The sequence below is a fragment of the Kryptolebias marmoratus genome, linkage group LG24, assembly GCF_001649575.2.
Source record: "Kryptolebias marmoratus isolate JLee-2015 linkage group LG24, ASM164957v2, whole genome shotgun sequence".
Lineage (NCBI taxonomy): Eukaryota > Metazoa > Chordata > Actinopteri > Cyprinodontiformes > Rivulidae > Kryptolebias > Kryptolebias marmoratus.
Window position 1 is genome coordinate 9,245,366 of NC_051453.1, and position 72,089 is coordinate 9,317,454.

General features: G+C 37.3%; 2 protein-coding genes across 2 annotated transcripts; both read right to left on the reverse strand.

Annotated features, from left to right (window-relative positions):
- Positions 1–26,235: 26,235 nt before the first annotated feature.
- On the reverse strand, positions 26,236–36,541 carry vtg3 (vitellogenin 3, phosvitinless). The gene is made up of 28 exons (XM_017413379.3): positions 36,414–36,541; positions 35,917–35,937; positions 35,661–35,812; positions 35,164–35,415; positions 34,915–35,076; positions 34,664–34,812; positions 34,436–34,586; positions 34,181–34,338; positions 33,060–33,225; positions 32,855–32,980; positions 32,546–32,764; positions 31,986–32,203; positions 31,800–31,897; positions 31,583–31,707; positions 31,389–31,490; positions 31,196–31,315; positions 30,913–31,102; positions 30,736–30,823; positions 29,896–30,081; positions 29,665–29,770; positions 29,402–29,570; positions 28,270–28,379; positions 28,093–28,179; positions 27,757–27,957; positions 27,488–27,633; positions 27,188–27,326; positions 26,986–27,091; positions 26,236–26,449 (listed from the first exon to the last, which is right to left on the reverse strand). Exons 1-27 carry the CDS (start codon positions 36,451–36,453, stop codon positions 26,999–27,001), a joined length of 3,774 nt encoding a protein of 1,257 aa, XP_017268868.1. The 5' UTR covers positions 36,454–36,541; the 3' UTR covers positions 26,236–26,449; positions 26,986–26,998.
- Positions 36,542–38,804: 2,263 nt separating this feature from the next.
- On the reverse strand, positions 38,805–52,611 carry adgrl4 (adhesion G protein-coupled receptor L4). Its single transcript, XM_017413338.3, has 16 exons — positions 52,483–52,611; positions 51,942–52,091; positions 49,492–49,641; positions 48,740–48,889; positions 48,343–48,413; positions 46,283–46,462; positions 45,742–45,925; positions 45,538–45,651; positions 44,985–45,184; positions 42,849–43,028; positions 41,923–42,126; positions 41,502–41,722; positions 40,987–41,053; positions 40,766–40,857; positions 40,429–40,597; positions 38,805–39,910 (listed from the first exon to the last, which is right to left on the reverse strand). The coding sequence occupies exons 1-16, from the start codon at positions 52,526–52,528 to the stop codon at positions 39,848–39,850; spliced, it is 2,241 nt and encodes a 746-aa protein (XP_017268827.1). The 5' UTR covers positions 52,529–52,611; the 3' UTR covers positions 38,805–39,847.
- Between the last annotated feature and the right edge of the window lie 19,478 nt (positions 52,612–72,089).

Sequence of the window (72,089 nt, forward strand, 5' to 3'; positions counted from 1 at the left end):
ACTTCCCACATGAGTAAAATTCCTATTAAATATTGTCCTTTTTATTGCCTCCATTGGCCTTCTGTCCTTTATTATAAATAACAAAACCATTATCTCAAATTCCTAAAAAAGGCAGTCATGTCTGCATCAGCTCAATTTATGTGCTGATTGTTATTAAAGTAAATGACAACTAAAAAATGGTAAATTACAAGCTGGTTGTGTAGAAACACATGAGTCGATCATCAGTGATGATATCAGTGAATTTATTGATTAAAGCAAAATCTTAAACCCTAATTTGTTTTTTTTGTTTTTTGTTTTTTTTTACTGAGCGTAAACTAAGAATTCACTAAATGAAATCAGCATGGTTAGATGAAGGTATTGTAAAAGACAGAAGAAATGAAAAATAAATAGCCAAAAACATGAATGATTAATTACCACACGCTGTGAGAATAAGTCAGTCACATTTCAGTTTTTTGCTTTTGATCAACAATTTTAAAAAAATGTGTAACAACCAGGATATTTACCCTCTGTGAACAAGCCAAACATGGGTGCTCATGATGAATTATTCAAGGAAATCCTCTGCAAGACGAATTTGCTTCCAAAAGAAGCGATGCTCGTGCCTTGACAGTTTATGAATTCAAAGCAGTTTGTTATCGCGTCTCTGTTACTTTCTGGCATTTCACCGGGTAACAACTTAATAACGCTTCCGTCAATAAACAACAGACATCAGTGCAGCACAGGCAGGGACTTACACTAAAAACCACACCCTGCAAACAGCCCCAAATCTGTTCAGGTCCAGACAGAGGTTTCAGACAGCAGGAAAAGTGCATCCCGAGAGTTTAAAATTCCAATAAAATTTGCATTAAAGCTTTTACATGAAATCAATTGGGATGTGGTCGCCTGCTAAAAGGTAAAAAGATAAAATTACAACATGAAAATGTGAATGCATTAGAATTATTGACACCTGGGACCCTTGCAGAGGTTTATTACTGTATGGGCCTGAGATGGATTCGTACACATTCACACGGTGTCATAAAACAGGGTAATCTTGTGATTTTTATGTAGCAGAATTAAATTTCGTGTTTAAAATTTGTCTGTTCAGACAAGCCTGAAGGACATCAGCTGACTTATCAAATTATTCTTTAGCCTGTGTATCCCCTATATGTCATCCGCCTCCACCTGAAGTCCTCCTTTTCCTCCTGTATGCAGCTAAATCAGTGTCATCTCTGGGATTCAAGTGTACCTTCCTCTAGTCTCAGGTTGTCCTCACTGGTGTCTCTGCTGTTTCTGGCTTGCTCCTGAAAGATCGGGATGATCAATGAATAGAGTTATTCTGCCAAACATAAATTTGTGGATATGAAAAATGAAATTGACAAACTGGTCCTAGCAATTTTAAAGCTTATGAAACTTTTTGGCATAGAAAGATGAAAGCATTTGTGAGCGAGCTTCTTTCTAATTGCACCAAGCACTAAAAAAAACGATGTCTGAATATCATCTATCTTTTACTTTATATCACCCACACTCCTCTGTCTGAAAAAATAAAGCAAAAGTTGCTTTTGTTGTAATTATAATGGTCTTTTCTGAGATTCCCGGTACACCGTCTTTAGCATGTATTGCTCTAAAGTTGCATTTGTTAAAATGACTCTTGAGATTTCTAATTTCAACATATCTGATGAGCAGAGTCTGATCAGAGCTGACCAAGCAGAGCAAAGAGGAGTGCTGCCTCATTAACTTCTGTTTTTACTGGAAAATCTTTAAACATGTCATCACGTAAACTTAAAGCAAAAAAAAAATCAAAGTTCTTTCCCCATTAGTAGCACTTATTGTTTATTCTCAGCAAAAAAAGTAATTTGAACCCAGGCCGCCTCTAATAAATAATTGTAGACATGCCTTTGCTGTGGCCATATGCCGAATAATATGAAGGCAATTTGTAGTGAAGTGATTCAAGACAACACGAGCCCAGAGGAAATCAATAAAAAGATAGAGCGTGATGATGGAGCATCTAAAAACTTTTACAATGCTGTCTCTCCAGGCCTTGGGAGACCTTGACACATGAAATGAAAAGCTCCATTTATTTCCCACAGTGACACTCTGATACAGTGAATGATGATAGTCCGTCCTCGCCATTTCCAATCTGTACAAATTATACGTGTAATTGTCATATCTCATGACAACATGCTGTTCTAATCTGTTCTTCAAAGCGATTACAAATTGTATTTTTTTTTTTTGGAAGTGTTTGTGTGTGTATGCAAGGTGTCACCTGAGTTATGTATCCATGGCAGCTCTGACGAATGTCCTATTGTAAACCATTTTATGAACAACAATGTTAACCTTTCTAACTAGGAGGTGATGTTGCAGCAACAGGTTTAAGACAGATAAGGAGCCCTGGTAGAAATAAAAACAGATATATAGACCATACGGTTTGTTTCATGAATATAGCTACACAGTGAGGCAATAATTAAACAAACAGAGCTTTTAAAAATAATCACTTAAGTAAAATGGAAAAAATCAAACATGAAACTAGCATTTCTTGAAGGGATGCTTATTGCCGCCCACCACCTTGTATATCTGTAAAATTGACTGAAATATAGACATTTTTGTGTTTACTAAGGTCGATTAGCTGTGGCGGCCATCTTAAATTGGGTTGACTCCAGAAGTTTATCAGTTCTTCGTCCGCTGGTACATGAGATATTTTGATAACAGATAACTGGCTCAGGAAGTCTTCTTTCTGGCTCATAGAATCCCCAAACTGTAAATTATTCTGAGAAGGCTTTGTGAGCTGCACCACACGCAACGCTTTCCGTCTTTCTTTAGACTGCGGGTCTGCTGTCATCGCATAAAATGAAAATAAGAGTTCAGAAAACAACAGCAAGTGTGTATTTTCACACTGCTTTCTCACCTCCTCCAAACAATAGCAGATCTTGTGCTGAAATGAAGCCTTCCTTTATGGCAGCTCACAAAGTGAGTGGACAGACGGGGGGAGGTTAAGTCGAGCCAGGGGAGAAGATGGAGTGGGACTCCTCCCTTTTTTGTCTCAGGGTGACAGGGTTTCTGCTCCACACCTTCACATCCATCTAATGAGGTGATAAAGTGAATGAATGAGGCATGAAAGGAAGACATGCTGCTGGGGCCACCGTGTTCCCGAGATGCAACTCCCCACCATGCAACCTCTTGCTTCTCAGGATTTTGCTGTTGAGGACAGTCGGGGGGGAAAAAAAAAAAAACTCACACGAGGATGAGGCAATTTTTGCAATGTGCCTGCAACACATTTATCCGACCTGGGTGGGATGCATGCAGGCTGTTTATGGTATGAGCTCATTATGATGGGGCTCCTGGAAGAGGAGGGAGGTTCACTGAGATTTGTGAAATTATTTCAGCAGTAAAGCCAATTTAGCAAAACTGCTCCAAAAGAGCATATAACACATGTATTCCAGTTCTCCTAAAATCCATTGTGCATCAGCTTAACTCACTTTACAATGAAGTAAATGAGTTTATCTTCATTTTGTCAGTGAATAATCCCAAGAAATCAAAAAGTGCTTTTCACATTGACTGCTCAAGCATGTAACTGTTTCAGATTTGGTCAATTCTTTGTCATTAAAAGGAAAAGGCAGAACTCTCAAATCCTTTTTTTTCTCTCACTGAGCCTGTGCAATCATATGAGAGATACTGCTGATGGATGTCAAGTAGATTTATTGGGTGATTTTTATTTATTTATTTTTTATTTTTTTCTGAACTAGTTATTTATAGAAAGCTGCTGAGCCAAAATGACTTTGCAAAAAAAAAAGAAGACTGCATATTGATTCATGGGGGTATTTTTCAGATTTTCCTGTCTTGTGCTGTAGGTCATTGCTGCGTTTCAGACACTTTATCTGGCTGAGACAAGGAAATTTTAAAGGGAACACATTTGTAATGTTTCCATACCTAGAATAAAGGAAAAAAAAGGTTAAATATTTTGGATTGAAAAGTTATATTCTAACTGGAAAAGTTGCATTTTCTGTGAAAATTATATCTCATTTTGAGTACTGACTGGCTGAAGAAGCTGAAGCTGTGGTTAAAGCTGAAAGAAGCAGACACTAGCTGAAAGCTAAAGAGAGGAAAATGTAAATAAATGCTCAAAGTAGCAAAACACTATCTAAAAAGGTCAAAGTTGCAAAATGCTAGCTAAAAGCTTAATATAGTAAAATGCTAGTGAAAACTACAATTAGCAAAAGACTACCTAAAACAAAAACAGAGCTAGTGAGCTAAAGCAGAGTTCAATAAGAACAATTTTCTCAAGGAATTACAGACCTCAAGGGTTTCTTAACAATAAATACCATCAGCTTTGTATTATTTGCTTCGTCTTGCAGAAATATCACAATAACCCAGGCTGCACTGGGTGTGCTACAGCTAGCTGCTGCCACCACTATTTGCAATTATTCAGTGAAAATAATTGTATAATGATAAACTGGCAAAAATGTAGACGTTTATAAAATAGCATTTACACAAAAAGCTGCCCCCTTTTGGATTAAACAGTCCACTGAACATTAAACTCTACTACAACAAACTTAAATATCTGAGCTATCACTTTAATGTCCAACATGTCTCATGATATTAAACAAGAGTCAGATACTGACGTCACTTCAGTCACATCTGTTACTTCTATCCAAGTGTGGAGAGTGAAACAATATCATGTGACTGGAGGCTAAGTAAAGGTCTCGGTTTAGGACAGCCACAGCAGATTAGTGTGCTTTCTGGAAATAATGACTTTCTGCTAACAATGTAATCTGTCAGTCCAAACGCAGCGAAAGGCTTTGTGTTTCACATCCCAGTGAACAGGCTGGAGGATTGTCTGCCGCCGTGACAGACAGTAGATCATATCCTCGCTGTGCCATTAGGGAGCTACAGTGGGACCCGGGCATGTTAACTAAATCCTCATATTAACCAGAACTAACTGGGAATCATCAGAGCTAAAAACAAAACAAAACAAAACAAAAAAAGTCTCAAACACAAGAATCAAGTTGAACGTTTTCCTTCCCCTCTGAGTTGCAAATGTAGGGCAACTGACAAGACACCTGCGGAAAAGTGTAAACACAGTGTCCGCTTAAATGGCAAATAAATAACACTCGCTGAACCCCAGCTTGAAGATAACACACTACCCGGGGAGGAGAAGTGTAAGTGCCTAACCCAGGAGGCAGGCCGGAGAGCGGGACGGCAGGAAAGCTCAATTGGTATTCTTGCTTGAGCTGCATCCCTGAAGGCCAGCCCTCATAAATAATATGATAATGCTGTATTTCCAGCGCTGCTGAGGTTAGCTGTACGGCGGCGGAGGAACAAAGCAGTGCGCCGTGAGACTGACCTGAGGTGAGCGGCGAGGAGTGGATGGATCCGGGGGTGATTGCATTCATCACCGGATTGGAGGTGCGGGAGACGAGGAATGTTGACAAGTTTAATCAAACAGCGTCACGGCTGACAAGTGCAGAAAGCACAGTGTCACTGGAATGGATCTCTTTTTTTTTAACTCTAGGTTTTTCCTCTGTAAAGAAATGCTAAGGTCCCTTGTTTAAGCAGAGAAGATCTTAAGCTGCTCCAGTCTTGACCCAATCTTTCAAAGCAAACCCTGCTCGTGGCAGACAGGGTATAAGAGCAGAAACATCAAATTTAACACTGCCAGGGGAGCAGGGCTGGGAAAATACAGGTTCAGTTCTTTCTCGCAGAAGCATTAAGAGATGGCTGCTCCCTGAAATCAACACACACAAAGGGATTTCTGTAGAGCAGCCACCGCAGCATATTCTGACATCCATATAATTAAGCTGAACAGATTTCGGCTGTAATGGCATTTTATCTTCACTGTGTAACAGTGATATGGAGGTTAACAATATATGTACTGCTTTTATTGCAAAAAAAAAAAGTTTTTATTTCCCTATCTTTTTGCATCTGCCTCCATCCTCTTTTCTTTATGTTTCTTTATTGGCATTTAGTAGAAGAATATTTCTCAGCTTTGTCCCAGAAGCAATACCAATGTATGCAATAGGTAATGCTGTGCAGAGTGTTATTTTTTAACATAACATTTTTGTTTTTCACCATAAGGACTACATGCAGCGATGTTTTCCTACTGACATGCGCTCGATAATATTTTACAATACAGGGCTTGGAGCTCTAATACTAATCCAGCAGGCTGCTTCCAGGTGGCATATTTTCCCTTAAACAACCTCCACAACACATCTTTCTGACAGCTGACACAGCATTATCTGCATCACACCATGATCACTCAAACCATTTACAAGTCGTCAGAGGCTTATCTCGACCAGCATTTCACTCCTGAGACGATACTTCTGCATAAACATATCCATTTTTATCTTTTTGATAGAGATATGTTTATTTTTATGGTTTCAGGGGATTTCGAAAAAAAAAATTCATTCTATTGTGTACTATACCGTGAAACTAGTCCTCATTCCTGATTGTGGCATTTAGGACTGTTACTAAATGATGAGGTTAACGATAATACGAATTATTGAGGTTAGTTAAATTAATTAACCAAACAACATGAATATAAAAGTAATTTTGGCCAAAAACATGCATGCATACTTCCTGTTTCTTATACCGTCCCCTTTAAAAATCCTTTCAGAGAGAAAAAGCTGTTCATCTTTCTGTTCATGCGCTAAGAAAATATGCACAGTGATAACATGGTGTTCATTATGAGAAAAACTTGAGGATCATTTTTTAAATTCAGTTATTACTGTGTGATTTTCTAATGAAGTTTGGCATCGCATTACTTGTAAACTGGAAGCTTTAGATGTTATGAATTTGAGCTCCCGCTCTCTTCATCACACTTTAAGAGAAAGTGGGTTACCGGAGGTGACTGAACTCACTGCTGGCGTTAACCAATGATATGAAGTTGCACCAAATACTGAAGCACCACATGCTTTCGTGTGTTCTCATAAACTCCACCAGAATCAATCTGTCCTGCAGTGGAAAGACCTGAGAACACAGTAGAGTGCAGTTTACAGAAATGAAAAAAAACTATCCTTGTGTTGCATTGAGACACATTCTGGAGCCTTAGCATAATATATTGTTGCAGTTAGAAGCAAACAGAGCAAACTTACTGTCACTACACAACAGTATTGCTGCTTTGAAATTACAAACTTGCAATCTACCGTTGTCATTCGGACGTATTAAAAACATCATAGGTCATCTGTACAAAATGTTAACATGACTTCCAGATAGTGATGAAAGTAGGAAGATTTAGCAGCAATGTGAAAAGTGCATGTGAAAGCTATGGTGGCCTTATTACCAAGGCAACCTAGGATGGAGCACAATCTGCAGTGGAGGATAAGGAGTGGTGAAACTATGGAGCTCAGTGATGTTTTTCATTAACCTAAACCAAGCATTTGTTGCCTAACTGTGACCAGTTTAGTGTTTAAACAGCATTTTTTTCAGCGGGTAAGGGAATCAAAACAGCCAATGAATGCAAGGCCTAAGTTCACCAATAAAACGAACGAGCCAGCAAAAGGAAAGTAAGAAATGTCTGCACCATGGTCCCAGATCCAGTCCGCTGCCTTTAAGTTTTGCAACATTATCAGTCCAACGCGCCTCCAACCTTCTTACTCAGATGTGTGACTCCTTTTAAAAGTGAAAACAATTGGCAATGTCATCTGTATCTGACATTACAAGCAAGTGTTTAGGTTGGAAGGCTTGAAATTCTCCTAACCCTAACCAAAAGGTTTTGGTGTTGAAATTTAAATTACTTTTTTTTTTTTTTTTTTTTACATAAAACTAAAGAATAAGTCTAAAATTATGTCAATGTGATCCAACTAAATGGGGTCAGATGGGTCACAAACCAGTTTCCTAGTTTAACTAATATCATTTCCCACTTATTTCTAAGGTTTGTGTGGCATATTTTTTTATTTTCTTTTAAAAACTTACCTTTCATCTGATGTGGATGGCCAACAAAGTGGTAAGTATTCATTACTTTTATAGCTCTATATAAACCCATCCAAATTCAATAAAATACATTACAATGTGTTTCTCATTCACTCAACACTCATGTAGCACTTCCTGTTAAGTATTTGTACTTTATATAAAACATTTGCAGAGCTATTTCTCCAAAAATACACACTAATTAGCTAATTGAGGCAGAGTGGGGTTTAGTATCTTGAGAAAATACACTGTTAATTGAATCATTCTGATTGGATGACTCTCACTTATCCACAGCCAAAGCAAGTTGTAAATGTTTCACAACTTATATTCACAACTTTTGTTTTTAATTAATGGGTTTTTTTTTCACTTTGGCCTAAGACTGCCATTACACATTTCAACGTGGTAATGTGTTGCATTATTGTGCTAATCAAACTGGCATTTTCAATCTTGTGTCATTAAACATTGCTCAGAAAAGACTGTTTAAGACAAATATCTGAACCAAAACTGTTAATAATGTGAACAATTCTTCACGGCGTCTTGTTTAAAAAGTAATAATGAACAGTTGGTCGCGTTTGAAACGCTTGGTTTGTTGTAAAACCAACCTGCAGTGTTTATCTTGATAATGTGGTGACCCAGTGATCCAAAAAGCCTTCTTCTCCCTGTGTCATAAACAGTCATGTGGAGCTGAGATGGTGAAGAGTGTGTCAGAGTTGATTTCTGCCTGTGGTGAGGGTAACACTCCTCCTCGATTGAAGACTGCCTGGAGGCTTTATTTTGAGATTTCCTCAAAAGTGGAAGATGTTATCCTCGGAGTCAGGAAGGGATGTAAAATTTTTATCTCTACAGGCACTAAAACACCACGAAATCCAAACCAAGTTAATATTAATCTGTCACATCATTCTTATCGTGTAAAAAAGTTTTGTTTTCCCTCCCACATGTGCTGGTAAAATACAAATAAATGGCAGTGCATCTGTTGCGGTGGGAGGTACATTAAGTGGAATTTTTTTGCAGCAGAAAGTGATCAGAATCAGCATCTGTTCAGGATGGGGCTGTGCTTATATTCACCACAGGCACGGGCAGTTTGCCTTTGAAAACTTACACTGTGACCTTTTTGCTCTTTTCATGCATGAATGCCGGCAGTCCTGCTCGGGACAAGGCTGCGCTACAAGAGAACAAACGACAGCATTATTAAAACATTTTCATTTCAAATCTGCCGTATGTTTTCTATTTCAATTAGTTTTCGGAATCTCTTCTTCACTCATCTGTGTTGAAAAAATTGGTCTTTATGAACCAAATCATCCACTAGATCTAATTTTCCTGATGAATGTCGACAAAAGCGCATCGTGTGGCCACTGAATAAATTTAACTCAACAACTGTATTCAGTGGTCTGCAATGATGGTATGTGTTGTGGTAAAACTAATGCTACATTAATGTTTACTTTTAAGAACCTTACCATTTTTGAATTTTTTTAAGCTAAACAAAAATGATCAAATCTTCAAAGCGTGTTACTGAAATGTACGTGACACCACAAGATAATATTTATGTCCTAGTTTGAACTGTAGAATCAGCGTCTTTGTAAAGTGTTTAAAATTGTGTATATTTTAGTTATTAATGCTAATCCAGCTGCAGCCTTTGGCCATGGCCCTGTTAGATATATATATATATATATATATATATATATATATATATATATATATATATATATAGTATATATATAGACTTATGCCAACTAAAGTAGTGGCACTAAACATTTTTATGCACATGCACTGCATTGCTACTATATCTTCATGCACCGTGCTGATGATAGAGAACTGGATCTATGCATAAGAGTTTGTTTTTATGATTTCAGTGTTTGAACAAACCATCGCAAAGCTGAGCACACATGTGAGGTTTCATTATGAGCTGAGCTCAGGATTCCTCGTGGCTTATCAAGCGTCAACTGGTGTAAGCAAGTTTTCTGTTACTAACTGGGAATATGAGCCTCATAACACGGCTCTGAAGTGTTCCCTGCTTTTAATATATTATTTGCAATTAGTTATTGAAGGGCTCCCCTTGTTAAAATAGTTTCAGCACCTTTATTAATTCAGATTTATTCTTAAATGCTACTTAACCTCTAAATTAATAACTGTTAATCAGCTCTGTTGCGTAGAAAGAATGGGTGTTAATAGACTCACTGGGCTGGTAAGCATGTTGGGCTTGGAAGAAGACAGAAACTGCAACCTAAGAAGCAGGTGACTGGATTTTAATGAAGTTTATTCATCCAATAATAGTTGAGTTTGAACTGCTTTAAAACAAGTAATTTGTTTAGGCAAAAACAATGCATACATCAGTTTAAATTAATGTTTTTTTTATTAGTCCCTGAACTTATAGCACTCAGATAATCATAAGACATGCTGTTGATTGCATGCACAAAAGCTGGTATTATTTAGTTTTGCTTTATTGCTTATGCTTAATATGCATTTACATGAAAGTTATAATCTATTTTCCTTACTGTGCTCACCTAAAGGCAACATGCAGGATCTGATAAGATCCAATTGTGATCTGTGATTTAGGCAATCAGTTACTTGTTGCTTCAATGACAAAAACACAGCCTAAAGGCAAACACATAAATATCTGGTGGAAGCAAGTTAATTTTGTGAACACACAGAACATTACACAAGAGCATCACACTGTCCATCTGTGTTTGAAAAAAGCATGAAGAGACAATATTAAACCTAAATGCAGTTTGCAGTACGAATACAAGCTTTTAGAGAAAGGATTATCACAAGTTACATCATGTCCTTTTAACTCTTGCAGACTGTAATATCTCCCAAAGAGGTGATTGAGTTCCTCTCAGAGTTTCATGCGGCCGTAGAGCATAACAAAGCTCTGATGTGTTGGACTCTGATAACACCGCTGCTCTCTCAATTCAGGTCAGTGCCAATGTGTGACACCGTCAAGGCACTGGCGCGAGAGAACACTCGAATGTTTTACCCACCAGAGAGACATGTTGAAAACTCTTGTACTACCAGAGAAAGGGGAAGACTCGAGTGTGTTATCGCGAAGCGGGGAAAAGCCCGCTGTGTGAATGACAGAACTCCGAGAGGCCAGAGGACGTCTTTGCTGCACTGACATTCCTGCTCTGGTAGGGAGCTTACTGTCAAAGATATGGCAAACCCAGTGGGGCTTTCATATGGAGCAGCTAACACACACACATACACAATGGTGGGGTGTAGAGCTCTTGTCAAGACACTTTACCCTCACGCTCCCTGCACATACCCCTCAGCCCTCACCTTGGTTTTGCTCCCAGAATTTCATAGCATCCCATGCCAGACCAGGTACCTGTGGGCTTCCAATTTCTGCAGTACACTGCCTGTGAGCAGTCGGTGTGACAGGGCAGATGGAAGGAGCGGTGGGAGTCTGGGCGAGTCCTGTTGTGAGTTCCCCAGGCTGCAAGTACAAAGTGACCGCAGTAATTAATCCATTTTCACCACTTCTTTATCCTTCAAACACTCAGTCCCGGTGGAGTTGACACAAGAAGACCCAAAGAGCAAATTTCATTTCTGCCTCTTTTTGCTTTTCTGGTGGTTGAATCTAGGATGGAGGGGATAGTATATAAGGGCTAGAAGGTAATGGGGAGTAACCACAGTAAATCGAGGTCACAATGGAATAAACGTCAACAAATCAAAACATTTTAATGCAGGGCTCAATTTGAGCCGGTTTTCACGTACCCGTCAAAGACCACTGTAATGCACAAATATTATAAGAAACTGGAAAGGATAATCTTCTTAAAGAAAGTATTTGAAAATTGGATGCTTTTGATGGATGTGGCCATGTTCCATCTTCAACTAAGCTTTAGCCACTTACTTTCCTTTTTTTTTTTTTACATTTATTGTGATTGCATTTAAAATGTGCACATCAACTTTTAGGGCTCAAACTCAGTAGCCTCATCTTTATTTATTTTTTTAACCACGAGAGCAGTTCCATATATCATCACAAAGAACCAGACGTTGGTTAAAATAATTAAAAGTTCCTGTCTTATCTGGCAATACCCCCGTCAGAAATCTGTTCAGATCTCAGATGTTGCACAGAAATTTTTATGTTGCATCATCATGAAAACATTAGATCAAAGGGACTTATTCCTCAACAAAAAAAAAAAGATCAGTCTCTTTGGAATAGCTACAGGACAGTAATTTACGGGGAACAAAGAAGTGGTGCTCAGTATGATCAGATTCAAACCACAGAGTTTAGCTCAGAGAGGCCCAGGTGCACTGCGATGTAACTCCAGGACTTCACTAAGTAAAATGAATCTACCTGACTTGAGCTTGCAGCAGCAGTTGTGAAAGAATTACATTTGATTGAGGGCTTGGCCTCCATCAGCATTATCATCCTTTGAACTGACCTCTCATCAACACGGTTTAAAAGTTCAAAGCCTAGGGCAGGAATACTCCAAAATCTGTGAATATTTAACTAATCGTGACTATTCTATAAATTCCTCCTTCGCCTTAAGTTTAGGGCACAGGCTTTAATGTAAGAAGACATGATAAAACATGCGCTTTCCACAAAGATTAGAAAATATTTGGTCTGAAAATACACATCAATAATATTTATTGATGTAACATATCTTTAAACTTCATTGGACTTTACTACACAGTTTTACAGAGCAGTGTTTATTGTTAGTATTCTCTCCTTTTTGTTTTCATGAACATTTAACTGGTTCAAACCATGTAAACCTGGATGCTCACTAATCATAACAATTTTGAACTGATTAAAATTGAAACTATCCAGCAGGATGGGCTGAAGTTGTTGTGTTCAGACAGAAAAACAGAGAAATCTGCTGCATGACCTCAGAGTCCTGGATCTGCAGCTCTTATTTTAGCAGTGAGTAGGTGATGGAAGTGGTGAGGAAATATCAAAAACTCTGCTCCATTAACCTCAGTCCCAACTACAGCCGTTGTTCAGTACAGCTTTACTTAAAGCGTAAAGGTTGGTGTAAAGATATCACATCACACACTGAAGAGCAACAAGTCCTGTCATAACCACAGCCTCATAAGATGGAAAACATTCTGCTCCCCTTCCATTCATTTTACAACGTTTAGATATTCAGAAATAAATATTACTACCTACATCAAATCAAGACCAAATAAAACAAGAAACTGCTTAATTATTAATGCTACAAGACTGCTATAATTCTTTTAAAAACTATCTGGACAAATGTCATTTCAATATATTATAAATTAAATGAATAAATGACTCAATTCTTGGTACTATTAGGGGACAATTTGTATAAAGATGGAGGGAATACCTAAAACAGTTTTAAACGTATTTCGGAGTGTGTAAATTATATTTTCCTTTTTACTTAAATTAAAGTAGATAATTTAATTAGGATGAAAGCTGCAACATTTTAAAATACCTTTCTGATTGGAATATTTCTGAAATAGCCAGAGTATTTAACCACCACATATTTTGTTTTAAATCGTCAACACGAAGAAAGGGAAGTGCATTTTAGAGTAAATTAAAACAAAACAAAAAAAAACCCATCACTGTTGCAGTTTCCTTCCAGCCAGCCTTCATCATATTCCAAAAACTGCAGACTATTTAAAAACTCCAGAAACACAAGCCGCCTGGCATTCAGAAACATGGCCAAGGTCAAAAAAGACTGAAAAAGAACCACTGAATATTTATTCACAAATTTAAACACTGAATTTAATCCAAGAACTAAGTGAAGACAGACTTCTCAAAGGTTGTTATGAGCAGAGAAAATGACAGTGACCCAAGATGAAGCAGATGGTTGAATCCATGCTGGATCACTTCATGGACTTGACTCGGAGTTTGGTACCAGCCAAAATGGAGGATTGGTACTGGTGTAGTGATCAATACTGTTCAAATCATGTGAATGAAATACAAGACGTTGTGCTGTGGTACATGATAATGTTGAAGTCAGCCATCCTAGTTTAGCAACAGCTCATATTTGTCAATAAAAAGCAAACAAAATGTAGAGTTAAACTATCCACTGCACTGGTCTGAGTTGTGTCTTAAACTATACCAGACAGAAAAAGGAAAAGGATGATGTAAAGACCAGGACTTCTAGTAATCCTCAATGTTTTTATGTAAAAAGGCAGCTGAAGAACTGGTTCCTCTCCATGGTTGTCTGTGCGGAGTTAGCAGTTCGGTTGACTTGAATAATTGAGATCAGCTGACAGCGATCTGTCGCACTTGTTAGCGGTCGCGCGTTTGCCTAGCTGCAAATCTCACGCCGGCTCTCTTTGTGGCCGGATCAATGGAGTTCTGTGGCAGCTGGAGTGGACTGCACAGTCATCACAGAGCTGGGAAACAGTGGAATCCCCCGGGAGTTCAGCATAGAAAAGAAAGCGAGAGCTGAGATTTCTTTGTGCCGTTGACTGACTCAGCAGGGGTTGCAAATGTACCCACAATCACTGCTCAAGCAGAAATACACATTGTATATGTAAAAAAAAAAGAAGAAAAAGTCTATCAAAAGCAGAAATACCAATTTAACTTTGCTCTTCAAGTACAAAGTCTGAAATGTTCTCACTGTATAAACGAAGACTAACCTTATGAAGAGCACATCTCCCAGCTGTCAGATTGAGATGGCAACTTTCGTCACCATTAGGTTAAAAATAAGAAATCTTTTTACTTTAATGCGAGAAAAATATGAAAATAATCACTAACAGCATCATTTTACAGAATCATTTTTAACCACTTCAAACAGTTCACTTTATTAAGGCCACAGATGAAGAACAACATGCTTCTCATCTGCTCCATCTGCAGTTTCATGTTTTCCTTTTGATGATCCCTTTTTTTTTTTTTTGCTCTTTTTGATCCCAAACAATATTCAAGTGTCCCTGTTGTTTGTTTAGTTAAATCATTTCATTATGCCTTACTTTGTACGGCCAGTACACCATTAAAAAAACTGAAAATCTGCTTGGAAAATCAGCATATTGCAAAAGATAGAAACATGTTTTGATGGTTTCTTCCCCTTTGCTTCACGCCCTTCTTGACCTGAAAAACCTAAATGTGAACGGAGGCTTAATAGAACGTCCAGAAATTAATTCTTGTTCCAGTGGAGAGCAAAAGCAGAAAAGGAAGGCTTTGGATAGTTCATTCAATAAAACTAAATTTAAATAATTAATATAAATGGCATTTCCATAGTGGTAATTTACAGTGAACTTGTGTTTAAATGTCCAATAATGGTGAAATATTTCAAGCTAGGTTTGTCAAATGGTTTATTTTGAACTTGAACGACCTGGCCAGCTAATCAAACAGTAAACATGCCTCCAATTTTCCTTTACAGTTACATTTTGACAAATCAGAGTATGTTATACCACCACATGTTTCCTTCCTGTCTTTAACATTTGGCCTGTTTGTTTCATGTCCAGCTGAAAGACACTTGTCTCAGACACTTGACTGAAATCACCGATGGACTGGGAGGAAGTGCGCTGAGGTCTGTATATATCCTTGTGTACGTTACAGCACAACTGCTGTGAGTCAGCAGGGATGTAAGGCCGCTACAAGCAGCTTAAAGACTCTGCATACCTTTAAGCCCGAGAAAATCGTTTAAAATACATACTGCCTGAGAACTGGGAAGTTAAGCTTCCTATGATGACAACAGTGGGGATGAAGGAGAGCTGTGGACCAGTTTTACTTCTAATTAAAAGTAAAATTATATATATATAAATGAACAATGATATGTGTTAATTTATAACAGGTTAAAGTAAAAAGTTGTTAGAATAATGAGTATTACATTTCTCTATCACACCGTGTGTGTGATAGAAAAATGAAAGGGTGAGAAAAAGAGAGCTGTAGCAGAAGATGTTAATTATTATTCAAGTTTTATAAAGTCAAACACGTGACTAGTTATGACTGGGTGTTTATCACAAAACAAATAGATATGCATGCATGGTGTTACAGTTCAAAAATGTGAGCCAAGATAGCTGCTTAAATCAAATTTTGTATAAAATCTAAAAAGACGGTAAAAGAAACAATAACACTAAAATGTAAAAATAATCCCTCCAGATTTAGACACTTGAGACAGGTGTGTAAAAGAGTGATAACAAGGTTTAAAAAGTGACAACAGATTTCACCGCACTTGTTTGCAAAAGTTTTTAATTGTTATTGTGTTATTTTCAGGTAATCTTTGGGGACTGGTTTGTGACAAAAAAGAAATGATTTCAAGTTTGGATTCAGTCCAGTATCCACCTGCAGGTTTCCTGCTTAAAGCTGCACCTGCTTTTACTTTTTAAAATATATATTTTTTTTCCCACTGGGTGAAATGGACTTGGGAAAAAAAACAAACACTGACAAAACAGCTCCATCAAACAAATTTCTATTTTTTTCCTGATCAAACATCTGTTTTCTATATAAATTCATTCTTTGCAGCAGTGTGTTTTTATTATTATTTGCTGGCATTAAAAAATTCACATACATATGTGTGAAAATATAACAAAAATAATACAACTACAAAGTTTGCTTAAGTTACAAACCAAATGAATGAACTTAAGTTGTGCAAATGACATTTTCCAGGTAAAACAATTATCCTGAAAAGTACAAAATGTCTTTGAGACATCCAGCATATCATTCAAAGTAGATTTATTTATGGTTGAAATATGTTTTGTCTTCTTGCATGTGGGAGGGGTGGCTGACTCATGGGTCAGAAAAAAAGGAGATTTTGTTCAAAGTGAAAGGCTCTATTCAAGTGCAAAACAACATTTTATTCTCCTAAACATTTAGTTTTAAATGCATAAACCTACCAGTGAAAATGAAGTTTTTGTTATGTTTCAAATTAAAGTAAAGATAATGAAGCGTAAAGGACAAGAGGAACTCCGTTCTGCTGTTCTGTAACTCCTCTGAAGCCTTTTAAAACTGGTTATCACTTCTTATGCAACAATTGCAGGAAATGGCATGAGACTGTAATCCTAAAAGCAATTACTTTCTTATTCAACTATATGGAAAAAAAATAGCTGGGTCTGATGCTGCTTTAGATGATTCTTGTGGTGCAGTTCAATGCAAAATGTGTATTGGTGTAAAAATGTATGTGACATTTGCTTAAAGGGGAATTTTGTTATTAGAAAATGCAAAAAAAAGAAAAAAAAATCCAAAATAATAAGAAATGATGTGGGTATTAACATATATTTAAAGACCTATACAAAACTATACCTATACCTTTTTAGATGCACATAAACACCCCAACAAAAATTCAATTATTCTCTGTGTGGAATACAAATTGTGTTGCTTCAAAAGAAGCAGCTGCTGGTTAAAATTCTCTCGTTTCTCCCATGATTAATTAAATCGTTAGCTCCCGCAACACAGAGAACACGTTTAAACTATAAAAAATAAGGAGATTTAAAAGTTTCCAAAAGCTGTAAATGCATCAAGATCATTAGCAAAACTAAATACCTAGATCACTATACTGTCAAAGATTAACATGCCGGTTCACGGTGACACAGATTAAGAGTTTAAACATGTAACTAAACATACAGAGACACAGGCACAGATGAAAATCTGCGAAGGTAAAACATCAACCCCGAGGCTGTCATTATGCACAAACTGTGGTTTCGGAGTCAAGTAATCGCTGTCAGAGAACAGTGTGATCAGCTGCATTAAAAGTTCTCCAAAGATCTATAAATAGGCAGGCAGAGAAATTATCTTTGAATGTGGTGAAATGTCAGGCTGGCTGTCGTATTCTGTACTGGCTTTAGTGTCACGACGCACAGAAGCAACAAATCAATTGAGCTTTTTTGTTGTGTTCTTTGAAACGTTTCAAACAACGCGCCGTTTGAAACGACGCTGCAAGGCCAGATGTGTGCAGTTGCAGCAACAAACGAGAGGTGACGCTTGACTGATGGACAAAGGAGGTACGAAGAGCCAGAGTCAGTAACTTTGGTAGCTTTTGAATCCGCGTTCAAATAGTCTCAAGTCGACAAAAACCAGGGGTGTGGAACAAAGGGAGAACTTCAAACTGATCTGAGTTTCTGCTTTTTTCATGTAGAAAGATTTGAAAAATAAAACAAAAGAAAATAACCAACAACACAGGAAAGTTCTTTTGTTCCACATGTGCATTAATTTATGTTTCGAAGGCAGATTTACTTCACAAGATGAGACAGCTTGGTTTGCAACATTAAACTCTGACATAATTTTAGAATATTCTTTTCTAATAATCCTAATGACAAACACAACCCTGTAGTCTGACAGCAATTTAAATTCTATCACGAAAAATCTTTCATGTGATGGTTAAAAAGAAACGCGCCTGACTGCTATCTTAAAAGAACTCATTAAAACGGAATAATTCATTGATAAGGCTTACTTATATTGGATGGTTTTCCCATTTGTGTGGCCTGTAAACTAGCAGGAGTAGCCATCGCCTGCAAGAACTCAGGTGAAAACCGTTTCCAAGCACATCATCGGCGCGTCTGGATGCAAACAAAGCAGAGCGACTCGAAGTGAGATGATTTTTATACTCATTTCATATTCTTGCATTTTTATCTCGTCCTCTAACTAAACAAATGTAATGAATGCTCTGCAAACACAACAGATGCGAGGAGACACGCAGGGATTTCTATTCACTGTAGCACACGAGCAAGGTGGTTTAGGAAATGTTTGCCTCATAATATGAAATGTTAGCAGAACCTGCAAACATTGGACGTCATTTGTGCGATCATACAGGAGTTTTTTATTTATTTTTTTAAATTTTTGCTGTAGCTTAAATGGAAACAAGCAGAATGAGGGCCACTAATGGTAACAGATCATTTAATCCTGAACACAAATACACAAAATTATCACACTAATTACAGCGTTTTTATGTCTAAATTGGTTTTGCTTGTTCTGTGCGGATCCATTAATATGTTTCTTTGTATATCCAACTCAAAAATTTGATCACAGGCACAAACAAAATAGAGAATAACCATAACGCAGATATATGAAGATACAATAAATCATCTTGGATAAAACAGAATGTTGGTTTTGTTTAACACTATCATGAGTCAAATGTGCCGGTGCCAGTTTTGAAGGAAGATGATGATATTTGTGTACTTGTTTTTGTTTTCAGAAATTATCCCGGTGCGCGTTGTATTTTTCCAACTGAGACCTATTTATGTCTTAAGTTGTGCCACCACAGTCATCTTGTCAGGTGGTTGTCTTAAGAGTTACTTTGCGGCGACTTTAATCATTCTGCCTCACCGAGAGCGGGCCTGACAGCAGTCCTGCCGTGAGCTGCCAGCCACAGCTCAGATTAGACGCATCTTTCGGGGCGTCTGAAAGTGTTCGGCAGTTACAAAATTGAAAAAAAAATTCTCATTTATTTTTCGCAGGATGTCACAATAATTCACATTGCAGCTTCTCATTAACAGCGTGTCAAATGAAGATGACTCGGAGCACATTTGTAGCTTCATATCACAATATTTTGTCAAGGCTTGTCGCTGTCAGGTAATGGCATTTATCACATATTGACTTTTTTTCCCCCTACTCTATCAGTTGCATTTAAAATGCTCAGTTGCAATCTGTAGCCACTCGATTTTATTGAGCAGCACGCTCTCAAAAGGCCTGCCACCTGTCTTAACTTTAACAAAGAATCGTCGACACAACAGGTTTTAAGCCACTGTACCGACTCATGGGTCATTTTTGCCAATTATGTCCAATTGAACATGCCATTGTGCAGAGGCTGTGAGACGAAGTGCATCATTCCTTCAACAACAGCAACATTAGTTCAGTTTCCTAATAATGCAAGACTGAACAAGAAAGGAAAATGCCACTTGCTTGGAAAAAAACACCTTTTAGGAAGAAGGGTAAATACTTCATACAGGTCTGAATATCCACGACTGAGTGTGTTTTCTGAACTTCAATCTCACTCCATTAGCTGTGAGCTGAGCAGCTCAATTACTGCGAGATGAACTCAGGTGTCAAACCGAGTGTACCCGTTATGCTTGTCGTGCGTTTTTTTCCGAGGCGATTATTTATTTCTTTAGCCATGTAGAAATGACAAGCAGCCGTCACACTTGTTGTAGTGCAGTTTGTATTAAAAGGAACTTTGCAAACAGATTTAGAGACACACAACTGGGCAGGTTGTGTGTGTGTTGGAGGGAAAACAAGTGTGGCATGCTAACAGATGCAGCAGATTCAGGAACACACAGGAGAAAGATGAGAGCTTGACGGAGCTTGACTATCTCTCCCACCACCCCAGTCAGGTTTAAACTACACATACAAATCTTTGCTTTTTCTTTTTTTTTTTTCTTTTTTCTTCTTCGTAGAAATAAAACAAATTGAACAGATGAACTAATAGGACAGCATTATATTTTGGATTTTTTTATTTGAATTGCACAGCAAACACACAACACCATAATTTGTAATTTGTACATGAAAAGGCATTTGGATCGGATGCGTTGTAACTGATTAATGGATGGATCTTGTTACAGTCTGAATGAATGAAAAACAACATCAGCTCATTACACTGTGTAAATTCTGGGTTCTTTTTTTTCTTTTTTTGTTTTGTTTTTTGCAGGAATCAGACCGGCACTCATAGCTAATCTCTAATCACCCTGTCGCTCTGCCACCTGCTCACCTCAGTATGTAAATGTTTGCTAACTACAATATGAGCTCCTGCATGGAGTTGCTAATCCAATCCGAGCATATGTGCATGTTTCCACTTAACATCTTTTACATTGAGTTGAGAGGAAAAAAAACAAAAACAAATAGATGAATTAGTTTCATTTTGTCATTGTAGTCTACATCCTGTGTGTGTGTGTAACATCAGTAGACTCTCCTCTTCGCTGCCTGGAACCTTGATAAACTGTGAGGTTGCCATGCCAACCACTCCTCGCAGTCACAGGGATCAGTGGCCTTCATTTGCCACAGATAGGAGCCTGTAAGACTGCACAGGAAGAATCGTTGTGTTCCTGGCTGCTGGAGTCTTGAAGCTTCTTCACCACAACTTTTACTTTTTTTTTTTTTTTTACCACAAGGATCTCTCAACAGTGAATGTCTTCCAAAGGGAGGGGAATTGAATTGAATCTGCTCTGGAAAAAAAAAAAAAAAAAAAAAATTTTAATATCCCTCTCTTTCTTTTACTTAAACACTTGAAAATGGTCCCAATTGCATCATTTTGCAAAGCCGCTCATGTATGCATTAAATGCATAAATGCTTGGTCAGTTGAAATGAACAAACAGAGTGCTCTCCGAGGAGAGCCCATTCCAAGTTTTATCCACATGCATTAATATTTAATTCTGACCATTCTGACACACTTGTTTTATCGTGTATGTCTGAATTTCTGGGTCAAATGGGTGGAATGGGATAATGAAACTGATCTGCACGAAAAGAGATAAAAATTTCCACAAGTGAAGGGTTCAATCAGTGCTAAGATCAACAGCGCCCCCTCATGGTTATTTGGCCCAGTTGTATTTATGGTGTAAATCCCAACTCAATATGTTCACTTATATTGTAAGTATTACCTCAAAATGATTATACATCTAAAAATTCAAAATGTACATCTTGAAGCATGAACCATATTCAAGCAATGATTCTTCATAAGTTAAAAAAAAATGACAGTAATGGACATTTAAACCTTTCATGTGCTGTTGCTGTGAGATCGAATTTCAGTGCCAGGAGATTAAAAGACTATCAGTTGACTTTTAGGTCGATGCTTATCCAATCAGGGCTGAATGTAAAGGAAATTGTTCCCATTACTTTCATAGAAATATAATCCTCAAATTGGCAGGATGGAAAATTTCTAGATTTACGATCACAACTCCAACGTACCGTTAATATTTAGAGAAGAACATGCAGCCTTCAGTTTGTTTGAAGAAATAAAAAGTAATTATATAAAAAAAAAAAATCACTAAAACTTTATAAATTCATGGAGACATGACACACATATTTGTGGTGTGTCTGATATGTACCTCTGAAGGATCAGTTTGCACAAAATCTTTTTGGAAATAGTCCAAAGAAACAACAATTGACAGCTGATTTTGGAGCACAGTAAACTGTCAGCTTTCTGAATTTCAGCGTGTTGTGCTGTTATCAGTCCAACAGGATGAATCAGCATCAGTGACCCAATGATTCAATAAGTTCCACTTAATATGTTCTTATCTTTTTCTCTCCCTTAGACAGAACATAAAAAATCCCCAAAATAACATGACACAAAATCTCACGCAATACTGTTGATTGTTGCGCTCAGAGTTTGTGTTGTGAATGTCCCTCAGCTACTACCACATCAAATTTGAGCTCAGTATCTGTAAAATAACTGAATAAAAGAACAAAACAAAGGGCTGACGTAGCAGCACAACTAAACAGAACGAAACCCAGGGAAATGAGCAGAAACTAGAGACAACCCAAGAGGGGAACCGGACAATGCTTGAGGCAACAAAGAACCAGCAGTGAGTGGATGACCAGGTTTTAAAACAGAGGGTAATCAGGGGAAGTGGGCACAGGTGAGATGATTACAACTAGGATCAGGTGAAGATGGGCGTGGCAGGCAGACAAGAGATAAACTGAGGAGACGTGAATGATGACACGAAACAAAGACAGAACTAAACCCAGACAAAACAAAAGCAAACCAAACAAGAAAATACAAGACAGAAAAAAAACCCAAACTTAAACATGAAGAACAACAATAACCCCCCAAGTCCTGACGGGCAGGAGAGAAATCTAACAGCATGATTAGAGACATGCAGTAAAGCTCTGCAGGTGATCATTTACAAACCTCTCCTATAGGGGAAGAAAATGCTGTTATCTGTTTTGGAAATGCTATTTTTCAATTTGCTAATTCAATATTGTGAACTCTGCAAATCAGATGAGGGCAGCCGAGCCGAATGAACAGCTGCTGATCTGAGCTCGAGTATGTGTGTCATGCAAGCTGTTGCCTCGCATTCGTACTTGTGTTGATGCTCGGAGGTGGCCGTGTAACTCTCTTTATAGATTTCCTTGTTAGAGTTTAGCTCGCAGTCAGTTTATCCTGGTTGGCTCCAGAGAGAGATCCACAATGGTCAGGCCACTGGCAGGGTTTATGAGTTTGTGATCAGCTTTCTGGATAGCTGAGGATAATCCCAAAATATTACAGTAGCTAAAGATGCCTGTGTAAAGCTGTTTATGGATTTTGGTACCTCCTAGATAGGATTTGGAAGGAATTCACACAATGCATTTGTTCGATACAGCCAATACGCATTTCCTCAAAAACATTCCCCGTTTCATCAGAGCTGACACCAAACATAACAGAAAAAATTTACTTTTACTGAAAGTCTGACTCCTCTAGCAAGATTCAGCAGCTCTTTATGTTTAGGTATTGTTGTGTGTTTGGTTAGGGTAAGAAATTAATGGTTTGAAATAAACCATTTCAAAATGTCTTTATATTTTTTTCTGTTTTCAGAACAAAAAAAAAAATATGAAAAGAAAAAAAAAAGCCCTCCTGTTGTGAAACATGACACTATAGCTCCCCTCGTCGCGCACAGCCTTTCAAACCGAAATCTCCTGCGTCGCTTTGGAAATCAGTGCCAATCAAAGTGACAAGCTTTGTTTACCAGTTGACAAAAACCTCACAGGTGTGAGCGCTGTTCTTTCAGAAAACACAGTCGTAGCTCACCTCAAAGACCAGCAATCAGGTGTTTTTTTGAGAAAATGGTTGTGAAGCACGAAGTCAAGGGGGGAGGAGGGAAGGAGAAAACAATGAAACAATGATGAGGACAACACTGCCTAACCAGCAGTTTGGGAAGTTCAGCCACCAATCGTGGTCCATGTTGCTGTTTCTTACCCGCAGTGCATTTCTTACCTTTATTCCTTGTTGTTTTGCATGATCAAATCAAAAGGCAAATTTTGTTTCTGTAGAAAGAAACTAAGCAAAATGGTATATAGAAATTTAAAAATTTTTTCACCCACAGTTAAAATCAGAATCTTTAAAACAACAACAAATATTCAGTTAGATATCGACAACTACTGAACAGCCCTGATGTCTCATATCAGTTTGGAGGCATGCATAAAACTGTTTTGGTGAAACGTTTTACACCTTAGAGAATCTTTTAAAATATGAGCTAAATTTCCTCAGAAATTTGACGCGTGATGTCATTTATTTTGTTGGAAACATAAAACCCTACAATCTTCATTAGGTCCAGACAGTGCATCGTAGGAATGTGGAGTCATAATTTAATATTTCAGTCGAATTATATCACTGTGGGCTTCATACTTGTGATGTTATCTATCAGCACTTGCACTTTCTGTTCGAGAAAAGTGTGCAAGTTTCACAGCCTTTAGCAGGAGTTCTCACCTTAGCCTCGTTTCAGCTGCCAACTCTGTTTATGCAAAAAGCCTGAGAGGCTACTTCACAAAATAATAGCAACAACATATTGACTCCACGCAGAATATTATGCTGCAAACATAAAATGTAATATGTGTTATCATTATTGTCATAAACGTATCCAAAGTAGTCTCAGGATTTCAATCTCAGCACATATTTGCTTTTGTATTACTCCCTGAAAACACTGAGGGGCAGGAATTACCTCATGCTCTTCTGGAGGCATTTCATGAAGTGTTAATAATGAGGTGTGCTGACTTCATGATGTCACTAAAATAATAATAATATTAAGGATATTAAAGCAAATAACCATTGATTTTATAAATAATTAAGATGCTTAAGACACTCTAGTCTTGACCGAGGTGATCTTCAGAGTGTTGTTGCTGTGGTGGCGTGTTCAGGACAGAAAGATCAAGTTTGCATTTCATTTTTTTAATGCATTTTGTCAAAATGCATCCTCTTTCTGCAAACTAGAAAGAAAAGCACTTCTGATTGGCCAAGTTACATATTTATCTATTCTGAAAATGTCAACACCAAGCACACAGCCATTTCTGTGAGCTCAACAAATACTGACTGCATCCAGGATTTTCAACACGTTCCAGGCCTTTTATTATTTACTAAACACTGCCCTCTAGTGTTCATATTGTAACGTGTAAACATGAAATCGTTGTTCCCAGTTTTATTTAACACAAATTAGGTGTTTTGGAGAACTAAAACACCACAGATTGAAGTTCTAACAGTAAGTCTTGTGTTTTTCTTAATTACACACTATCTATTAAAACTGCTCAGTCCCTTTTCTATAATAAGGTGCCACTTTGATAATATAATAAAAGGTTTGACTGATTTCTGTGCTCAGAGCATGCAGCCATTGCACTGAACATTGCCTGGTTTTACTATCAGCTGCTCTCAGACGGGTTTTAATCTGGATCATATAGTCTACCTAATGAGGCGTGCCACAATTACAGAGTGGCCCATCCCTCCTCCTCCAAATGAGCACATCAGACAGTCTCGAACGTTCTCTGCCCGGCTGATGTAACCTGCTGAAGCCATTTCAACACAAGGTCAGTCCGCCCTGATCTCCTCCACGGCCAAGAGGTGATGTGGATATCGCCGCCGGCACGACAGATTTGCCTGTCATCTTGAAAGCCTTCAGGATATTCCAGATGATTACGGAACATATTGTTGCTGTTATAATTGGACTCATCTTGCTCAGCTTTTGATGGCAATGTCGTTTTTTTTTTTTTGCAATTCAGCACCATCTGGCCAAATCAGTGCAGGCAGGAGCTGAAAGTTGTCACAAAAACCGGTCTTTGGTTAAAATGCAATTATTGCTTTTGGCAGGTGGCATATTCCATTTGTTATGAGTAATCTCAGTTAATTGATGTCAGGTAATGTTAACTTCATCTTTTCCATTCACAAAGTAATGCTGTCAGATACTAAAGAAGATGTTAAAAAAAATGTGCTGATGAATAAAAGTCAAACAATCCACATTTCATCTTTGGCCAAAGGACACTGAGAGCTTTATGTGGCGGGGGCAGTGAACTTTTCGGGCGTTTGTGGTGTCACTGTGTACTCTACAAACAGCCCCGTTGGGTCAGTAAATCAAACAAACAGAACATGTCACACAGACCTGGCAAACATCTGCCTCTTCTTACAGAGAACCTGTGTGATATAATTTGCATGCAGGGTTCAGTTTGTGACTCCAAAACTCCCCCCCCCCCAACACTTGTGGGATATTTAGAGTCTAACAAAGATTTGCCAAACTGGCAGGTGGAGCAGGAGACCCTGCCAGCCTTTTTGACTCCAATTTGCTCTGTTTTCACGACATCTTTTGCATATTATGAGGGGAAATTATGATTTGCAAATAAAGCATGATGTGAATTGCTTGCGTGAGTTGTGCATAACCATACCCTGCTATAAATTAGGCGTTGAAAACATTGAACACTTTAACATACAGGATTTTGTGACTTGGTCTGTACAGTTTCCAGGGGTTTCATCAGCTCCGTGGATCGTTGTCCAACTCTATAGGAGTTACTCATTAATGAGCCCAGACTGTGACAGTCTAAAGGCAGATTGAAGCAGGTGACACAAATGAGTTGTTTTGAATTTTATTGAGTGAGCTTCAGGTAGAGCAAGCATGCCTTTTGTCACAATTTGTCTTTTTACAACAATGTCCATACATAAACATGGTTTCAAATGAATAAATCTAACAGATTAGTACACTTTATGATCATAACATTTCTGCTTGTGGCGTTATCTCAGGACACATCAGGTATCTGGCCCCCATCTGGGTTTTAGCCGTGTTTCTGCAACACAAAACATATGTTGAAAACAGCTTTTTATAAAAATTCATCCATTCATTTTCTTTACCCATCTAGTATTTCCGGGTTGTGGGGAGCGGGTGTCTAAACGTACAAATGCATTAACTCGACGCAGTTACAATAATGAAATGACATTTTTTAAAATAATGCTTATCACCCACCACTTTGCATGTCAAAGTTTTAGACAAAGATCTTGCACAATCTGTTAGCACTCAGAGTGTGTGTAGGGGCTGACTCTCAGCTACTACCACGTCAAATTTTAGCCATATATCTGTAAATATGATGGAGACATTTCTGAACCAAGTTGACTCTGAAAATTAGTCAGCTGTAGATGTACATCCAATGATTACTTTAGTTTTATTAAAATCTGACTAGTTGTTCATGAAATATTTTGCTAACAGACAGACACAGGAACACATAGAAGCACACAAACACGGGCACTTACATGATCACCTGCAGCCTGAAAGGGTTGACAATAAAAAAGACAGAGCCTGTCAGTCAAACTGATTAGGATTACTTACATGTTTATTGGGTTTAATTCCAATTTGTTGAGTTTGCCATGTTGCTCAGATCCACCCAACCCACATACGGCACTGGGAATGACATGTTGTTGTAGTACACTGTGTACTATAACACAAGAAAGGAAAGGACATCCATGTAAATTGATGGATCTGTGAGAACATTTGGAGATTCAGCAGCAGCAAATGATGTTTCTGGTGATACCTCTGGGAATTGAACCTTCACATCAATAGTGTCTGCTGAGGAAGTGACAACTGATGCGGCCACCTCTTGCTTGTCATTTTTCTCATGCTCCTGGTCGAATCCATAAAGAAAGGCCACACCAGGGATGTAACGTTCCACTCTGGAAAACCAAAAGGGAAAATCTCTGTCAACATGCTGAACTAATCACAGCTGTAAACCAAGATAAACTTTCTGAACTTTTGAGTTTGTCTCATTTTATACATCACTTTTTCCATCTTTTTTTTATTATACAAATCAAACATTATTTTAACAGAAGATCACCTTTTGCATATCTCTGCCATGTATTCTGGGATCATGGTCCAATGTACTTTGGCTTCGAGCACCGGCTTGGAATCATTGATTTGTGCAACTGCAGCTTTCACTGACATGTCATAAGACTGACACTCAGCTCCCCATCTAACGTGCGCCTGGAACAAATGTAGGGCATAAAAAATTAAAACCATCCGCAAAACAAGCGACTTGGCCTCAAAGATTGGGTAAACATAAATGTACAGTAAAACTCATCCGTGTGTCTTGTTTTCTACACCAACCTTTGCCTCGGCATCAGCTTCCACACTGGTGTCGAGACACATCTTCCAGTTGGTGTTCACTCCAACTTGGGACACAATTAGTTGGGCATTTTGAGCATTTGCCTCGGGTGTATAGTACATGGCTGCATCATAGCCCTCAGGCTTCTGGTTCTCATTCATGGCGAATGCTTTGAAATTAAAAACAGCTTCAGGTGTTGAGGCCTAAGGAGTGAGACAGAGACCAGGCCATTACGCTTCGGTATGCAGTTTCACCACCAGCCAGAGATGGTGCAAACACGTGCTTTCAACAACTGAAACAAGTTTGGATAAAAACTTAATGTAGCTTCTTTAGCGTACTTCCATCAGCATGCTGTGGGATCTGTGATGAGATTCTCTCTTTCTTAGGTCAATATCTGAAGTTAGGTTGATTCTCTTTGTTGCTTCCTGTAAACACAGTTTCATAAAGGTTTGAATTTTTGACTCAAACACCAAAACAGGTGCCGTGATAATAATGTTGCACAGGTCGCCAAATACCTTGGAAAGCTTCCTCAGAGTCTGAAGCAGCTGGTGAGCGCTCATTGGATGCCTGCTGGGACCGGCATCGAGCTCAAAGTGGATCTTGTCAACAGGTTTGACTGTCTGGGCTGATAAAAAGGCACAAGCTACATTAGCAGAGACATTTAAGAAGGATGTGGATGAAGGTCGGACAGAGTTGTGTGAACGCCTGCTCAGACATTCAGAATTTTTTTTTTTTATACTCTGGATCACATAATGGTTGCTTTGGCAAATCTTTTAGACAATTATTTGAATGAAATAAACAGGAATATGTTTTGTGTTTTATGTTTGCGGCCTTGATAGTTAAGTAGTTTCTTTGAGGCCGATCTGTTTGCAGAGTCACTGTAATAAGGGATTGTCATGTTGTGACAAATGTCAACAGATAAGTAATTTTAGTTGCCTACCTAAAAAGTAAAGGATTTTTATATGTTTAAAGTATTTTGAATGTTTTCACAAATTCATTCAGATGCTTTTTTTTTTTTTTTTTTTTACATAAAACAGCATCTTATAGATTTTTCCCTGCAATAGCTCCTATATGACCACTGATAAAAAAAAAAAAAAAAAAGTTGTACGTAGTGATTGTCCATTGCCACTTAGGTTTTGTGTTTTAAAGAGTTGATCTGGATCCAAAACATTGTTTTAAACTGAACCAGTCTGGTAAAATCACAAAATAATAAATACAAATGTATAGACTCCAGAAAATCCTATAAAAAATAGTGGTTTTGGCACAAGAATTTCATGCATTAAATATCTAAACTAAAGAAGACAAAATCATGCATAATAATTATTTTTTAAGTCAGCAGTTAAAATAAAAACCTGTTCATTTTAAAATTGTCTAAAGATGAAAAACGAGCACGAACATGCCCAATTTATACTCAAACTTTAAAAAAAACAATTGTATCTTATATTGCCTTAAAATGGCTTAAAAGATGAGATAAAAGTGGCTTTTTGTTATTAACCTTTAAGCAAAAGATACATGGCCTCACATCAATTTTATTTCCCTGTTTGCCTCATTTGAGTTTAACTGACTCTGGTTTACAAATCATAACTGCTTAACATTTGTTGTGTTCTTAAAGACATTTGTTGTGTTTCTAAATGCACACGTACACACCTGGAACGATTTTGAGCGACATGTTGGCATATCCCAGGAAGTAGTAGAGGGGGTATTCCTCGTTGTAGTACTGTCTCTTTATGTTATACTCTGCGCAGAGACCCACTCCGTAGATGTTACTCTCAGCACACACGTTGTAAAATGGATACCAGGTGTTTGGTTTCAGCATCTTTCAGAGCAAAAATTCACAGAGACATGAATCTGATTCCAGTCAGATGGAACGTTTGCAGACATATAGTGTATGCCTTGACTCAAAGTCTTACTTCAATGGGATCTCTCCTGATAACTTCTTCAGAGGCAGGCATTAATGATGTCTTTTTGGGTGAAGTTGGCTCCTCAATGTTTCTGAGTACTGCATACACATCGTATCTGTTCAAAAAGGAAGGAGATACATTTCTTAAATCTGATGTTGGTTGTATTGTAGGAAGCAGGAATTGACCTAAAAGTTTAATGTTTGTTTCATTTGTTTTGTCCATTTTAGTCTTTGGAAATACCTCAATGAAGTTAGTTCAATCTCTTCTTTGCAAAGAGGGAAATCGAGCTCAAATTTCTTTTCTGCAACGTTGATCTTGGCTGTGAACTTCCATGGAACAGCAGTGGGCACTTTGTTCTTTGACTCAAAGCCACACTGGAACAGATCCGTGTTGATCCCGTAGAAAACCCAGTAATCCTTGGAGACTCTGGAAAGAAAAAAAGCAAAGAAACACAGTGGAGAATAATTAAGGCAAATCTGACACTTAAACAAACATCACCAAAAGAGACTGTTTGTGGGGCAAAAATAAAATATAGAATGTATTTAACCTGTTAATTTTATTTTACAAATATGAACAAAAACCGGTCATAGAAATGGGAATTTAAAAAAGTTAAAAAGTGATCCAATATTAAACTTATTGAACTTGCAAATCTGTGTAAGAATTAAATTAGAAGTTTGTTAAAATACTGGGACTTCTGAAAATCTATGTTTGTTTGTCATAGTTTTTTGTGACATGAACAAAAAATAATGCTGAAGTCAAAGGCTGGAAAGGGTACAAAGCAGTTTTGAAGGGTTTGAATTCCTGCAATTACCTAACATCTGGTGCACAAAAACTGTTTGAAAAAAGTGAAAAACCGAAGAACGTAACTACCGTCCCAGATAAAAATAGACAAGAAACAAAAATCCCAAGGTAACGTTTGAGGCAACAAAAGGCCTCTGAAATATATAATCCCAATTTGTAGAAATTAAAAAAAAAAACAACAAAAAAAAAACAGTTTACAGAATTTAGGCCAAACTGTATGTCCTAAATTATAGTTGAACATATTGGCAGTGTATCCTGTTTCACTTTCATTATAATTACCCAGCAAAGCCATCTGTTTCCAGTGAAATTTCAGAGTTAAAGAGCTGTCCCAGATGTTCCGTTAGAGGTGGATTTATGGTAGCTTTAGCTGAAAAGCAGAATTTAAACAGGTTTTAGTTATGTCAAAAGCAAAACTATTTCTAGAACGAGCATATGCTGTAGCCTTTGATCCCTCACCTTTAGCACTGATCACAGTAAGAGAATTATAATATTTGCTAATTTCCACAGGGAGACCGAGGGTCGTGGCTTGGAAATAACGAGCCTCTAATGTCAAAAGGGGCCGTGTGTAGTACCAGGAACTTCCTTTCTGCATATTCTCAATCGCAGCCCACAGAAGACTTGCTTTCCCTGCAGAGGGACTCAGTGCCTAGAAGGATTAACAAACTTTCATGGTTTGTTTTTGGATTTGCATGCTTATATTCATCATTGATTAGGCTGTGGACTGCTTTGCTTTTCTGACCGTAACGATGTTGCGGATGGTCTCCTTGCTAATATCAGTGAAGAACCACTCCTGCCCCAAGACACGGGAATAAGCCGAAAGGACTGGCTTATCGTCTTGCAGTTTCTCCCAGTTTTGAAGCTGGAAAGGATGTAGAACATATTGGTCAACCAGCAAAAAACACTTCTGATTAAATGGGACAGTTATCACTCACCACATTGAAAATAGCCTGAAGGTCATTGAAGCTATAATCTCCTTTAAATCCAGGAATGCTTGATCCAAACAGCTCCTTAATTCCATCTACACGGACACCCAACTTTATGGAAACAAAGAAAAAGTAATGTCACTTGTGATGGGAAAAACATCCTATTTTAATGCACATGTCAGAGGTGTTATGTAACTGTTTACCTCCAACATCTGGATTATTCTACCAATCATGTGGAATTTTCCTTTTGCCATAATTTCACTGGGAAGTGTGTTGTTTGCACTTTTCAGCATGAAGGATTCTGATGCAATGCCAGTTAGGAAATCATCTGAAAAAAAAAAAATCATCAGAAGGGTCATCTAATGTCTTCTTCTTTTTATTTTTATTTTTTAAATCTTTCTCTGCTGTGTTCTAACATACCATCAAACCAGTCTATGTGCTTTGCTTTGCTGTAGTAATAGCTGAGACGACCAAATTTAGGTGAGAGGATTTTCACAGCTACGCTTGAGGCAATAGAGCTGTTGGACAGATAAAAAGGAAAAACAAAACTATACATCAGTTCTGGATTCACTATCAAATCCAGCATTTATTTGTTGCTCTACTGACAGGAAATGATTGTCTGGAGTCCTGGATCTGGCAAAACCTTGCAGGTAGGAGTATGCAAAGCTAGCAACATGAAGGTCTGTCTCTTCCATTAGATGCGTTGTCACCGTGGAAACGACAGCCATTGATGGCTTGGTGTCAAAAAGGACCATGAAGGCCAACGAACGGATCTCAGCTGGAAGGTCTTTCTGCAGGAACAGGCTCATGGTGATGTCTTGGACCTGAAAGCAAAAAAGAGAAGCTTTTTCAGGACCCAAACTCACATATTTATCATCCACTGTTGGAGCAAATGTTACAGCTTATTATATTTTAAAAACACTGATTTGATGTAAACCTCCTAAATATGTGGATGTAGGTATTCTTAAAATGATAATCCTATTTATGTAATTTCTTTCTGATGGCACTTTTCACTCAAACAATGCACAATAAGACGAACATTTTCCAGTGAAACTGCACTTTTCACCTGACTGTTGTCAAAAGGAGAAATTAAACACTTAATACAGATTTTATTTCCATCGGACACATGGTGAAGCTGTGGATGAAGCGTCTTTTATTGCTCTTACACTGTGAGGGTCTCTGACAGCGATGAGTCTCATTGCCTGCACAGCCGCACTCTGGACGTGAAGCGGCAGATCCACAGGGGTGGCAGCCACTCCAGGAAGGAAACGCATGATGGTTTTAATGCTGCTAGGATGCCCTGCGTTCCCCAGACCTTTCAGAGCAAGGACCATTTCTTCTTTGTTGTTTGTCCTCAGAGCATCTGTGGCCATGTCTAGCAGTGGCTGTAACAAATATAAATTGACGTTCAAGTCTTACTAAGTCAAACAGTCATTGCATATCAACAGATAAAGTTTTTTTTGTAGATTGGAAACCTGAACAGCAGTCACTGGACATGGTGTATAATATTCACAGTGCCTGTACACCAGAGAGCCGTAGGAAAGAACCACAGTGTTCCACAGATAGGTATGAGATTTACTGTATGGCATCCTCAGGAAAACCTGCAAATGTTGGACAAAAAACTGTGAGAAACTGTTGTCCAAATGTAATATTCTTGCTCCATTTTCTTGACCAACTCACTTTAGCCATCTCGACCAGCTCAGGAGTCGTCTGCAGATGCTCCAGGGCCACCAAAAAGGTATGCCAAGCTTCAGTTGGAGTCAAATCTCTTGTCTGAAACCGGTTTTCCAAGAACTTCAGGATTTTGGCATCGACAATTTCAACAGACAGGTCCAAGAACCAACGTCTAATAAGTAAAAAACATATAAATAAATTAAATTAAATTAAATTAAAAAAATACAGGAGTTAAACACGATGAGTAATAACTTGCAAATAAAATAAACTAGAAAAATGTGAAGAGCAATAACATGAAAGGACACATTTTCATTGGTTTCAGTGACCAAGGCAGAATGGTTCTTGGTCAGTTCTGCTGTCATCATGTAAATCATCAGGGGTTACTGACTCAGAAGAAATCCTTTTGGAATAAAGGGTTTCATTATATTTAATGACCTAATGGGTAGACGTAGATCAGTACAAAACTTTGGAGCTGACCTTTGGCTTTTATGATACTCATGTTCTGATACTATAAAAAACATGGTGAGAGATTTTCTATTTAAATGTTCCAGTATAAAGTCTGAATAAAACACAAGTTAAAGTCTTTTGTACAGTTACTTTATTTATCTCAACTTTTTAAGGGTCACATTATGAAAAGCATTAAACTTGTAATGCAGATATGCTGTATATTAGTGTCTGATTTCACTACCAAATCAATAACTCCTCAGAGAAAAGGATGTAAATAAGTCATTTGGTGAGTTGTTTAAATTTGCATGGGGCTCACACATCAAAGATCAAGCTCAGAGCAGACTCAGTCCCTATCCATCCATAGCTCTGAATCATACTAGATTTAATGTACCTCATTAGCAATCATGTAGTTCACTTCATTTAAAAAATAAATGAGCTAATAGACCTCTGCCAGGGCTTTAATCAGTGTTGAATATCCTGACTCAGGATTGTGAATACTCATTTGTGTTTTTTTTTCATTTTTATCCCACTGAGAAATTGAGAAAAAATAAACAAATAAGTAAATACAAATCCCCATTTGTTGTGATGGAACCATCTGCTGATGACTGACAGCGATCTATCAAATCGTGAACTCTTAAAGGACGTCATTGCCCCAAAATGCGTGCTCATGTTCATCTCACCTGTGCACAGGACTGTCTGCAAATTGCTTCCACATGCTTTCCAGTTCTTCAGACGAGATCACTCTCATCAGCTGGTACACCTTTATAATGTCATCAGTGGTTGAATTGTCAATGCTGTTCTCATTGGCCTCAGCCAGAGTTTTGATCAGCTCAACAGCCTGTGGAAGGAGACAGGCAGCAGGTCACTCTGGATTTCTGTAATTAAACACGTGGACGTTTAATTTGTGGTGCTGGAGCGGGTCTATCATTAATTACCTTTGGCACGGGGTTGTCCAAGTTCTGCATCAGAATTGGGATATTGACATCCGCATCTGCAAACTTGTAAACAATGTTGCCCTTGCTTTCCATGGGTCCAGTTGTAATGGCGGAAGCCGTGTCGCTCACACTGAGCAGAGTCAGTTCCTTCCTGCGGGAGAGCTTATTCATTACACCTGGAGTGTGATGCAGAAGGACAAAATGTCTGTGTATTTTTGCTGCACTTACATGGCTTGCATCTTGAATGTGCCACCCTTCACATTGAAGGGACTGAAGTACTGTTGCTCCAGGCCATGAGCTGCTGTAATGAGACCCCCCTCTGCAGATGGTTTGACTGTGTAAACATACCTCACTGTGGAAAAGACAGACTTCCCTCTCTAGATTGGAGGATGCAGAAACAGAAGCAGAGCTGATGTTGACTTTTTTTTTGATTTGCAGTCAGAGAATGAGCTACAGCAAAACTGGAAAATAGATAAAACCTCTCTGGATAGCTTGTCCTCCACAGCATTTGCCATTCCACTGTACATTTCTGCTTTCTCCCTGCAGTTAGTGACATCCACAACTTGAGTGATGTTCCAGTAGTTTGTTTCTGTGTCCCCTTCAATGGCGTAGTTGCTCTGACACTTGCCGTGGATCCCAATCTGCAAACAAAATGAACATATAACATATACAACCTGTAAGAATTACTGATTTCACTGATGATATGTGGAACAGATCAGATCATTTACCTCTTCCAGTTCATAGATGTGCTGCGTGGTCTTCACGGTGACCTGGAAGAATTCCAGTATTCCCCTCACGATGTTGACGACAGTTGTGGAGATCTCGGCAGACGCGAGGATGTCGCTGACGTGTCCATTGGTGTACTCGAACATGAAAGGTTTGACGAGCTGAGCGGCAATACGTTTGGCCAGTTTCGGGGAGGCTTCGTAGTCGTTTTTCTCCGGGAAGCCATTATACTCAGCAAAATCCAGATCAGAGACCTTTGAACGGAGAATAGGAAGAGGTCGGTTGGAGTTGTTTCATACCACATGCATGACAGCCTCTCATGTTCATGTTTAAATGAGATTTTGGTGAAATCTGTCCTGCAGAAGGTAAAGGGGAGCGATTATTATTTAAAAAATTTTAACTGTTTGATACCATTTTAATCTCCTGCAGTAAGTTGTTCCAGCTTTACCACTCAGAGTATTTGTTAAATATAATAATAACCTTCTTCCATCTCTCTCACCTGCAGCAGGAACACTTGATCGGACACGCCGGTGATCTTGGCCTTGCATGTTATTTTCACACCAGACTCTGCGAAGTTTGCCCTGTCGAGTCTGAAGTCCACCACACCCTCATATTTGTATTCGTAGGTTTTCTTCGGATTCAGGGTGATATCTGAGAGATGATCTCGGTGTTAAACATCGCAGCATTTTGTTTTGTGAGAAATCAATACTTTTGCCTCATTGGTTTCTTCGCTGTCAGGAGAAAAAGAGACTTACCGTATCGTAGATTTTGACTCGCTGCAAAAAATGAAATGGACAGCATTAAAACTGCACGATCAAAGAGACCGCATATTAAAATTAGATAAAAAATACTACTTTTTATTTTCATTTCTTATTGCAAATGTTGAGAAATACCCAGGAAAGAAAAAATAGGTAAAGAAAATGGATGGATGGATAGATGGATGCACAGAAACACGCTAATTGCAAATCTCTATAACTAATGCCTTATTACTAACATGAAATAAGTACAGTATACTATAAATACTATAAATGATACGTGACTCAACTCTGAAAGCCCCCTTTAACTCTGTGAGTCATGGTTGATTCGTCTTTTTTTTTTTTGCTCATAAATTATGATTAACAATCTTTTGTCCACTTTTTTTCATGTTAAATGGACAATTTCATCATTAAAATGCACCACAAAGAACACCTGATTATGAGGTTGTAATGTTGTAAAAGTAAATTAGTACAAATCAAGTAAAAATGAAACTTACTGGCCAGGGCCACAAGGCAGCAAAGGAGGAGACCCTTCATGGTGAAAGAGGACTGAAGACCGTTTCACATTTGTCCTTTTATGAATGCAGGATTTCGTCTCACATTTAGCCTTGGGAGCAGATTAGACATCTGTTCTGGACAAATGGCTTTGTTTAAGCAAACATTTGGTCTGTGAGGGTAAGTCGTGTCGACCTGTGACTTTGTCAGAGTGTCCTGAACAACAGGCGAAAGATAACTCTTGAAGCGTTAGCTGCAGTCCCAGCTTGTGAAAATTTATCATTTTAGAAGCTACGGGTTACTTTCTCTGTGCCCAACAAGATGAACTTCAGAGCAACAACTGAGGAACTTCACAGAAAGCAACCACAGGGCAAACATCTGAACTAAACATCAGACAAGACGACCATACCGACTCTGAGGTGAACAAGCTTTCAAAGGCAATCCCCATCTATTTTTCAAATTAAAAAAGGTTTTCAAGCAAAAAAAAAATCAAACTAAAAATAAAAGTAAAGATTAGGGTCAACAATTAAACTGAAAACACAACATTTATCAAAGTTTTTTTCAGCTCATCTGATTATTTTAGAAAACTGCTTATTTAGAAAATACAAGAAAATAAGCAAAAGATGTACGAAAGAAAAAAGAAAGGAATCTGAACAACTGAACGAAAAAAAATACACTTTACAAAACTCTAAGTTTATTATTTTTGTGTTATAAAAAAAATATTGTCTGTCAGATTTGTAGTTTTTATTGAGATGTTGAGTTTTATTGTTGATATATTTGATTAATTAATAATAATAATAATAATAATAATAATGTCAAATTAACCAGTTTCCCTTTTTGTGACATAAACAGGTAACTCAAATATTTGAAGCTAATTTGTAATCACTCTGAGTGAAGAAAACATGTTTGTCTGAGTTAAATGGTGGAGAAAATTCAACAGGGATTGCATCCATTCCTTATTTAAACCAGCCCTGCGGAGGAAAGGGAGACTGAACTCTCGGAGCGAGTGTTCAGCTGTATTCAGAACACACAACTATCTGAAAGTCTTCCCCATGAATCACGGCTCTTTATGGTTGTTTTTGAAAACCTGCCTCAGCTTGAAGAGCTCCACAAATAGACCTTTTTAAAAATGCATTTTGAAGGCTGATGACATCCAGCTGCAACTTTCCGACGTTTTTCAGTTTTCCTGTCTTTTAGGATCACGTTCACGTCGTAAAACACGACAGTCTTATGTAATCACACTGACAGGATTCTCTGGTTGTTTATTTATTTATAAGGTTTTCACACCTTCCACCGTCATCATATCATTTCAAAGTGTAATATATTGTTTCCATGATAACATCAGCCAGTAGAGGGCGATGACATTCAGGGTTCCACCTTGCTTTTACTTTCCGAGGACAGAACTCAGGTCTCTTTCTTATTTGTTCTTGTTGTTTTTTGGAGGTCAAGTGAAAGTCTGAGTCCGGCAGGGCTGTTTACACCACTCAAGTGGTAGCTAGTTAATAATCTATGTGTTTACTGGAAGTAAAGACAAGAAAAGGAGACAAAATGAAAGAAATGCTACTTTTCTCTCTGCTTGAGAAGTGATTTGTGGAAATCTAAAGTCACTCTTGGGGAAAATAAATTTAAATAAAGCCATTTAAATTAGATTATCTCTATGTTACACCATACATTCAGAGAACTACTGCCCTTTTTTTTCTACACCCAGTTTCAATTTTCAGTAACTTCACTGCAGATTTCAGACAAGCGGTGCCAGGCGTGATTCGTGCGTTTAATCACTTTGCCTACTTGGAAAATAAAGCAAAGATAGACCTCTAGTGGTGGGGTCATCATATCTGGATTTCATTTTAACAAGGTGCACCAAACTGACCAAAACACATCATTGCAAAGCACATCTTTGTGCTTTAAAGATGGAAGCTGCTTTTTCCTTGATTTAATAGAGGTTCAGTGTATAATCTTGTGTGTTATCTGAGAAAAAACAAAATGGTCTTTGACAATCAAAAAGGAGAAGAAGAAAATGTTTAGTCATTTGCATGAAACTGATTTCAAATAGCCACTTGATTGTGACGTACATACAGAGTGCAAGAAATTATGAAATTTTCTCCATATAAAACTGCTCTTACATATTTGAATCTTGTTCTTGGTAAAAAAAAGGCTCATAATCCATGATAATTCACACATCACCTAATTGATCTTTTTATGAATAGTGCAAATTTAGCTGTTCAGTTTGGTTTTATAGCCTGTAGGCTTCACTGACCTGAGCTCTTACAATTCATTTTTCATTATATCTACCTGCTGAAGTCAGTTTTATGCACCTGATGTTTCTCACATTCATCTCTAATGAGCGGTCAGTTTGGAACCGGAGCCACAATTTAAATAAAACACACAAAACGTTATGAAAAGGATCAAATTTTATTTTGTCTGTTCAGATAAAGTGTGGATAAAGTCATGGAATTTCATGTCAGTCAGATAAAAGAACCCCCTTGTTTTTAAAGGAGAAACCTTCTAAAGTGGCCAAAACTGAGTAGAAAACAATCAAGACGGTTAAATGATGAAAAAAAAAAAAAAAAGGAAGACGCTAAATGACTAAAATATCAGCAGGTTTTCAGGTTGGTTTGAGCTCTCATTACCAAACATTAGCTCCTAAGCTGTTTCCTTGGGAACAGGAAAAAAAAAAACATGACAAAAAAGAAAAAAGAAAAACAAAACATCTTAAATGATCAATACTTTTTGCATAATCTCTTTAAAAAAATAATATTTGTAGCTCAAGATATTCACCTTTTATTTATCTCCCGAATGCTGATGAAAACAGTCAACATATAATGCCAGAAATCAAATTCTTAAGTTTGTATAAACAGATTATTTCCCATTGTGTCCAGTAGATGGCGCTACAGACTTATCGAATCATTCCTTTGCGTTTGGCTTCAATGTTCTGAGTTGGTTCAAAAGGGTCACTGAAAACTGTAGAACCAAAAACATTTTTTTAAGAGAAATCCAAAGAAATGTGTGTTGGCTGCCACATTCACGTTCATAATTTACCAATAAAGTTTAAACACACACAGAAAAACAACAAACGTAAACTGAGATGTAGAAAAGGCAATTTCAAGTGTAATTGTGATCATTGTAAAGGTGAAAACAAAACTGAACAAAAGCATATTTCAAAAAAAAAGGTTTGTGTAAAAGAGTCAGACTTGGATAATTTTGTTGTATCAAAAGCCAATGATATAAACGAAACAAAAATATGAATATATTACTGCAGACTTTTAAAGGGAAAACACGACTTAGGAAAGCTAAAAATGCTACATTTATTGGACAAAATGCACTTAACAGTTACTCCCAAAACATTTTTTCCCAGAAAAATTAAAGCATGCGATATTACTGAGTTGTACTGTCAGTTATTATTGTAGAAGTTCAGATAATAAAACTCATTTTAGTCTCATCTTAGGCACTCGAAACAGCATGGTACATTTTTGAAAAGCCTGTAGTATTCTTCCTGAATCTGGAATGAAACAAACAAATAAACAAAACAATTAAATTATTACTGTGCACATATAAAACAGTAGGGAAGAATGTATTTAAATATATATTTTTATCAGATTATTTTAATTCAACTAATTTTTGTTTTATCATATCAATGAAAAAGCTTAAAACTGTAAGACAAAAATTAAACAAAATTCCATTAATCTTACACTATGATAACATTTATTACCTCATCCTGTTTGAGAATTGTATTTGACATAATCAGTAAAATCTATTTAGTTGCTAATATTCATATGTATTTTTACTTCAGTACTTATCTATGGCATCCTATATTTATAATACTGAGTACAATATACTCAGTATATTTATTTTGCAGCTAAATCTTTTGCAACTTTAGTTTTTCTTTTGTTTGTTTGTTTTTAATTTATGAATCACATGCCAAGAGTCTAAATGAATATAAATATATATTTAAATAAACAGACAGATGAATAGATTTAATACAAAAAAAAAGATGCAGAAAAATCCTGTGGCTGTTACCTTTCTGGACAGCACGCAGAGGAAGATGAATATGAACATTCCTTGGAAGGTGTTGGTGATGGTGAACAGATAAGCCGTCAGGGTCGTCTCGTGGAGAATGTGCAGCACTCCAAAGGTCCAGGTGGCGCCGAGCACGAACAGTAAAGCCATGGCACCGCGAGCGCAGGACCTGTGGGGGGGGGGGGAGAGGAAGGAAGGAGGAAGAGTGCTGCGTTTACTGACATGACCAGATTTTCTTCAACATATCTCAGGATTTCAACAGACACAGAATTACTTCCTTTTTTATTTTTTTCCTGCTTCTGACTAAACTAACGGGGCACAGAGGTAATAATCCTACCTGATGTTCTCATAGTGGCTGATTTCAGGCTTTTTCACGACAGTGTGCCGATACACCTTAAACATGATCACTCCATAGGCCAAGAGATTCACCTGCGAGAAGCACACGGCAAACATCAGCTCCCGGAAAAGTTTGTTGATGAGACAATTCACGATGGCTAAATTATCATTTTACCAGTTTTTAGCTTGTTACAGAGGCATCTTTTAAAAAAAATTATTTACCAGAATAATCAAACATGCAGGTCCGATGAAGCTCCAGACAAAGTGATTTTCTGTGCTCAGCCAACACCTGCCAATTAATGAGTTAGTTAATGAACAAATTTTGTAAACTAAAAATGTCTTTTTTTATATTTTTTTTTAATCTTTGACTCACTTCACTTAATAAGAATTATTAGTCAAAAAGAATGTGATTTAATTTTGATAATCAAAGGACAAAAATAATTTAAAAAAGGCTTTTTTCCCCCTAAAAATATTAAACTTAATATCATACATTTCCATTCAAATTGTGTATGGCACAGCTGGTTTTGTTAACCTGGTTAGTTAACTTACTTTCTGCCAGATAATTAAGTGACTCAAACCTCTTTTATTTCCATTTATATGCAACATTAATAAATGTTTATCTTGCTTGATGAAAAATGCTGAACGCAGTTAAAAGGAAGTCAAAATGCCTTTTGCCCTGACACCTTGTCATATTAAAAAAAAAAAAAAAAAACAATATATATTTTATGCTTACTTACACTTTATCAGTACCGTAGTACTTTGAGCCCAGTGTTGCTGAGATTGCCACCACCACCGCCGGGCTTCCGTAGCCAAAGATGTAAAAGTTGCGATGCAGAAAGCCTTTGTTGTAGATGACACCAACCACTATTAGATACAGATGGATGCCCTCGATGCACATCCAGGCAAAGGCTGCGAGGAAGAAATAGTGCAGCATCCCTGCGATCACAGAGCAGAAAAGCTGCCAAGAAATATACAAGAAGAAGAAAGAGAGAAATGATTTACAATCTTTGAATGTGTAAAAAAAAAGTGTACTTTTTCATCTTCAAAGCATTTCTTTTTGCTTTCTTCCATGAAACAGGATGTTTAAATTCAAATGAGATTATTGAAACCAAATCAAATGAACAGATCAATCAATCAGTCTCCGATCGTTCCTTTCACCTTATGAGTGTTCATGTTGATCCCCACGAGAAAGATGAACTCGGCCATAAAGAGGCTGCAGCACAGGTTCTTGTGGATGGTGGTTCTGGTGCTCTGGATCTCGCTGAAGAACCAGAAGGTGAAGATGCACATGGACAAACAGATGAGGGAGATGATCATCCCCAGCTGGGTGATCCGGGTCAAGATGGTATTGTGGGCGACCAGCTGAGAAGCAAATGGAAAGGGAGGTGTTTCATTCACAGGTTCATGGTAAGCTGGAGCTGTAATTTGTTGTATTTTCTGCTTGGAATCACTTCATATTCCAGAGATGGAAGGCAGAGGCCATCCCGCCATGTTGGCTCATGGACGTACTCGGCTCAAACAGCTCCAAAAAAATTAAAGTCTGCTGAATTAATTATTTGTTCATGCACATTTTAAGCAGTGCTCTTTAGATTTTCAATTCTCACTCAAGTATAGTTAATGTGTTTATTCTAAATTTACAATGCAACTCACCTTTAGAGCTAAAAAAACAATAACAAAAAAATGTGTGGTCTAAGAAAAGTTTTACTTTTTAGTCTCCTGAGTACAAAAAAATACTGTAAAAAGAGGTAATCGTCTTAGATGTTTGGTGGTTTTGGTTTGAAAAGAGATCTGTTGTAAAATATAATTCTTATTATACATAAAAAAATACACATATATAAACTGAACTATCTTAGTGGCACTACTATAGGCCAATCCCACTGATAAAATATACTTCACAAATTTGAATAAAAGTTAGCAAAACAAGAATATTACGTATAAAGAAAGAAGAAAATACATATCTGGAAAAGCACTGACTGCATTACCTAAAGCTGACTGTTGTAAGAACTTTATAAAAGAGGTATGGAAAGAAATAAAGGGTAAATAAAGGGTAGAAGGCGATGTCTTTTACTTGGTTGATGACTCACATTTGCTCTCCCGGATGACATGAGGATGGCGAAGTGTGTGAGGTGAGTGCAGGAACAGCTGGTTGCGTTGCTGCTGACGTTAATCGTCTTGCAGCCGTGAGTGGACCAGCGACCCTGCAGGCTGTCCACCTCGTACTCCCAGAAGGCGCACTTTGTCACATCAGCTTTCACGTCGATGGGCTTGAGAGACAGGAGGGGGAACAAAACGGCTGTTAGAACTCCAGATGGGGCCGTGTTTTATTAGTTCTAATACTTCCAAGGCTCTGCGATACCACAGAGGTGCAGGGTAATAAATAATTGTGCCGGTCTCATCAAAACAGCATTGCAAAAGAGACACAGTTTATGTGATGCTTCATGTTTACTTTACGAACAATTCATAACTTTAATTCAAGCACACGGTGCAACTATCCCACAACTTTTAGGCGCATTTTCTTGAATCGCAACAACCCTACCTCTGTGATAAATGACATTTTTTTAAATTAATAAATCACTTATATTCAGCTTGATTCATATATACCCAGAGGCTATAAAAAAGAAAATAAATATGAACAAATTACTATTCTGAACACTTTAGTTTCTGAAATAAACAAAAAAAATGTGTGTGCGCAAAGTGAAAGTATTAAAGAGGTGCGAGCTGGATGACACTAACATTATTGATTGTAGGTTTTTAAAGGCAATTTACAGATAATCTTCACTGCTCACCATAAATCAGCACCTTCTTTGTAGGGCTTAAACCTCAAGGGTCCCATAAAATTAATGATTTCATTTTTTTATACAATTTCATTATGTAAAAAAAAGAAAATACCAGTACATTAACTTTTAGAGTCATTTGTCTCATTACAGCCATGTTTCCATCATCTTTTTACCGTTTTTACGAGTGGTAATTGGAGAAATACAGAAAGTAAAATCTTAAAATTTCATCAAAATTTGACAAATATCACTGAGTGTTCCTCCCATGTAATTGGGTTTAATTTGGTTGTAATAGAACCTCAAAGTTACCAGCTCAAAGAAATAAACTGTTCAACAGACAAGGATCAAAATTATTAATTTAGATCATCATGAATATAAACAATAAGAAAAGACATCAATTATGATTATTCACAAAACAGACAAAGCACATTTTACATATGTGAAAACTTTAAATTAACAAATGACGTGAAATACACACTTGGAACATTTGCCTGATGTTCATGTGATCCCTGTGTTCAAGTGGTTTTCCACATGAGATCACATGCGGAAAAACTTGGTCAACGCATGGATTTAGGTTAACAATCAGAAGGAAGGCTCGTCTACATTATTAGGGACACGTAGGCCCCTCATCTCTGCTGTAGAGGAATAAGAAATCCAGATTAAAAATGATATACATATATTTCTTTTGCAGAATAAATTTTGTCTAAATATGTTTTTTCCTTTTTTTGTTTGTCTTTTTATTATTTCTGGTTGTTACGTGTCTGTTTGTTGTTTTTTTGTAGGCGTTTTACTGTTTGCCTTTGCAGCGCTTTAGAAATTCTTTGTGTTAAATATATATTCTTTTCTCCTCTTTTGCCACTTTTTGGTGATGTTTCTGTCACTCTAAATCCCACTGTGCTTATGAGTTTATTTTTTTGTTTCAATGTTTAATGTTTCACACATTTCCTCTCTCAGGAGTTCTGTTTTGTCTCTGTAATATTTTCATCTTCATGTGTGTTTGTGTATGTTTTTACATTCTTCTATTTTTTTTATTTTTTTATTATTTTTTGTGCCATTCCAGGAAAGATTTTGCACATGAAACTTAGGTTGGGCCCCTTGAACCCCCCATTTGGTTACACCCCTGCAAGCCTTTTTAGTATTCCGCCTCCACTCCTTTCAGTTTGCATTTCAAACAACAGGAAAATGCTTTGGATGAAAAAATGTAAAAAAAAAAAATACCTTGTGAACTTATTGAGTCAGAAAAATATCATTTATGAATTCATGAAAGGAGCTTGCGTCCATGACATAACTAAAGATATGATAACCTCTTTACTGAAAGAAAACTCTGCCTGGCAGATTGCTTCAGCACAAAGAGACTCTATGAGTTCACATTTTAAATGACATTGAGATCGGAGCACAGAAGCAGAAAGCAATGCAACCAGCATCGGCGCCGTGTTCGGTCTTTACCTCAGTGTGCCTCAGAGTGAAGGTGACATGGTCAAGCTGGTAAATGTCAGCAGGTTTGACGGATGCGGCTATGACTTGTGAGTTGACAGTGATTTCCCCTGTTCCTGCATACCGCGAGTAGTCGGTGACACCTGGGTCGCTGCTCGGCTTCAGGATGTCACTGATGCTGTCATATCGCACAAACACCACTGACACACTTCCTGATGGACAAAACAAGCGGAATAACAGACGGAGGAAGTGAAACTTACTGTTCTGCTGATAAAACTTTTAGTCCAGCCAACACAGCCAATAAACACACAGGGTTTTATTAGTAGTTTGTCTCGCTGGACTTAAAGGGCAGAAAGTGCCGGTGAATCATAAAATGTGGGGTCAAGGTGTGAAGATGTGACTAAGTATTTAAAGCAGATTTACCGAAACTCTGTATGACAGGTTTTTTTAAAATTGTCTTTTTTTAACATGTAATAGCAAGTCGCTATAACGAAGAACAACACCCAATTACACTAAACCCAAGTGTATTAGCTGTGCTCTGGATCTTTAGATTAAACTTTCTTACCATTTCTGTCCTTCTCTGGAGCCAGTTTTGGTGTTAGATTTATATGATCTCCTCCCATGGAAACAGACACTTTGGTTTTTGCATGACGAGCATCCAAGGTGATGAGTTTTAACTCTGTAATGAAAGATAAAAAAAGAGAAAAGAAATCAGTAATAATGAATCAAATGTAGCAGCATTTGATAGGAACTTGAACAGTTATCTTACCCATTTCGGTTGCTTTGATTTTGATCTCAGTTGGAGTTTTGAAGTTGTTGCCCAAAGACAGAGCACTTTCTTCGACGGCATGCAGCAGCTTGGTGACGGTGTGTTCTCGGCGCTCTTCTTTCATTCGGCTCCAGGCCACCAGCTCATCTTTTTCCACCAGATTGTTTACCGCTTCTACTAATTTCTGTTTGACAAGAATTCTCCCTCAGCATGACATATGTAGAACAACAACATGTCATGTATGACTGTACCGCAATGTGCTTTTCATTTGGTGCCATTTCAACACGATGATCATCTTTTGTTTGTTTTTTCCAAATATTACTGGATGCAATCGAATTTGTCTACAACCACTATAGATATTTCGCAATGGCACAAAATTATTTTCAAACTGCATTTTTTTTTTTTTCCCCCCAGAAGTGTAGAGAGGGCCCTCGACTGTGCGTAGCACCAGTTGTTTTCTTAAACCAGTTCAAAGCATAACTGCTTTTTAGGCACAGCTCCAAATGTTGACTGAGACACAACAATGGTAAACAAAGCTTACTGAAAGAGTCGAGTTGATGGCAGATGGTTTGACAGAGTCATCCTTCTCCGCAGCAGCCAGTGTTGATGCGGATCGACTCAAGGCCTCAACATATGCGATCACTTCCACCGAGGTAAGTTCACCAGACGTCTGCTTGGCAATTTCTTTCAGCAGACTCTGCGGCTCCGTGAGGTTGCTCATCTGAGGGGGAGGGTGGGACATTTGTTTTTGAATGCTGCGTGTCTTTAAAGTTTTTATCTTTTTTTTTTAAATGTTCAAACATTTTGTTGTGTTGAGATGGACCTTTCAAGGTTGCTCAATTAGCCCAATACAAAGAAGCCTGTTCTTAGTTCTGCAAAGGGGGAGTTAATTACTAATTTTTACAGACTCTAAATTACTCCCAAGATGCATTTTTCAATGGGAATTAACACATCCCCATTTAAACACCATAGAATCATGTGACTTTGTGCCCAAGAGCTTTCTAGACAATATAAAAGAAACATTTATATACACTGATATAAATTATTAAAAGTGACTTCTGGCCTAAAATAACTTGAATATTGAAAATTTCCACAGTGGTTCATTCAACCAATATTTTTTAAACCTTTACAATGCAGTCAATTACAAATTACTGTGTTATTCATATAAAATTCGGTGGTTATTACTTGGAGCAAATTGCAGCAGCTAGCTGTAGCACTTCCAGTGCAGCCTACATCAGAAATATTATGACATTTCTGGAAATAAAATGTGTAATGCAAAAATTATGGCACTGCAAGTTGTCTTAAGATGTCAGCAAGTCGCTTTGGTCTGACTACTGATTATCTTTCAAAGAGCTATCTACAACAGGCAAGATATTAATTGTTTAAAACATTTCCACAGAACCCCACTTTAAGAGATCTGAACTATCCCTTTAATGCTCTAATGGACATGCAGAAGTACTTATGCTTATCACAACGTTACATCAAGGACGCTGCCAATTTATGGGACCTTTTGAAATTCTCACTCAGCTACTTCTATTCTTTTAGTCAATACCAGTAAATTATGAGCAGAATGTCAATATTTCATCAGTGTTTTCAAATTATTAAAAAAAAAACTTTTTGAACAAGTTCTGAAAATCTTTTCAGCTGAGACTGTAGCCATTATTTGAAGTGTCTCTTTATCTTAAAAATGCTCAGTGGAATGCAAAATTTTATCATCAGCAGGAAAGAAAAGGACACACAGGAGAATGAGTTCAGATAGGGCCAGTCCTACTCCGAAGAATGTGTCATATTCTGCTATTTTCCAGGATCTCTTGCTGTCACAAATCAATGCAGAGTGTACTCATTTGGATCCGTTTTCAGTGCACCAGGTAAACGCTGAGAAACTATGTGTTTTAGGTCAAACAATAATCTATTCTTTCCCTTCACCGTGCTGTCCCAAGTTCAAACTAAACAATGAAGGAAAAGTAAAAAAAAATGAAAACAGCAAGAGAAAAGAACACAACAAAAAATAGAATGAAAGTAAGCAACAAAAAAAAAAAACCCTGACTGCTTTTAAACAGATGTTTACAAAGAGTTTGATCATAAAGACGTACTGCAGACTGATATCAGGGCTTTCTCTCCAAACATCCAGCACTGCAGCGCCGGCAGACCTGCTGTACGTTCTCACAAAAGTCTGAAACGTCACTGACAAAGTAGCAGCGAACGTTACTTCTAAATAAAAGCCCGTGGCCACGCTGAGCCAACATGTGCCAGCTCTGTCACCTGCAGGGCAGAGAGGGCAGCATTTCCAGCGTACACAGTAGGAAAGCACTGATGCGTTTGTCTTTGTCTTTTCTTTACAGTATTTTATTTTTGCTACACTTTCTAAACAGAAACATGCACAAAGTCAAAAAATTAAAGTTACTAAGAGCTGTAATCTTTATCTTGCCTTCTTGCATGTGTCTGAAACTGCTCTGTGCTTAGACAATAAAGGCTGATGCTGTCTGTACTCGACACTCTTGCTTCAACCAGGCTCTTTTCACATCATTCTTCTTCCTTTCCAATAGGGGGCAGCTTCATCCTGCCTATTTTAACCTTGGAATTTGGCAGAGAGCTACTTACATTTTCAAGTGTTCTGTTGACAGCCTGCGTCGTGCATCCGATGTTGTCATGGCAATATTTTTGGGGGTGCTCTGGAAAACAAGGATTACCGAAAGTGTCTCTTTTCATTCGAGAAGGCTGTTGGAGTAAAGTCAGGCTGCGAGCAAAACATCAGGCTGCTGAATTTGTTATAAACATTGCTTGAAAACAAAAAAAAAAGAAGAAAAATCAGGGAATTTTAAATTTATTGATGTATTACAAGTGCAAAATGTTTAAAATGTCTGATGGTGAGAGCATGTGGGAGAGAGAGTAAAATAAAAGAAAGTGAAACAGGATATGGGAAGGTGGGTGCCTTTAAAGGCGAGAGCTGAAGCTCTTGTGGATGTTCCTGTGTGCGCTCTTCAGTTATCATACCTACCTTTACATCTCGCACCGCTCTCTGGATGAAAGCGCTTAGAGCCTGAAGTTGAGACGTAATCACGCTGACAGGAACAATAGACGGATCCATTTGTATTATGGCAGTGTGAGTTGGGTCCACAATCCAGGCCTGACTTGCATTCATCAATGTCTAAAATATCCAAAAGAAAAACAAAACACCAGTTAATGTCTTTTAAATCCAAATCTTTGCATGACAAAAAATTTAAAGAACACATATACATGTCTTTATAATGGGTATATCTCAAATTACATTGTATTTTTTTTTTATTCACAGGAGTTGAAATCTGCAGTTTTTTCATGCATGTTCCACATTCAGATATTCAGAACTCAGCTGCTTAATGTTTCTCTGACATCCGGTTAAGTATGACTGCAGGAACACTTCAGCCCACAGCTTTGGGATGAAGGTGCCGTTTCTTCTGGTGCAAAATAAACAAACGATCTCAGATGGTTTCTCAGCGCAGCAGATGGGAAGGAAGTAAAAGGTTGAGGGAGGAAGAAAAATCACCTCCAACATATTTATCTTCTTCTGAGCAGTGAGAAAAGAGAGAGAGGGAGAAAAAAAGGAAAAAAAACGCTTCACACATTCACAGACCTGACGCCCTCACAGCTGTGTGGTAACTGCTTTAACACACACTCAGATTTGATAGTGAGGTCCTCAGCGACGACAGGTTGGTTTATGCTACAGATCCCTGCGTGAGTGTGTATACATTTGTCGTCCCTGTCAGACGTTACCGGTGCATTCAGTGCCGTCGTTGGGCTGGAACTTGGTTAGCCCCGTCGATGTGTATCCAGAGACACATGTGCAGTAGTAGCTGCCCGCTGTGTTCGTACACTGGCCCCTGTCGCCGCAGATATTAGTCACATTCTGGCACTCGTCGTCATCTGTGGGGAGAGGATGGAGAGAACACTGGGTGAGGTGAAAACTGGAGAAAAAAAAAATTAAAAAGGAGCTTATTTCATAGGTTAAAATAACTGCACCTGGAGAATTTAAAACCTTTGCTTTTTGAACATTATCAGTTTTTCTTCACTGTCCCAGCCCTCGTTCACTTTTATTTCCCATAAGACCTGTCAGTACTGTTTCTGATTGTTCTGCATTTTTTTCTTTTTTTTTTTAGACTATATATTGTAAAGCAGTAATAATAAAACCCATATGCAGTTTCATCAAAAATGATTTTTCCCCCTCACATATAAAAGGCTGTTTGGGTTGTGATTGAAATACTTTTTGCTCAGCTATCTAAATCTTAGCTCTGTCTTTTCAACAATAAATACAATTTAGTTTTTCAGTTCAAACACTCATGCACGACGACTGGATTAATACGGTGCGCCTGCTTTTTGACAACATAATCTGACCTTAATCCTTGATGAGTTACCTAAAATAAAACAGTAAGTTATCTCTGTTTGAGTTGAGAGATAATATAAAACATTATGTGCAAATGGGACAGAAACCTAAATTAGTATTTATAGTTTAAAAAATATTTAGACATCACCTCTGAAACATTTAGCTTTAGAGTAATTTTGAATCCATGAAACTTTTACTCAAACCCATATTGTCATCGTAGCATCTTAACAAATAGCTTTGATGACCAAACAGTCTTTCAATGTAATTTTCACCTTTTAGGGATTTATGAATGCAATTCTGCTGCATTTAACTTGATGCAGATGTGACGTGTGTGTCCAAAGGTAATGTGAAGCCTTGGCTGGCTGCAACTTTTACTTTCAAAATGTTCTTTTTTTTATTTTGAGCTGCTGTTTAGCCATTTTTTGATTTCAGTTTACACAAGTTGCTTCTAGTATTTTAAATTTTTCTGGCCAGGTTTACGATAGAGCAAATAAAGCAATTTATTAAAGAGCAGTTTATTTGCTGCGGCCCACTCATTATAAAAGGTGCTGCTCCAGCTTTCTTGTCCAACACACCTTCCGTCTCTGGTTCCAGAGCTTATTGGAAATAACCTACGAAGACTTTCCACTGTTGTTTTTGCATGCCTGGTTATGATGAACACTCCTCTGTACCTTTTGCACAAAAAGCTGCGCCGTAAAGGAAATCCTCTTCTCTGATGTGGGAGGTGACCGTGTCCAAGGGGAAAGACATTTTTTGCACAAACATGTCACCAGTATCTTACCGTGATTCACTCAAAGGCATTGTTCTATCTATAAGTAAAAAATATCTGTTTTTAAACACCATCTGAATTAACTTTAAACTTTTAGAACTTGTTTTTTGTATTCCCAGTGACCAAAATATTTTTGTCTTGTGACAATTTGGCAAGTCTGATGAGAGTCATTTTTGTGACAAAGTCAGGCATTTTGGCACAGAGGACCTTATCTTTGTTTTAAACTTGTGCCCAGAGAGAAATTCAACCCAGAACCTTGTGTTCCTGGAATAGAAATCACCCACTACACTGCTGCTATGACTTTGGTATTACTCATATTTTCATTTCAACCTTTGAAATATGTAGGCTGGAGTATGATTGTAATCAGATTTGGCCCGGCACACACATATATACACACCCACACACATAAACACACAAAGAAAATAAAAAAGTCCAGGAAATCCAAACAGCCTAGAAACATAACAGGAAGAACAATGTCAACCAAAAGGCAACGCAGGCAATTAATATCTTATAGGGCTACATTATGCAGATAATTTTCACCAAACATAATTTTTTATGTGAGTAATGAACTGCTGTTACAAAATATGTATAATTCACCCAACATGACCACTCCTTATAATTCAAAACATGAATTCGAGAATGATAATCTCAATTCATTTGTGACATGAGTGACTTTGAAACTACTGATGCGTTCAGTTTTTTGTTTTTTTTTCAAGGACCAAAAGTAGACTCAATCAAAAACATAAAAAAAAATTTAAAATATATCAGTGTTCATTTGTTTTCAGGTTCAAATTAATAAAAATGGTTAAATGTGGCAGGACTATTTCTGCACATGCAAACTTTTAATTCTTTTTTTTTTTTTTGAATATCTTAAACATGCATCTAACGAAGCTTTACCCCATCCGGGGATATGTAAAGAACTTTAATAAAGAACCTTTAACCCCAAAAATTGTAAATTCCCTCACTCCCATGCAACTTTGACCTCATGGCAATGACTTCCAAATCTAGTATAGGTTTTCCATGAGGACTGCTGAGCTGCAGCATCATTCTTTCAGAATACAAGTGTATCTGTACCTAAGCAGAAAGTTGTTCCATCTCCTGTATATCCAAGTTTGCAGAAGCAGGCGTTGTTTGATCCATTCAGGGCTTTACATGTTGCATTTTTGTGACAGGAATCACAAATACCAGAGAGGTGGCCTGTGTCCAAAAGACTCCAGAGCCATGCTGGAAGAGGAAAAACATAAGGAGACACATTTAAACATTTTATTTGCACTCATTACGATCCTTCTTGTTTTGCAGATGGGGCTTTTTTAATTTTATCTCAGAATGTGTGACAAAGAAAAAACATACTGCAGCAACTTTAAACAGAAGAATTATTAAGGACATAATCCAATGAGTCAGTACATAAAAGTTTAGATTAAAGCATATGTTGCTATGTAAAAAAGTTATAAATTAAAAAAAATAACACATCAGTATAGTCAAAAACATTAGGCTCAATCAGAAATCCTCTTAAAACTATTTATAGGTAACCTGGAAGCCCAATGAATGGAAATGTAGTTTAAGCTGTGACCGTATTATAAACATGCTATACCGTAAAGTACACAAGTTCACATACCTGTAAAAAGTACAAGTTTCATCGGTGACTTGAGCAAAGACTCCATACTTTCTTTGGGTCTGGATTATACTTTCAGCTCAGACTGCAGTGGGCTGGCTGGTGACGTGCACCACTTCCTTGCATCAGTTTTCCTGTTTCCCTAAACCTGGCCCTTCCTGTCCTGATCTTTAATCTGCTCTCAAAAGCACGCAGCCTGGCCTCTGTACTAATCACCCAGAAACTTACACCGTCCTTTCCAACTTTATTCTACCCAGCTTACAGAGAAAAGATTTGGAGCAGTTCATCACTTTTTTTTGTAGAGTCGTCGATGCTTTGATTTGTGTTGCCATTTTAGTACCGTCCATGGCATTGTTCTCCCCTCGAACACATACAGGAGGCTATGTAAACACAGGCCTAAACAACACAGGCCCGGTTCACTGAAGGACGACCCCCTCCCTTCCGCAGAGAACCGTTTACAAATTTACACACGCACACATTCCTGTGCTGAGTGTCTTCGACTGACCATCTCAGGGGTTTGTCTAAAAATCTGCAATTCCTCGATGCTTTCACAGCTAAAGTAAACTCAAAACAATCCTCTGAGTTGTACTTTCTGCCCTGATTCTTGAGGGTTGGGAGGTAGGGGCATTTTGTAAATGAAAACAGTTTAAAAACATTGATTGGGTCAAGTCAATATTCATGGCCATTCAAAATCTAATTCTAAAAGATTCCTTTTTACTAATTTTCCCTTTAAACCCTTGGGTCTTTTATTTGTTCTCTTTAAAACATTGATCCACTGAAGTTATCAGGTTCCATTTTATAAAGAGTTGAACTTGCAGTTTTTGTCGTTGTTCACATCTCTGAACAAGTTTCCTTAAAAGACAATTTCCTTGGCCAGAGTAATTGTGGTATTGTATGAAACGTCCTTACAAACAGAATTCTGAAGCTCTTTGTGCTTTGGTCACATTCGGAGTGGGCCTTTGAAGATGAGTGATAAAGCAACTATTTTTGGTTCTTTGACATCTGTCATGGACTAATGACCCTTTTCTCTGTGAAGAAAATGAACGGCGCTCTTTGCCATTTAGTTTTGGTGGGCTTTTGACCCATCAAAACAAAGTTTTTCCTCCTCACTAAAAGCGCTCCACTGCTCATTTCAAAAGCAGATATTTACAGTTTTGCTTTTTCCAGTCAACCCGTGGAGTACTTCAAATGGTCGTTTTAGGGTGGAATCTAACAGGCACAACAGATATGTACAAAAACAGGTGAATTCACTAAATGTGAGAAAGTGACAGCAGTCGAACAGTAAAAGTAGCCATTCAGGTGTAGCTGAGGTCTTTTCAAAGTCCCTTCTTCTCTTTGGCATACAAACACATTCATTGATGAATAGTTTCACTTCAAAGATAAGTTCTTTGTTGACTGTATTGCAATCTGTGGAGGCGGTTTGAATTGCTTAGGCAAGGCGTTCAGTTTATTGCTGAGAAAGGCAGCTGCTTTGAATGACACCATTAGAATTGCTCTGCATTAGTGTCCTGGGAAAGTGCTGGGTGAAAACCACATTTGAATGTCTCGCTCTGACACTCTCCTGATGGTAAGGAAGGAAGTGATGCTGTCTAGAACAAACCTGGACTGATTGCACCCTTCCTCCTCCGCTTTTTTTTTCTTTGTCTTGGACAAAAAAAAAATAAAAAAATCTCTCATTTAGCAAGAAATTTGTGAAGCCTAAAGGAGCTTGCTTGCTCCACAATGACATTGTAAGACACCTAAGAGAAAAGATTGCTTCAAATGTGTGCAGGCAGCCTTGTGTAAATGTTTCCTCTTTTCCTTTCCTCTTTCATGGATATGGAAATTTTAATTCTACAGGTGCAGAATTTTGTGTGGGCCTTTTTTTTGTGCGTGTGTTTAAGCAAAAAGAAAAGTGTTGTTTATGCTATTCAAGCAATATTGAGATTTGCCATACAGAGTACAGCAGAGAATCTATTTTGACACTTTTCACACATATCTGTTCTGATGTTGGCCTTATGCTCAGCCATGATAGGAGGACTGAACTCGGGGGCACAGATGGCAGCAACTGTCTCATAAGCAGGGAACTCTTGAATATTTCAGTGCACAAGGTTGGAGAAACAAACTACGCTTTCTGCTTGGGTTCACAGATGCTAGCTGCTGTGCATGTGTGGATAACCCCGTAACATTTACATTACAGTTAAATGTAGCAAGAGCGACTTCAAGTAAAGAGCCTGCCCTTTCCGAGGAAAGAATGCCCATCAAATTGCTGCAATAACATCTGTCAAGGATTACAAGAGTGGCTTTAAATTTTGGTTCAGAATGAGGTTTTGTGATTTTTTTTGTCAGTTTTTGGTCACAAAAAGATTAGAGGATCAAGACAATCCTCTCTGGGTACTCCACTTTCCTCATACAGACCAAAAACATGCATGACAGGTAATTAGTAACTTTAAATTATTCCTAGGTGTGAGTGAGAGTGTGAATGGTTGTTTGTCTCTATATGGCCCTGAGGTGGACTTGCGACCTTTCCAGGGTGTCCCCCGCGTCTCACACAGCTGGAGACAGACACCAGCTCCCCACGACCCAGAAAGGAAAAGCAGGTAAAGGAAATGAATAGACTGAGGGATGGACAGTCCTCTTGGAAGGTGAAGCAATCATCACAGTTTCACAGATTTTTTTAGGAGCATTGTTGTTTACCTGCAGGGAAGCATTACAAGTCATTTTAGACTTTTCAAGAGGTTACATGCAATCTTACAAAACATGAGGATTTGAAGAGTCAAATATCTTTTCCCCTTCTTTTGAAGAACAAAATTCTTTAATAATTACCCTGTTAATAACTTTATTTTTGTGCTAAACCTGTGCCCTCAGTTCAAAATGAACACATTTTCAAGTTTTGTTTTTTTTAAGCCAACACAATTGGTGGTGCAATTTTACAGTGACAATGCACCAAAGTCTCACAAATGCTTGAGAAAGTTTTATAGAACATCATTATCCACTGTCACAAACCACAGAATTGCTTCACTTTTAGGTTACAGAATGTCATTTTATTATTGTCATTTACCCATTTACTTCTGCTTTCAGTTAAAGTTTGGGTAAATCTTAAAGAAGAAATAGACTCAAATTACAGTCTAATTATACTTAATAACCCTTGACATGTGTTTTGTTATACTCAAGTGTGTGTAGTTCCCAGACTGAGAGCTCACACTACTGTACACCAAACTGTTACAAACATCTTCTTCAAAACACCAGTTAATGTCTTTTAAACTTCTTGAGCAAACTTACTTTTAAATTCTTACATTTCTCTTGCATGAAGTTCAGCCATTTTCACTTGTTACTGATCCTACATGTAGCTACGATTTTGTTGTCAATCATTCGTTGAACTCTCCATTTTGTAACACACTGCAATGCTGTTAAAAACCCTGAAGTAATGTAACAGCCAAGGGGAAGATTAGTCAAAATCAAATCATAATTCCTTCATATGAGCTGAATAAATCCAGGGTTTTACTCTTGGTTTATCCATCTTAAGTTTATTCAGGCTACGTTTAAAACTGAACTGCTACAATCACATTAACAGAAAACGTCTACAGATGAAATTGAGATGGGTTAATCAGACTGTGCTTCTAAATGAATTTTTCCAAAATCATTTTCTTTTGATAACTACAGTACTTGTTGCATCCCTACGCTTTCACAGTCATGTGGAAAAGAAAACCCTGCCTCGTTTAATTCTAGAGTTTTATGAACCAGGCCTTAAAAAAATGATCTCTTTTTCTCAAACATTCAAATCTAAAGTCTACAAAAAACAAAACAAAACAAAAAAAAACCATTGCAGATTCTACCATTTTATTATATATATTTTACACAAAAAACAATCCAAAATGGAAAATCAGCCCGTGAAAAACTAATTCCACCCGATGATCCAACTGTTTGTTAAACCGTTTTTTGCAGCAATAACTTGAAGTAGTTGTTGTCTGTCTAACTTTCTCAGTTTCTCACTGTTTTTGGAGGAATTTTAGCCAACTGTTTTTAACAACATTGCTTCAGATCATTAAGGTTTAGACATGTGTTTCTGCAGAGCTCTCTTAAAGGTGCCACCACAGCATTTTCATTGAGTTTAGGTCCGGACTTTGACTGGAATCTCAACACACTGATTCTTCTTCTTTTCCCCAACTAGTTGGTTGTAGTTTTGCTGGCGTGTCTGGGATCATTGTCCTGCTGCATGACCCAAGTTTGGCCACGCTTTAGCTGTCAGGCAGATGGCCTCACATTCTTTATTGTTTATTGTTGACTCAATGACAGGAAGGTGTCCAGGGCCCTGCGGCTGCAAAACAAGCCCGAATCATCACACCTCCACCACTGTTCTTGGCAGTTTGTATGAGGTGTTTGTGTTAATATGCTGTTTTGGTTTTCTAAATATAGTGCTCTGCATTATGGCCAAACATTTCTAATTTGGTTTCATCAGTCCAAAGTACATTGTTCCACAGGTCTTGTGGTTCATTCAGATGAAACTTTGCAAACCTAATTCATGCTGCCATATTAGTTTCATAGAGAAGAAGCTATTTCCTGGCAACCCTTGCAATCAAACCATAGCTGTTCAGTTGTTTACTAATTGTACTGTGACAAACTTTAACATTTACCCTGCTAGTTGAGGCCTATTGTCTGACAAATAGCTTTTGTTTTGGCAATTTCTTTGAGCATTGCACAGTCTGACCTTGGGGTGAGTTTGGTGGGACGTTGACTGATGGGAAAGGAGTGAGCTGCATAGTACCACTCATTTTATTAAATGAACAAATAATTTTGAAATATGAAAACTGATAAAATAATAATTTTTAAAAAATCTTAATTGAGCACCAGATCAAATGCTCTTTATGTGAATAAGGAGGAGTAGATTGGGGTAGTTGCTTTGTCTGGAGTGTGTCAGACTATTTGAGTTTTTACAAGTTCAGACCCAGAATGCAGACTGACACAGAGAAACTGGAACCAACAATTTCTTCTAATTAGGAAGAAACTTCAGGCAGGTAGGAGCTGTGAGGCAGCAAACTCACACAGAAGGCTTAGCTACGAAAAACTTAAGCAAATTTCTAACACACCCCTCCACAGAGGACAGTTTAATGCACCTACACTGAGGTTGAACACTGGGGAACTATAAAGGCAGAGGATAATGAACTGAACAGGAACACCTGAGCAAATTACAACTGAAAACAGGTGAGCGAGGATCAGGCTAAACTGAGGGAGCAGAAACAGACTAAAGGGAAACTAACTGAGAAAAACACCTAAACAAAAGAATAATACAGAATAAATATTACATAAAATACAAAAAGGTCCAAACCCTGACAAAGTGCACCTGACCAAAACAATATCTTTGGGTTGACAGAAACCATCTTGTTCAATTATACTAAAATAAAATTAAAGACTAGGATATAGTCTCTGAAAATTCTCAAAATATTGTTCAGGTGGCCAAATAAAACTGATGTAATGTGAGATGAGGTTTGCTCTTTGTTTTACTTTGCTTTGGATCAGAATATTTGATCCACACAAGATGATCAGAATTCATTGTGCAACGTAATAAAAGCAAAATTATTCACTGAAACAGACACCGCCAGGGGAGATTATAGTACCTGTCTGCTCCAGCACTGGAGCAACAAGAACTATTGTAGTCCGGTGATCTAATTCCCATGAGAGCAGGGCTGGAAATCTACTTAAATAGAGCAAATGCCCCCTTTCATTAGCTGTGGGAAAAGTAATCAATGCATCGCAATTTTCTCTTTAAGGTTCACCATCAATATACACAACTTCTTAATGGGAAATTTAGGAGGCTCAATATCCAACCATCCTCATCTGTGTGTCGGCCACTTCTCTGTATTTAGACAAACTCCAATTTTACAAGTGGAGGAGGAAATCTAATGAGGTAACGAGGTTAAAGACAAATGTTGGTAAATTTAGTGCTTATCAACATGACCTGTTGTGTGGGAAATTAACCGATCACACTTTAAAAAGCAATAGTACTCCAGAGTATTATTATTCCTCATCCACTGGGGATATGTTCAGGTTACTTATGAACTATCAATATAAGTAAACATTAACTGGGACTTGTCTGTTTATATTTGAACAAATCATTTCCTTGTTTGTGATTGTTTTTATGTATTTGCTGAAAGTCAGATGTAAATGTGTCATAAATTGTTTCATGTCAACACATTTCAAGGCCCTTAATACAATTTGTTAAGAGAAACATATATTTATGTGGAAGTAAAGACATGTTTCATGCATGTTATGTTAAAAAGAAAATCAACAGAAATTTAAGCGGTTGGCCGTCAAATCCAATGTACATTTATCATTGTCTTGTCTAAAAAATAAAAACAGAAATAAATACTAAATGTCAGGGGTTAAATGTTTGCTTCATAATTTCTAATCAAGCAAAAGGAATTTGAGAAAAAGAACAGGTAGTCAAACAAAATGCTAAACAATTAGTGTCTAAAAATGTTGAAATGAACCAGTGCGATACAATTATACCAAAAATGAAATCTGTGAAATTGACTTTGTTTTGTGTCCCTTCTGCTTTCAGGGTTGACTTTGGCAAAAAGGAGCAATGTCTCCAAAAATCGGGTGCAATTTACAAATGAATTTCCTTCACGCTCGACTGCTTCATAAAAGCATTTGTCCCGACTCAGATTGAACACACTTGAGTGATCCTATCCATATTCCCGACTTCTTTACAAGACAATGTTTTCCATTTTCTCAAAGAGCGAAGTCTAAAATTTCCATGTTCTCAGGTGCAACAAGTGTTACTGATTGGCCCCCTTTTTTTTCTGCCACCGACCTCTTGTTAGGTTACCAACTGGAACAAAATGACACTGGAAAGAGCTTGTGCTTTTTCAAGGATAAAGGGGATCCCTTTGAGGTGACACAGCTTTACACTGCCACTTTTCAATGTAACACCAAATACATTTTTACAGAATATCGCTTTTATAATAAACCCCTCTCCTTGATTTAATTTGAAGTTTTTTTTTAATACCAATTTAAAGACTATGCATGTGATAAAATTGTAAATCATATTAAAATAATGTGAACGTATCGCTTTTATTTATATTGTAATTAAAGCTGCAGCTCATAGCTGTTGTAAAAATATGTCGCTTCTTTCTTCAATTATTTGTTATTTTCTGCTTTTGTCTGAAAATGTATTTAAATTGTTTATAAAATAAAACTGTATATTAGCAAAAATAATCATTTTGTTTTTATTGAGTTAGCCTATTTTGCTGTAAACCTAAACTGTTTTAATTTACATGATACATATACACATTCTGAACAAGGTTTTGCAAAAATCACATGGGTATATTAAAATTAGATATGTATTTTACATATTTATGTTTCTGTGTCTTTCTTAACACAAACAGACATTTTCTAGATGACCTCATCCACCTGCTATTCACACTTCTAAAATTACTGCATGTTATGATGTTAAAAACGGCATTGATGGGTCCTGGCATGATGTTATGATCTAACCTTTGGTGCAATTGATTTATTCAAACCTAAAGGTGAAGCCATTAGTTTCTGCTCTGGGACCCCTCTGCGAGACCGATTCTGAATTTATAAAATTTCAAGGAGCTCTGATAATTTAATTTGGAGTGCCCTTTCATAGGTTAGGTCACCTGCAGTGCGCCTTGCAAATTGAATAAAGAACAGTAATAGAAAATAGGATGTCAGGTGGGCTCCCTGCTTATAAAATCATTAACAACAGTGTGTCTTTTCTCATAAAGAAGCCCATTTATTTTGAGAAGGAAATGTTATGAAAGTGTAGGGAGCAACTCAATTTATTTTTCATTAGAAATTAACTCCGGAGAATCACTGAGAGGGTTAATAGTTGTTGGTGTACATCAGCAGTGTGAACTAATAGGAACGGCTGTTCAAAGGACTGTTGTACATTTTGAAATATTGCTCTCGGTTACATTAGCACACCTTTTAGTAGGTTTGTGTCAGCACATCAATGATGCTGTACCCAGAGTATATGAATCCCTAATTTAAAAGGTGTTTATCTGTCTCACAATGTAATTTTACTTTCAGAGTGAGAAAAAAAGTGTTGGTGGAGCTTGGTTACACGAAGAATTTAAATAAAACCCCTACGATTTAAAGATTTATTGAAACTTATACAGACATGGTGTGAATATGTTAGTGTCAGACAAGAGGGCGGATTACAAACAGACATATTCTTTAGTTTTGATTCATCCAAAAAAATCTACAAACTAAGATCCACTACTACCTATCTTACTACTCAGTTTGTGTTACTGGGTGGAGACTGCTGCCCAAAACACAGTTCATAGCACATATTTATACAACTAATCAAACTGTCGGTTTGTTTTTGAATTTGTGAGGAAAAAAGCGGATGATAACACATGAACAGATTAGAATCTGTAAAATAGGACTTTATCATAACTTTAACTCAGGGTGCAAAGGTAAATAGTCAGATTACTTCCCAAATAATTAGGAACACAGTGTTTGGTTTTAGAGTAATTATCAAAAGTCTTGACACAAACAAATGCAAGCTGTTTCTTCTTGTTGAAGAAAAAATTGGCATTTATTCATTCATTTTTATTTTGCTGTTGACAATGTTTGCACTTTTGCAATTATCTGTACAGAATACATTTCCCAATGTTTTACACTCTTAATGAGAATAATAATTTAAAAAAAACTATTAAAAGTAAAGCAAAGATTTCTATGCTGTCCTTTAACTTTGCATACACCAAGTAATGTATTTTGTTTATCCCAGCTCTTGTCTAAACACTTATCCTCATTGTAAAGGAGAATCAACCTGGTTTGAGAGGTGGCGTGCATGTGTCCGCAACATGACCCCAAGTGAAGCATCAGCACTGCATGAAACACAATGACAAGCTAACATAAATAAGGAGAAGACATCTGTAAAAGATCACCAGAGCAGACATGTACAGTGTACGGGCAAACGTAACAGTAATTTATTCTGCATAAAGGCAGAAACACGTCCTTGATTATTTGAGCACAAGTTGAAGTAACTAAGCAGCCCTAAGACCAGCTGTGATTGCACCTGACAGCCCTGATGACAAATTAAGATGCAATCACCCAAACCATATTTAGAGATGAGACACTTATAGTACATTCCTTTAGCAATGTAAATTTTATGTTGTTTAGAATACAGGCACTGTATGTATTCAGAAAAAATATATATGTAAAGACCCATGCTTGCATTATTTTGTTCCTCTCCCCAGTGACAGTAAACAAAGCAGACGTAAACACAGTTACAAGGTCATATGAATGATTGTTGGGTCCAAAAGTTACTCACTTACATGAAGATTTAGAGTTCTGAATACTTCTCAGAGCATCAGAACCCAATTATAACTTGCTATGACATGAAGTCTCAGACGGAGGTGGAATCTGTTCTCAATACTGGAAATAAAGTCACGTTTTTCAGAGAAATTTACCGTCCTTCAAATCATATTTTCCTGCAATGAAAGGCGAAGAATTAAAAACTTAACAAAGCCATTATCTGATTGAAATCAGGCTTCAGTTTTTTTAATGCAGGGTCACCTTTCTTTATGTGTTCAGCCTCGCCATCAAAAACACACCGAGCTGCGACTTTAAAGATGACAAACTTTGCTCTTTACTTTTTACCCATCAGCCAAGTAATTTATAGAAATTCTCAGATCTGAGACAACACTGAGATCACAGAAAACCAATAAAATATTCCCCCGAAGAAAAAGCACTGCATACTTTGGGTTTGCGTGAACTGAACTTTGCAGCCTCTGTCAGTGAAAAATATTTCTAAATAGCCGCTGAAAACACTACTTCATTAAATTAAAAAAAAAAAAAACGTGAGCTCAAAGATGGCACTTTTTATGTGTTTGACTACACAACCAATGAATGAAAAAGACAATGGAGCAGAATGTGAAGACGCCCACTGAAGAGAATATTAAGGTATGGACCTTATATCTTGCTCACTGGAAACTGATCTTTCAGTCAGAAACAAAAGCATTGATCATACTGACTGATGCTGCGCTCCTGCAGAAGGAGGTGAAGATTTACGTGGGAAAGGATGAGACAGAGTTGTAATCCACAGCAGTTGGTCCTCTGTGATGGAAAAAGTAGGTTCACTCCAAATCAAATGCACACATATCAAAGTAAAGCCTGGCGAGGATTTAAATAAGGCTCCTCAAAAAGGTGTAGGATCAGTGGTGACTGTAAATAGACATTCGACTGTAGAAACGATGTGGAACATATCTTCAAAATGTCAGCTAATTAAAATAAAATGTTTCAATTTTTCCCTCCTTATCTTGAAATCATGGATCTAATATCACATACGATAGAAATGTCTCAGACATGGCATGGACAGAATATCTAGTTTTCTGTTTGTCCAATTTATCAAAAACATTATCTTAATTGTACGTAAAATAAAAATATGAGTTTTCTAATTGACTAGTACATGTTGCTTCACACAGCTGGAAATACTAACATGTCCTCATACAACCTGTTAGGTTTTTGTTCAAATCAATGAAAAGGACAGACATAGCCATTGTCAAAACTCCACAGCCAGCTGGTGATATTGTAGTCAATAAATGACTCTTTAAAAAAAAAGAACGTGTACAGTAATGGTTGTTGCTCATATCTTTCATCTCAGAAAAAAAGTAAGAAGATCGTAACAACTATTGAAACTCACATGGACCAGGAATTTCTCGTTAAATTAAAACAATTCCTATGTTCTCGACACATTACAAATAAATATGTTTTTGGCTGTCAATCATGTCTTTTGTGTAAGGAAACAATAAATAACAAAATTGCTGTAATCTATTTTTTTATGGAGAAAAGGGGTAGTAAGCAACAGAAAAGACTATCGTGAACGCCGGTGTCCTGCTGATGGCTTTGTTGGACTCTTTCAGAACAATGCAACAAGCAAGCCAAATCCTCTCCATCCTGAACAGACTTCTCCAGAACTCCTGGTGCTCCCAGCAGGACCTGGGCCATGGACCGGCAGGAGGTAGAAAACCCTGTCTAATCCCTTCAGGCCCTTCACAAATATCTATATTTATTTTCTAAGAAGACCTGAAGGTTATAGCTCATGTCACCAATTAAAGTAACCATGAAATGTTTTTCACACTATTGGTCCAAAACGTATTTTATGGTTCAGGCGACACAAACAGTTCCTGAAAACTCAGTACAGTAGATGTTATGGTTTCTGAAAAGAGCTCATGATTTATGTGTAAAAAAAAAAAAAAAAAGCATTGCTGGCATAAACATTGGAAAAATATATTTTTTCTCTGGCTGCATTTTTTTATGTTTTGGAAATTAACTTTTAAAGGAGTTGGGTTGGTTTAGAAACAGCATTTTTTTTTTAAATTGTAGTTTAAAAGTCAGAGTGGTTGGCTTTAAACACTTTTAATGAACATCATGTAGTTAATAATTAAATATTTTCTTTGCCCAAGCTTATATGTCATTAGTGCTACAAGCAAATGTGACCATGTTATGTATTCAGTGATGTGCTATTTATTGTAATTTAATAAAAGCTTTTCAAAAAATGTTTATGTCCACAAACAAAATAATTAAGACACCTGTAGGTTTCTTTTTCTTGAAAGGGTAATTTGAGTTTGAATATTCTCCCCATATATGCCTGGCTTTCTCCAGGTACTCTGGTTTGCATCCACAAACATGCATGTTAGGTTAATTGGAGTTTCTAATTTGGGCATAAAACAAGTGTGTTTGAACAGTAAGACACGTGTTGCAAATTTAGAAAAGGAGAGGTATTTTTTTTGGCCATGATGCAAAATCATACAATGCTTCACACAAGTCATGTCACTGCAGATTAATGTATGGTTTCTTTTGATTCACAGACAGCAATTTTAAACAATTAGTCAGTGCATTAATTATAACAAAAGGTTGACAGCAACTATGTGGTGATTAATGAGTAATTTCTGTTCTTTTTAAAATTGCCACACCACATTTGGCTTTATTAATTGATGTTTTTTTTCCATGCAGTTACAACAAGCATTCAATAAAACAACAACTTTTAAATCATATTGTAATTGAAGTGTCCCCTCCTGCTCTGGTTGTTAGAAACTGAAGCCACAGGACCCAGTTTAACAAAGCTTGTTGTATTTTTGGGACCAGAGGATGTGGAGCATACATGGTGTCACATAATCTTCCTTTTAAGGTTGTTTTCAGTTTCAGCTTCTGGGTTCCCATCAGAGGTCCAGATATAAAGGGTCTATAGTTAGTGCTCACCAACCTCTCACCCATAGATTCTAACTTTTTCGTTTCTCTTTTACCTTTTACAAATTTGTATAAAATGTTACCACTTTGAAGGAAGCTAAAACATTTACACATTTTGCTTCTGGTCTTTTCCTGCTCTAACTTGTTTTCATTTTATTTTACACCTCTGCTTAGTCAGTCTTACTTCCTGAAGAATCACTACTTCACTACTGAGGACAGTCTCAGTTGTTTCAATCATTAGCTCATCAAACTGTAAGTTATGTATACCATTTCTATCACCATTTTCCTACCACTGACTACATTATTTACCATCTAAATGTCTAAAAATAGAAATGGACTGTAATCACAAAGGATTGTATCTGTAATTTTTTTACATATGTCTTTATTATTGTATTCTTCTGTGTAAGGTGTGGACATAATGTGAGATTGAAGACTGGGTTCTCTCACATGAGTTATTCATGCAGGTTCAGGATGATTTAGTGTCATGTGTCATGTGTCTCTGGTTTCCTTGGGTGTTTGAAGCATTTCCTTACCATGCTCATGGCATCAGCCAATATTATAGGGAATATATATATATATATATATATATATATATATATACACATATTTTACCTTTTCATTGGAAGGCTGAGAAGGCTCAGTTAATAAGTTCCCAGGGCTAATCCCAGTCCGATTTATCCTCCTTCATTGTACAAAATTAACTAAAGACACATTTTTTTTTACTGTTTTGTACAATAGCTTATTAAGAAATAATTAAAAAAAACTATTCAGTTTGTGTAGTTAAAAAACAAATTAACAGTATGAAGTAAAAAAAAGAGTTTAATTGTGTTTTTCACAGAGTTCGTTTACTTCCCTCAGCGCTTCAAATGACTAAGGATTAAGTAAATTGTCTCAGTGATGGCTTTGGTTTTCTGACATTTTTCAACAGCTTAAAACGTAAATGAAAATGTGGGTCAATTATAATAATATCACCATTATTAAAGGGAAACCCTTCATTTCACACAGCTCAGGCACTCTGGTCAAAGCAGGTGTGGTGAAAGTCACACAGGATTTTATTTTTCTTTCTGTCTGAAAGGGGCACTTGTGTTCGCTTTGACCTCTCAGACGACCACTTTGTGTGCTCACTTTACTCTGTTTTTTCTTCCCTCCTTCTTCAGCTGTATCAGGGTTTCAGACTGTCCAGGAAAAGTCACTCAGTCTGCCCTGCTGACACACAAGAGGGCTTTTACGGGTTAGGGAATTACAATCTGAAGAATTCACGATGGCTGCTGAAAAGCTGCTGACAGCTGTCACTAATGTGATTTTCTTTTTGTCGAGAGAGAAAATAAAGACACTCTACCACATATTTCATTCAAGCGTTTTTGTAAAGATATTTCTCTTCAATGGTAAGACTACACCTGTTTTCTTAGTAAATGATTAGACAGTAGCTTTATAAACAGATCAATCCAGTAAACTGTGAATGTGATCATTCACCTATTGGCTAACTTGTTGCATTCTTAGTTTAAATGCAAAAGACTCACTCCAGAAAAGAAAGTATTCTTATTCTTATGCCTTTTCTGAAACCCCAGTTTGTCTGACCTTCTGTTGTAAACTTTTTCTAGGCTTTCTCTTTGTTCACTCTTTTTTCCCCTTGATACATTTCTTTGAGAGTGATGCTTGTTGACACATATTTGGACAGGGCAGAGCCTCCTCTCTCAGTGTCCATGCTTGTGAAGTTATCACCTACAACAGATCAAAGGCAGTTGGCACATTATTTATGCATTGCTGAAAGGTGAGGCATTCAGTTGAAGTCAGGCAGCAAAGCATAGCTACCCCTCGTCCGAAAAGTAATGACTTCTTCTTGAGTGAACAGTATTGGTGAAATGCAGAGATTAGCTTGCAGGTAACAATATGAACCAAAGTCATGAGATGAAGGAGGAAACAGTCGCTTGTGGAAGTAAGTCTTCATTGTTTAGGGTTTGTAGGACTTCATAGGGAGGAATGGTCACACGTTAAGAGGTCCAGCTAAGAGGCTAGGTCCCTCAGACTGTGATGATCTTTTTGTATTACCACAAGGGTGAGCCTGAGGCTACTCTTTTTCTTCTGTAGGGCCTAAGGCAACAACTTCAGCTCCCACATTTCCCAGCTTTTAAAACAAGCTGAGAAATGTGTGTTCTGCAGCCTCATTCATTACCATCGCTGTTGCAAGACATGGTTTTTAAGTTGTCCTCAATGTTCTGCATGGATCAAAACTTACAGTAAATATAAGATTGCAGTTGTTCAGATTTGTTGAAGTGGAGTTTTGTGGACAGTTAACAAACAGTTAATATCTTTTTAGATTCCTCTTTGAATGACAGCTTAGAGAAAAAAACTCTGACTGGACTAATGAGCTAATGGCTCTAGTCTCAAAACTTTAATAACGTTTCATGAAATTTTACACCATCATCACTTTTACATAATACAATTACTACAGCAAAAATATTATGATATTCACTGTGGAAGTGCTCTGGGTGGCAACATAATTGCTATAGCTAGTGGCTGCTGCTATAGTTTTTGCTCACAAATAACCATAGCATTTTACATTATTAATCAAGTAATGCAAAACAAGTGAATATAAGAGTTTTAGGTCTGGAGTTGTTTAAAGACGGCAACAATCCACTTTGGTCTTGGCCCCACATTGACCAATCATTAGCTCATCAACCTAGTCAGAGTTAAACTGTTTCTCAAATCTGAGGGCATTTAAACAGCTTTCTGCAACAGGTGAAATACTAATTGTATTGTATAACTTTCCAGGAAACCCTCTTCAAAAAACACTCAAACTATTAAAAACTACTGAAAACTGAACACGTTTTGGCATTTAAATATACCTTATGGGTAATGGAAGCAAATTTAAGCAACTTGCTTGCTAAGAACAATTTTCACATAAAAGGTCATCCAGGACGATTGTGGAGTAGAGTACACCTCGTCACTTTTTAAAGGGCTAAGCGTTCTGCTTCAAAATAGACCACTGGGAGACTCAAATGACTCAAAAGGCTATATCAGCAAGCACTTGTGGTTGACGTTATTTATTTATTAATTTGAGGCCTGTCTACTGACACATCTGAGTGGTCTAATTGCTGTGAATTGACACCGGTTACTGTCTATAATGGGAGCTTGGGAGTCTTTCCTAACCGCAGTTCATTCAGGTGCCCCTCGCTGCAAATTAACTGCCCTGAAAATGTCTGATTGCAACACGGGAGCTGTGGGGCGAGACAGGATTATCAGTCTTTGTTGTGTGCCTGTGTCTATTATCCTGACCTCTATTCACAGTGGGCCCTTAGGAGTGTCGCTTCCAGCCACACAGCAAACTACCCCATCCCCGACAAACAACAAGTGAACCAGAGATCTCCCCCTGTCCCAATGCACAAGACACTTACAGCTCCAACACTGGGCAAAGCACTCCACTGCAGGTAAGGCTATCAAATCCCTATTGATTTAATAAAGATAAATTGGAGGCACTTCCTTTCACTGTTATTGCAACAGACGTGATTGATTGTTTTTTGTTGACTGGTCACCTCGCTGGGTTACTGCTGTTGGTTATGGAAGTTTACTGCTAGCAAAGTCCTAATTCATGCAGCAGCCCAGAATCGTCTCATCCAGCTTAGGTTTAGCCAATTTCCAGCCTTTGGAGGCTTGGATCTGGCAGAGATTTGGCTTCTAAAGCATTCAACCTTTTGTGTGTTTGATTTGAGCTGTACTGTTAATCGTGATGGTGGGTTGTGTGTTTGCTTATATATTTGACACATATGTTTCAATGACTTAGCCACTGGACACAAAAGGACATGCTTACTTTATTTATTGTTTATTGTTTTTGTATTTTTTATAGATTTTTAAAAAATGTTATTTTAAGGTAATTATGAAAAATACCAGATAATAAAAAACAGATTGGTGATTTAAAAAAAAAAATTAAATGAATTTTGCAATGTTGTAGTTATATTATATGCCTTTTGAATTTCTAAAATTTTATCAATCTATGTTCATTTAAAAGATGAATACTTTAAAAATTGTCATCTTTTGATGGCAATGTTAAAAACTGATTCTTTGCTGTTGTAATTTCATTTTTAGCCAATTTATTAAATCTGTCATCTGTGATTGTGGGATTAATCTGGACAAACAACAACAATTAGGCTTTTTTCAGTTTAAAACAAACAACAAAAAATAAATCAAACCTCTCATTACAAACAAAATAATATTATATCTGGGCAAAGCTAAGAAGTTCATTGTTATAATAAAATGAAAAAAAAAATAGCAAAAGGAAAACTACAACAAAAAACAACTTTTTATTGTGCAAGAGGAACTGAAAACACTGATACAAAAAAAATTCTTCATTTGTGATTCTTTAAATAATATTTTAATCATCTTTATTCTTACTAAATAAGGGAATATGGTGTATTTATGAATTTTTGGTTATAAAAATATGAAGGAACCAGGGTATCTGCTGCAAATTTACTGCATTCAGTTTGACCTGAAACTTAATCAAATGTATGAAGAATAAAATATGATAAATGACAAATAACATTTCCCCCCTTTTTTTAAAATAAATAATTGCACAATAATTTGAAATGAATGTACTCTGTTAGATTTAGTCTGTGAACACGATTTGACTATTTTTGTTTGCCCTGATTTTCTGCAAATTTGGTAATGATTTAAAAAAAATCCTGTTGAATTGGAGATTTTTAGATTGTTTTGCTGAAAGAAAAAAATGAAAAGAAACTACGAAACTTATATATGCTCAGTTATAATTACTATGAAATAAAATAAAAATGCTGTTTATATTTATCTAAATATATACAATGAATGATTAAAACTATCTGACCTCAAGAGTTTATGTATTCTGCACATTTATCTGTTCATACGATTAGTAGGGAAAAAAAAAAAAAGAGGCGATCATTTGACAACCAGTGGTGACAGGATATAAAGTTTTCATGTTCATTAAGTAGACTGTTTTCATGGAGCTTATCTCAAACTTGTCTGACTGTCAGACAGAGCAAGTCAACGAACTGTGGAGCCTCACTTATCCTCCCTCAACCCACGACATCAGATGAGCCGGATGATTGCAGTCTTGAAATCAATGAAACCACAAACTTCCCTGATAATGCTTCCTCTTGGGTTTGCAGTGGCAAATGCAGTCTGGGCACTATTTATTCCTCTTCCAGAGCTTCCAGAGCTTAAGACACTGTATTTGTGGGCTGAATTTAGAGGTAACTCCAGTCAATGATTTAATGCTAAAGTTTAAATGTTTATCGAAACCAGCGCAAAGTGCAGGGGTAACATCATCTGCTATGCTTTGAAGCACTGAATTAAGTTGCTGCAGCACAGATGATATTTTATTGATGAGGAGGCATTGGAAAGTACGAGAATAAACCAGGCACCAAGCTGTTGATGGAATCACTGACAGTTCTATGTAAATAAGCACTAAAGGTACTGTATTTGAACTTTTGTTGTCTAGCAGTAAGTGAAAACTCTCTGGAACTCATACGCGAGAAAACTTGTGCTCTTCACTCCCTGGAGAAACATTCACACGTCTCCAACCAATTTGACAATATAAAAGTCTCTCAAGCTCTCTGATCGGCCATTGCTGGCCCCTGTTATAGTTCCCCAAACAATAAAGAGACAATATCAGATTAATATATGGTTTGTTCTTGGTTGGGGTTTTCCCTCATGGGACAGAAAACGTTCCCCCATCTGAAGCCACCGAGCAGTAAGAAGGATTTGGTCGACAGAGCAGAGCACCGCCAGAGATGTCTAAGAATCTGAGGTCACTGGTGGATAGTAAAGTTATCTAAAGAGCCAGTTTTCACTGATTTCCCCCTCCAGCCTGGAGTGAATGTCAGAGATTAGCTGTCCAGCCATCCTTTGTGACATCTAGAAGCTAAAGAGACACTGTGTTGCCATCTTGTGTCCTGTCAAACAATGCAGGGGGCAGGACTGTCATTTCCATGCCATGCTTTGCCTCTGATTGCCCCCCTTTGTTAAATGCTCTAGAATGGTGGCCTTGCATGTAATTTCAGTCAGTATGCATCCTTCCTTCTTTCTTTGCTCTGGATTTTCAAGACTGACAGATTGTTGTGCAGAAGCTTGCACTGATGTAGTACTAAGGTAAATGCTATGTTAGAAATATTTGTCCTCAGACATGAGCGTAGATGTATTCTGTAAGATATTGTAAGAAAATATGTAAATTTTGGAATTTGCTTTCTAACATGGCTTCTGTCTCTAACTGCTATAACAAGAGTTTGCAAAAGTCTTAGCTACTTTCTAACTGGCTAATTATTTACATAGTCCTGCCTTCTTACTTTAAAACACAGTGAATGTCAAGTTTAATTGCACACTACATGGACACCATTCACCATTTGGTTTTCTGTAAAGTGGTTCTTTAATGAATGTCCGCAGTCTGACAATTAACTGACAGACCTTCACACATGGTTAATCAGCTTTCATTAGATTTTTCTTTTTTTTTTTTTTTTTACTGAGACCCTACTGTCTTTCATGTTGACTGACATGCCAGTGATAGAAATGGACAACATTTGTAAAAGTAGAGTCAAAATGTCAAACGAACCATCTTTGATCAACAAAATGTCTGTATCGAGCCTCCCTTAGGCCCCAGTATTCCCAAGACCTAACCACAGAATTTTGTAAAAACCTGAAAACTGGCATAAAAAACCTGAGTCAAATATCTGACATTCCCATTTCTGAGGCTGTCAGAAAGTCTTCTAGTTCTTGCAATATATGATGTATAAATTGTTCCCCAAAGGAAGAGGCGGGAGTCAAAGCACCATAGATACGATCCACCATATTAGACAGGAGCATGTGGAGCTATAGCAAGAAGGGGATTATACAAAATCTTATAAAAAGAGCTTTTGAATTGCACTGAGGTGTGTAGTCCTGCACTGGTTAAAAGCAGAATCTTGAAAAGCAGTCATCCATCCCTAATATAAGCGGTTAAAGTAAAGCTCTTGAAAGAGACACATATACCAGTTACTATCCTACCAAGTGTTTCCACTGAAAAGATCTGTTTTACTTTAGGAGAATATGAAAGTACCCGTTTAAATTATACATTTTAGCACTGTCAGTACTATTGCTTTATTTTATAATTTACTGTTCATGCTTTGGTCTCTACATGTGTGGCTCAAAGTAGAAGTCCAATAAACCTTTTATTTTTCACAGGGAACATTCAAAGCCTACAGAAGGGCAGATGCTGAAATATAAAACAGAAAACCTCTTCCCCTTAGCATTTTGTTTCACATTTTGTTTCACGATTCATTTATTTCTGTATACACGGGATTAACTGTTCTTTCTTTTAACCAACATGTAGATACTGGATGAATAATGAAATGACAAAAAAATATGATTCAACAAAAAGAATACAGTAAATAATTTGCTTTTCGTTTAAA

What these genes read in the sequence shown, in the direction of transcription:
- vtg3 (XM_017413379.3), bottom strand. Translation starts at nt 36,453, where the DNA reads ATGAAGGGTCTCCTCCTTTGCTGCCTTGTGGCCCTGGCCA. An exon ending in TACTGTGATCAGTGCTAAAG is followed by an intron (nt 30,824 to 30,912) that starts GTGAGGGATCAA and finishes TCTGCTTTTCAG; the next exon opens with CTAAAGCTACCATAAATCCA. An exon ending in TCAGGAGAGATCCCATTGAA is followed by an intron (nt 29,571 to 29,664) that starts GTAAGACTTTGA and finishes TTGCTCTGAAAG; the next exon opens with ATGCTGAAACCAAACACCTG.
- adgrl4 (XM_017413338.3), bottom strand. Translation starts at nt 52,528, where the DNA reads ATGGAGTCTTTGCTCAAGTCACCGATGAAACTTGTACTTTTTACAG. An exon ending in GAAACTTGTACTTTTTACAG is followed by an intron (nt 52,092 to 52,482) that starts GTATGTGAACTT and finishes TTCCTCTTCCAG; the next exon opens with CATGGCTCTGGAGTCTTTTG. An exon ending in GAGCGGTGCGAGATGTAAAG is followed by an intron (nt 48,414 to 48,739) that starts GTAGGTATGATA and finishes CTTGTTTTCCAG; the next exon opens with AGCACCCCCAAAAATATTGC.